Source organism: Homo sapiens, chromosome 19 (assembly GCF_000001405.40).
Source record: "Homo sapiens chromosome 19, GRCh38.p14 Primary Assembly".
NCBI lineage: Eukaryota > Metazoa > Chordata > Mammalia > Primates > Hominidae > Homo > Homo sapiens.
Genome location: NC_000019.10, coordinates 44,312,613 through 44,380,360, shown reverse-complemented (window position 1 = coordinate 44,380,360; position 67,748 = coordinate 44,312,613). Strand labels below are relative to the sequence as shown.

Genomic DNA, 67,748 nt, shown 5'->3' with positions numbered 1-67,748 from the left:
CTGGAGTGCAGTGGTGAGATCTCGGCTCACTGCAAGCTCTGCCTCCAGGGTTTACGCCATCCTCCTGCTTCAGCCTCCCGAGTAGCTGGGACTACAGGCGCATGCCGCCACGCCCGGCTAATTTTTTGTATTTTTAGTAGAGACAGGGTTTCACCATGTTAGCCAGGATGGTCTCGATCTCCTGACCTTGTGATCCGCCCGCCTCGACCCCCCAGAGTGCCGGGATTACAGGCGTGAGCCACCATGACCAGCCCAGTATTTGTCTTTTTGTGACTGGCTTATTTAACTTACCATAATGTCCTTAAGGTTTATTTGTGTTGTCGAATGTGTCAGAATTTTCTTCCTTTGTACACTTGGGTTTCTTCCACTTTTTGGCTATTGTGAATAATGCTGTTATGAACATAGGAGTACAAATATCTCTTCAAGACCTTGCTTTCAATTCTTTTGGACACATACCCAGAAGTGGAATTGCTGGATCATATGGTAATTGTATTTTCAATTTTTTCAGGATCTGCCATTCTGTTTTCTATAGAAGCTGCCACCATTTAACATAATGTTTTTAAGTTCATTTATATTATTATGCTTATCAGTCTTCTTTTTATGTTCAGAGTAATCAGGAAATTACCACAGTTTGCTCATTCTTATGTTGGTGAACATTTGTTTCCAGGTTTTGGAAATTTTGGATAAAGCTACTAAGAATATTCTTGTATTAGCCTTTTTGCAGACATATGCTTTGATTTCTCTTGGGTAAATACCTAGGAGTGGAATTGCTGTCATAGGCTAAGTGTATGTTATCTTTATGAAGAATTGCCTGTCCTTGTCTATTAACATAAAGAATGAGGTACTTTATTGTTCACTTAAAATCTTTATGTGGTTGGGCTGTGTGTGGTGGCACATACCTGTCACATACCTGTAGTCCCAGTTACTGGGGAGGCAGAAGGATCACTTGAGGGCAGGAGTTTGAGGCTATTGGATGCTACAATCGTGACTGTGAATAGCCACTGCACTCTAGACTGGGCAACTTAGCTAAAAAAATTTATGTGGTTAAAATATCAATGTGTTTATGAAATTTTTGTATAATGATTTTTTAAAAGAAAACTTTCCCATACTCCCAGGCACTAATTATTTTCAAAACATGAAGACTATGTTTTAAATGGTGTCAGGCACAAATCTAATTTTAATTTTTTCCAATTGGATAGTCAAGGCTTTCAACATTTATTGATGAGTCCCTTTTTTATTTACTGATCTTAAAGGTCACATTTATACTACACTAGGTATATCCATTCCTGGAGTCTCCTATCTTTTATGTTTATTACTGAAATCTCTGACCATTTTTTTTTTTTTTTTGAGATAGAGTCTTGTTCTGTCACCAGGCTGGAATGCAGTGGCACGATCTTGGCTCACTGCAACATCCGCCTCCCAGGTTCAAGTGATTCTCCTGCCTCAGCCTCCTGAGTAGCTGGGATTACAGGCACCCGCCACCATGCCCAGCTAGTTTTTGTATTTTTAGCAGAGATCAGGTTTCATCATGTTGGCCAAGATGGTCTCCTGACCTCATGATCCACCCAGCTCGGCCTCCCAAAGTGCTGGGATTACAGGCGTGAGCCGCCACCATACCCAGCCCATTTTTGTTTATTCTCAAACCACTATCTCACAGCTTTAAGAATTATACTTTTGGTACAAGGCAAGTAACAGTGAATATGCTAAGTGTATGTTTAACTTTACCATTTCTAAAAATGACTATACCACTTCATACTTCCATTAGCAGTGAATGCAAGATCACTTGTTCTACATGCTAACCAACACTTGGGATTTTTAGTCATTGGGATTATTTGTAGTGTTATCTCATTGTGGTTTAATTAGCATTTCCCTGATAAGTAATGAGGTGGTTATCAGTCATTTTATCATGTGCTGATTGGTCATTTTATATCTTCTTTGGAAAAGAACTTTTGAAAGTTTTGCTTGTTTTTTGTTAGTTTGGTTCCTTACTGTTGAGTTGTAAGATTTCTCTTTTTTTTAATTATACTTTAAGTTTTAGGGTACATGTGCACAACGTGCAGGTTGGTTACATATGTATACATGTGCCATGTTGGTGTGCTGCACCCAGTAACTCATCATTTAACATTAGGTATATCTCCTAATGCTATCCCTCCCCCCTCCCCCCTCCCCCCGCCCCACAACAGGCCCCGGTGTGTGATGTTCCCCTTCCTGTGTCCATGTGTTCTCATTGTTCAATTCCCACCTATGAGTGAGAATATGCGGTGTTTGGTTTTTTGTCCTTGCGATGGTTTGCTGAGAATGATGGTTTCCAGCTTCATCCATGTCCCTACAAAGGACATGAACTCATCATTTTTTATGGCTACTGGGTATATACCCAATGGATTATAAATCATGCTGCTATAAAGACACATGCACACGTATGTTTATTGCAGCACTATTCACAATAGCAAAGACTTGGAACCAACCCAAATGTCCAACAATGATAAACTGGATTAAGAAAATGTGGCACATATACACCATGGAATACTATGCAGCCATAAAAAATGATGAGTTGTAAGATTTCTTAATATAGCCTAGATACCAATCCTTTCTCAGATAGATACATTATGAATATTTTTTCCTAGTCTTGGCTTGCCTCTTCATTTTGTTAATAATGTCTTTAAGAGAGTAAGTTAATTTGATGAAGTTCTGGTTTATCTTTTTAAATTAGATTTTGTGCTCTTTTTGGCCTACCTATGAAATCTTTTTTTTGCCTATCCCAAGGTTTTGAAAATTTTCTCCTATGTTTTCTTGTATAACATTTGTAGTTTTAGGTTTTCATTTAGGTCTGTTACCTATTTTGAGTTCTTTTTGTGTATGATGTGAGGTAAGTGTTGAGGTTCATAATTTTCAAATAGATGTCTAGTTGTTCTAGTGCTATTTTTTTAAACAACTTTCCCCCATTGAATTATCTTTGTGGCTGCACTGAAAATAAACTGATCATATATACTTGGCTCTATTTTCTGGAATCACCCTGTTCCATTGATTTATATAAATATTGTTAAGCCATTACTATGTCTTGACTACTGGAGCTTTAGAGTAAGTTTTAAAATCTGATACTGTTATTCCTCTAATGATGTTCTTCCTTTTCAAAACAATTTTGACTATTCTAGTTTTTTTAGTTAGTTGTTTTTTGCATTTCAACGTAAATCTTAATATTAGTTTCTGCAAAAAGCCTGCTGTAAATTTGATTGATATTGTGTTGACTTTATAGATCAATTTGGAATTCTGGTTCTGGGTAAGACAGAGTAAGCCAGTTGCTGGGAAATTCTGGCCTAATGGCTAAATATGGTGTATTGACTGTTTTTGTATGCCCCATGAAGTAATAATGGCTTTTACATTTTTTATTGAGACAGGGTCTCACTCCATCGCCCAGGCTGGAGTGCAGTGGCATTATCTTGGCTCACTGCAGCATCAGCCTCCTGGGATCAAAGAATCCTCTTACCTTAACTTCCTGAGTAGCTGGGACTATAAGCATGCACCACCATGTCCAGCTAATTTTTGCATTTTTGTGGAGATGGGGTTTTACCATGTTGCCCAGGCTGGTCTCAAACTCCTGAGCTCAAGCATTCTGCCCTCCTTGGCCTCCCAAAGTGCTGGGATTACAGGTGTGAGCCACCGCACCCAGCCTACATTTTTAAATAGTCAAAAAAATCAAAAGAAGAATATTTTATGACATATGATAAGTATGTAAAATTCAAATTTCAGCATTCATAAATTTTGGTTGAAACACAGTCATGCTTATTTGTTTACATATTGTCTATGGCTGTTTTCATGTTATATTGGTACAGTTGAGTACTTATGATAGAGACCATATATAATGTTCTCATCACTTCATACTGCTACTCAGTGTATCATAAACCTCAGTAACACAGTTATTACAAGTTAACAGATTTTTGAGTGCCATATGTATCACTCTACTTGATATTTCATTTATTTTGCATATCCATCATGTCAAAACAAGAAGAGAAAATCAAATTTTGAATGTTATGCTTTTAAGGTATAGTAAAGTGTAGATTATTTTGTTATAGAATCAGACGGCTGACTATTGTGTTTGTTTTGCAGTGACAGATAGCTGTACAAGAAGAAAAATAATAACATTAATACTGCCAGATTAGAAACTTTTCCCAATATTTCCAAATCACAGATAATTATGGCCAAAATGGAATATCTTATCAAAGCCGAATTACTTTTAAAAAACAGCGAATGAAAATGAGGCTATAACCAAAGTAAGTTTTAGAGTGGCTAATCTGTTAGTCAAGCAAGAAAAGTTATTTACTGATGATGAGTTAGTTGAATCATATTTTGCAGCAGCTGAAGAAATGTGTCCATATAAATTTGTCTAAGACTATAAGCCTTTTGACAAGGACAGTTTCTTAAAAACTTGAGAACCTTGGGAGCAGCACTGATAGTCACTTTAAAAACAAGATCATAAAAAATTCCCAATTATTGTTGCCAGTGATGGTGAAAATTTATCAGCTATAAGTGAACACAAAACAAAACAAAAATGAAACACAAAATTAGAAGAAAATTAAAATGCGAAAAACAGAGGATCAACAAATTTCTATTGTCACTTTGTATTTACCTCTGGGAGCCAAGAAACAATGCAACTGGGCTTAAGACCATCACTGAGGTGTAATTTTCTGGTGACAAACATTACCTGGATTCGTTACATGAATCTATTTGGCATCTCTGTGGGACCCCCAAAACTGTTAAAAAAATAATTTTCGAAAAATAAAATCATAACTCTTACACAGATATGAAAAGACCAGCTAGGGAGTGATAGACTATTTGCAAATCATGTATATGCAAAAGTCTTGTATAGAGAACATATAAAGAACTCTCAAAACTCAATAAGAAAACAATCCAATTTTTTAAGCTAAAAGATTTAAACAAACACTTCAATGAAAAAGATATACATATGACAAAGAAGCACATGCAAAGATAATCAACATCATTAGTCATTAGGGAAATATAAATCAAGACCACAATGAAATATCACTACACATCTATTAGAACAGCTAAAATAAAAAATAGCAACAATGTCAAATTCTGGCAAGGATGTAAAGAGACTCGAAGTCTCATAAATTTCTGTTGGGAATGTAAAGTAGTAGAGCCACTCCAGAAAACAGTTTGGCAGTTCCTTAAAAAATTAAACCTATCCTTACCTTACAACCCCATAACTTCACTCCTGGACATATTCTCCAGAGAAATGAAAACTTACATACACAAACAAATGCACACAAACCTGTACATGAATGTTCATAGTAGCTTTATTCATAATGGAAAAAAAGTGGAAACAACTAAAATGTTCCTTAATAGGTAAATGTTAAACAAACTGTGGTACATCCATACCGTGGAATACTACTCAGCAATAAAAAGGAATGGACTATTGATACACAACTTAGATGGGTCTTAAGATAATTATGCTAAGTGAAAAACGTGAATCTATTTTATGGTTCTAGTTGTATAACATTCTTGAAATTACCAAATTATAGAAATGGAAAGCAGATTAGTTGCTTCCAGATATCAGGAATGGTGGAAGGGAGGGGACTGGGTGTGACTATCAAGATGTAGCAAGAAGGAGGGCTTTGCAGTGATGGAATACTTATTTATCTTGATTGTGGTAGTAGCTATATCAATCTACAAGTGATAACATACAACTACACATATTCATGGTGTCAATATAATTCCCTGGTTTCAATGTTGTATTTTAATTAAGGACAGTATAATCACTGGGTGAAACTGGGTGAAGGGTACATGGGACCTCTTTCTACTATCTTTGCAATTTCATATAAATCTGTGATTATTTTAAAATAAAAAGTTTAAAAAATAATTGGATGCTTAGGATCTCTACAGAGGATTTTATTTATTTTTGCCAGATTTACAAGCAATACAGGGTCAGGGATTGAGTTGACTTGGATTTGGGTTTGAATAACTGCCAGGTTGGGCCTACTTCCCATTCAGCTTTATTCCTAGGATGCAGCCCTTTGGTGTTCCATACACAAAACCCCAGTGATTTTTTTTTTTTTTTTTTTTTGAGACAGAGTCTCCCTCTGTAGCCTAGGCTGGAGTGCAATGGTACCATCTCGGCTCACTGCAACCTCTGCTTCCCGGGTTGAAGTGATTCTCCTGCCTCAGCCTCCTGAGTAGCTGGGACTACAGGTGTGCGCCACCACACCCGGCTAATTTTTGTATTTTTAGTAGAGACAGGGTTTCACTGTGTTAGCCAGCATGGTCTCAATCTCCTGACCTCATGATCCGCCCACCTTGGCCTCCCAAAGTGCTGGGATTACAGGCGTGAGCCACTGCGCCCAAGTGATTTTTTAAACCATGGTTATCCACTCCACCTTTGGCAGGTCCTAGACTCCAACTATCAGCTTCTCAGGTTTTTACCATAAGGAATTGGCAAATTCCACCTCAAACTTTTTTTGAGATAAAAGTGGTCTCAAATACCTAGCTTACCTTAATGGATTTTTTGCAGAGACAAGGTCTTACAATATTGCCCAGGCTGGTCTCAAACTCCTTGACTCAAGCAGTCCTCCCACCTCAGCCTCCCAAAGTGCTGGAGATTACAGGTATGAGCCATTGTACTCAAGTCTAGAATCTGATTTGTTATGATGGTTTCCATATTTTAATCTGTCTCTTTTTGCATATTTGCTGTTATTTATTTTTGTCTTTCTCTTCAGAGGGAAACTTGCTGAGGATTTGAATTGACTTTAGTTGAAGAGAATATGGTTTCTGTTTCAAATATTTCCAGTCCCTTCTATGAAGTATTGCAAAAACCAATAACTTGCATTTAATCTAGACTTTACATCAAATTTCTACTTTACAGAACATTTAAAAGAGCAGAGGAGAAAATATAGGGAAGGCTTTAGACAAATCCAGAATTTAGACACCTAATTTGACATTTTTATTTCCCCAACAGTTCAAGGAAATAAAAAATGGTGGTGGTGGTGCTGTGTGTGGGAGGGTCGGGGTGGGGGCATAGTTTTAGAGTAAATGACTTTCTGGTGAGATAACAATCAAATACAATGGATCAAAATGTTCGGATAATGACTGGAATAAACCAGCTGTAAAAGCATTTTCCCCCCAAAAAACAGATTCAAATTGGCATGCATATTAGATAATACTAAGATTTGTTAATTTTATCTCATAAGGTAACGGTTTTGTGGTTATGTTAAAACATCATTATTTTTAAGTGATACAGATAGTATTGGGAAGGGATAAGGCCAGGGATCTGCTTTAAAATATTTCAGTAACAAAATTCAATAGTCATAGATATTGCCTGTGTGGCAAAATGTTGGGAAGTGTTGAATTTAGGGTAGGTGCATTTGGTGTTTCATGTTATCATTTCCTTTTTTCTTTTTTTTTTATTTATTACTATTATTTTTTTTGAGACGGAGTCTCCTCTGTCGCCCAGGCTGGAGTGCAGTGGCGTGATCTCAGCTCACTGCAAGCTCCGCCTTTTTGTGTTAATATCGAAAGTTTCATTAAAAATTTTTTTTCCTGCCCAGAAGGAAAGTGGTAAGTACATACTTCCTGTAGTTTGACTTGTTATAGTTATCTGGAGTCCGTCTCCCATCTCAACCTACCCACCTCTTCCTGAATAACCATAAATTCACATGGCTTAAACTGATTTGTAGAAAAGATACGTTCATGTTAAATATATGAGGTCAACGGGCAACAGAGGAATAGCCAATTCCAAGCCTGATTTGAACTCAAAAAATTTCAAGAAAGGAGCCATTTTCCATATCATATTTTCTAAATTTCCTGCCAGTACAGCTTCCTTCATTTTTCAGATACAACTTGCTCTTTCTGTGCTTGATTTCAAGACTGATTTGTCCTTGGAATTCCTTGTGGATTCTTGTCATCTTGAAATAAATTGTCCATGCCAGATAGCATAAGCAGAGGTCTAGATGACTACAGGCACATATAAAGAGGCAACGGAGTTAAACCACGTCTGGAGATTCCATATTCCTTAAGGTTCTGTCCAGTGGACAGCCCAACTCCCTTTTAGAATCTTGTTTTTTCTCATACTCATCACTTTTCCGCTAAAGCGTGTTTCTTTTCATACTAAAGCCTTTGCTTTTATCCCCAAATAGTCATACTTTCTTTATATTTCCACATACTCGTTTTTTCTTGAGGAAAAAAAAATTACAAAAATAAAAAGTCCAAGCACTAATCGCGCCACAGAAGTGACCTTCAGTTTGAACGCACTTAACTAACAGAATGAGCTGTAGGAAGGTGGAAGCACTAGCGTGCTGGGTATTCTGGGAACTGTAGTCGGAAGTATTTTCGCCCAGGCTGGTGGAGTCCTTGTCGTCGTTCCGCTTAAACATTCTGGGAAGTGTGGGTCAGACGTTTCATATAGTCGACAACACTTCCTCTTCGGGACTACAGGGTGTGGCCCTCTGGTGTGACTCCTGACTCTGGGAAGTGAGTCGCAGGAACTTCCGCTCCAGGGAAAGTTGCGGCCATCATGCTGCATGCAAGACTTGAGCCTTAGAGACCCTTCTGCGCCTCCTCAGCCTGGGTGAGGGACCAAAGATGGTCAAGGCCCTCTGTCTTGAGGAGGAAAAGTGGCAGCCGGTGGAGGATTAGGGTTGGAAATGTTTGCGTTTCCCTCGACTCAGTAGAGCTTTCCAGTGTTACGGGAGGTTCCCGAGTCCCAGGCTGGGGAATGAGGCAGGGTCTTGCATCATTGGGTTTGATGGTTTCTTGGGTCCTGTACTCCCGTAGCCCTTCTGTTGGACCCACCAATCAGCATTGCCGCTTCCTTGGGAAGTTTTTGAAGCGTTGGAAATATTCTGCAACTTGATTGTGTTGGTAGTTACATGTCTGTACATATTTGTTAAAACTCATTGAACTATACACTTAAAAATAGTAGCCTTTATAATGTATGTACATTGCACTTCAATAAATATGGCTTTTTAAAAGTGTCTGGAACTTTTTTTTTTTTTTTAAGTGGCAGGACCTCATTACAAGTAAGTTCAGAACTAAGTTAGGACTTACCTATAATCCTACTAGCACCACCCTCATGTAACATTTTCATTTTGGTTTATTTTATACTTATGTAGAGATGTGCTTTTTATTAAATAATGTGTAAATTTTAAATTAGTATTTCAGTTAGTAATATACCATAAGTTAATTTTGCTGTTTCCCACGTTCTTCATAACGTTCATCTTTAATGATTGTGTTGTATTCTATTGAGTGAATTTGCACTTGTTAAACCTGGGCATCTGGGATGTGTTTAAAAATTATTCTCATAGTTTTATGTATATATGAAATGTTTTACAATTTAAGAGATATATACTGACTTCCATGCCTCTGGTCGTCTTTTTTGTCTATCCTACTTGGGGTATTCATTTCCATGGTCATACTATAGGCCTTAAATTAGCAATAGCTGCAATCCCTCCATAGTCTCCATTTAAGGCATTACAGTCTGCTCTACATATTCTCTTGCCAGATCTTCCTATGGTTTACTGTCATATTGACTTCATCAATTTCTACAATTCATTGATCCTACTGCATTTTCAATATCCCTTGTTCATCTCATATCCTCAATACCAACCAAATCTTTTCTCTTCTTTCTAGTATAAACAGAAGACTGACACTTACATCTAATTGTTTCAAAATATTGTCCCATGACAACCATAGACTTAAGGAACATTAAGAAAGTATTTTGATTTTCCCCCATAATTTTATAGAAGAGACATGCAGGGTCAAAGGGATTATGAATGGATGCTCTGTGAGCCAGTCAATAGCATATGTCCCAAAGGCTACAGGTTAAGTATATTACCTGGCCCAGCAGCTTTAAAATCATCTTTTGGTCTCCTACTCTAGAGAGTGAACTTCAGTTCAGGCACCAGTGATGCTATTATGTGAGGAATATTGACTTGCCTCTGTTTTTGTTTTTAAATAACATAAGATTTGGTATCAGTTATCACTTAAAAGTTATTTGTGAGACACTTTCTCAGTGTATGTGACCTTGGCTGGGAAGCATTGCTTTAGAGGTACAGAGATCAGAGACCAGATAACTTTGATAAGTCGGTATGTGCAATGGTAGAAGTATTTTAAACATGCCATGAAAGGGGATATTTCAATTCATGGCATCTATTTTGGGGGGAAAATGCTCTCAAATACTATTGGCTCAGTCAATCAGATCACTTGTTTTGGGATAGGTTTGGTAATATGACTCTATGCACTGTGCATACTCTTAGATTCAAGGGTCTCCATTCAAGGAATTTATATTATGGTAACACTCATTTAAAGATCAAGAACAAATGGACATGGGTGTTCACTAAAGCATACTTTTGTGAACCCAAAAGTATGTGAGACAGGTCTCAATGAATTTAGAACATTTAGTTTGCCAAGGTTAAGTACACACCTGTGACACAGCCTTAGGAGGTCCTGACAACATGTGCCCAAAGTGGTCAGGGCACAGCTTGATTTTATACATTTTAGGGAGAAATCAGGCATCAAACAGTATGTGTAAGTTATACATTGCTTAAGTCCAGAAAGGCAGGACAATCTCGAATGGGAGTGGGAGCTTCTATATCATAGGTAGATAAGAGACAAACAGTGGCATTATTTTGAGGCTCTGATTAGCCTTTTACTGAATACAAAACTCACAAGTGAGAGGTGGGTAGACGAATAGTGACTTAGGTCTTAATGTTGCTTAGTGAATCTGCATTACTACATAAACAATAGGGAAGAGGAAGCAATCAGATATGCATTTGTTTCAGGTGAACAGAGGAATGACTTTGAGTTCTGTCTGTCCTTTATCCCACACCTGTGAAGATAAGCTATCAATTTACATTACCAGGGTGAAATTCAACAGAAATGCTTTTGGATAAAGATGTTCAGGCCCACAAACAGGCCCCTGTGGACAAATTGTGAAGGAGGTATGTAGCTTTTTCTGCTTTACAGCTATCTTATTAAGTAATCAAATGGGAGGTTTGCCTGACACAGTTCCCAGCTTGACTTTTCCCTCTGGCTTGGTGATTTGGGGGTCCCGAGATTTATTTTTCTTTCACACTTTGCAAGACTATGGATGCTTAATAGGATGAGATTAGCAATTGAAAGAGAAAAAATTTTGATTCCTAAAGTCTTCACCCTTTCCCTCAAACTCTTTTAACCTTGTTCTTCTTCTAATGGACATTTGTGCATGATTGAGGTGTAGTATCTTAGGTGCTGTAGGAAACAGTAATATTCAAGAATGTGCTGTGATCTGCACTAAGGAGAAGGTGATGCTACTGAACAAGGCCAAAATAAACCTACCTATGGAGAAGTATTCTTGCCGAAAACGATGAAACTTAATCTCATCTGCTTTCTAAATCTAAATTGTAGTTTACCAGAGCCACAGAAGATATTCAAGAAAATGTTAACTGACAGCATAATGAAACATTTTTAAAAATCCAGAATGTGGGACATCTTACTTGACAACTGACCTGATGTCTTGTATATGCCAAAAGCATGAATTTAAAGTGGATCAAAGGGGGGATACTCTTCCAGATTGAAAGAGACTCAAGAGACAAAACGATCACATGCAAAGGATGGACATTTTTGAGATGACTGGAAATTCTGAAGTTTTGTTTTTTAGGGCATAAAATAATATTAAGGAATTATTAACTTTCTTCAGTGTGACAGTTGTATTTTTGTTATATTAGAAAATGTAATTCTTTGAAGTATGCATGGGAGTGTTTAGGGGGAAATAATACAGTGTCATGATTTTGTTTTAAAATTACAATAACAAAAAGGGCAGAAAGACAATATTGATAGATAAAGGAAGTGTGGCACATGTTGAAAATTGCTGAATCTGGGTGATGAGGCAATGGAATACTTCACTCTTTATTTCTATCAATGTTTGAAATTTTTCATAACATAAAGGTATGAAAATGTTTAGTTCTTGTCCAGAAGAAAAGTGGTAAGCAGAACCTTCGTGTATTTTTATTTGTTGGGTTTTCTGGATTTGCGTCCAACTCTCAATCGACTCACTTGAACGAAATATGGTCTCACTGGTTTTCATATTCTTCAGTTATCATTGTATTTATGATAATAAGAATAGGGTGGAAGTGGGTGATGTGATGCTTGAACTTGAACAAAAAGATATTTCAAATTTTTATATATTTATCTCTTTTCATATTATAATAATTCCTTCACATGAACACACCTCCTTTCATTCGCCTCATGAGCCACGTTTTACAATGAGCAATTAAAGTCAAGGAACACCCAAAAGCTTTTGCTGCTTCTGCTTTATACTTTAATAAACTTTGCATGACCTTCTTGTGGTTCTTGTATCATGGAATGAATAGCATATATCAGATAACACTGCCAAGAGTTCTAGATGCATCCAAAACACATGGAATAAAGTAGAAAATCCAGTCAAAGTAGGTTTGAGATCTTGTATTCCTTACATTCGTGCCCAGTTTCTAAGTTCTGCATTTTTTGCTTACACATATCTTCCCCTTTATAATCTATGCCTCCTTTTCATTTCAAACTGTGTTCTCTACTAAAGGGATTTGGGTGGGAGACAGGGTGGGAGGGGCGTTCAAATGCATTTGTTTTGTCACATGTGAAAGAAAAAAAATGAGAATAAGGAAGAAGAAGGCTGAGCTTGACCAGTGAGATAGAATGATTCGGACTGAACCTAGTTATCCAAAATAAAAAGGGAAACGCTGGTGAGAAGCACTACCTGAAGAGGATTCTGGAAACTGGTCCAAAGCATTCACAGTGTCAAAAACACTTCTGTTCCTGGAAAGGTGGCTTTAATGATTGGGCTTCTGGGGGAAATATTAAGTATAAATTAGAATCTTGTTTTTGGAGACATTTTGGTTCAAAGAGGACAGTGCTGAGTTTGCATTCTACTCTAGAACTGTGTGACATACATTCCAAATTCAAAGGGTAGTAGCCAGCCTTCCGCCAGAGAAAGGCAACGACATTGCCAATTCTTTGCGAGGATTCTGGGAGCAGTAACCTTGGAGCTCTGTGTAGGCGGCCGGGCTTCCGCTACAGGAGGGCGTGGCTGTGACGATTATCTCATTGGGAATTCTGGGGTTATAATCCAGGAATTGTGGGTAACTACAGTCACTTCCGCTCCATGAAAGTGAGGTCATCATTCCTTTCAGGAAGTTGAGTGAGGCCTGAGACAGCAATGTTTCGTTTAGCCTGGCGGCGGCCCTCCTTGTCTTCGAGAAGAGCATCCGCGGCTAGCAGTGGAAGATGGGGTTGGGCCCCAGGTGAGTGAGCCTTTGTCGAGTTTGCAGCATTTGGTCTTGGCGGGTTGAGGATCTCTTGTATTTTGTGCGCTCTGTTCCTACTCCAGGACTGACCAGGCAGTTCTGCCACCTTCTAGGGGTGTGAAATTGGGAAGTAATTCAAACTGTATGTGCCTAGCATTCCTTTTATGTAACATAAGGGGAATAGTAGTACCAAACTGATGCAGTTGAGTGGAGAATTAAATGAGATAGTCACAAGTAAAAGGTGGTAAGTGTGGTTCATTTTATTAATTTTTTTTTTTTAATTTCCCGAGAAGCCCCAGTTACCTGAAAGCTTCTATGAGCCTGGGAAGAAATCAGAGTTCCACCTGCAGTGCTATTTTGCCCCTTCTTTCTGATCCCTACAGGAAGCAGGACGATTCCTGGATTCCCTTTTTAAAAAAGTGGGGGTGGGGGGAATGGGGCGGGAATCACTCCAGGCTATTGTATCGGGATGTCCTCTGTGATTCGTGCAGGAGGGAGACACAGTTCTGATTTCTCGCAGATGGTCACAGGAATGAGGAAAGAATGACTCTTTGGCTCCTAGCAGCAGAACCTTAACTGAGTGTGACTTAGCATCCTTCTTCTTGCCGTGTCATCTCTCTTCTCAGGGCAGAAGATATTTACTAATTAGCACATTCTGCTAGCACGTCTGTGGGAAGAGGTAGGAAGGAAGGAGGGAGGGTGGGAAGGAGGAAAGAAGATCCCCTCCTTATACTGGAAAAAAAAGGAGCAATATACTTTTCCTCAAAATGAGAAGTCAAGCCCAAAAGAATTCTGTACAGACCACCTTAAAATAACATCTTTCAAGCCTCTCCGCATGATTTAGTTGCTTCTTTTTTAAAAAAGAAAAAAATTTAAATTTATTTTTATTTTGTAGAGATGCAGTCTTACTGTGTTGCCCAGGATGGTCTCAAACTCCTGGCTACAAGCTATCCTCCTGCCTCTGTCTCCCAAAGTGCTGGGGTTACAAGCGAGAGCCACCAGGCCTGGCCTAATTGCTTCTTAACAACTTACTATTCTTTGTTCACTACAGTGTATACATAACTGACTGTTTCTTTGGAGCTTCATTTTGTAATGAAGGCTCTGGTCACGTGTAAAACTTGTATTAAATAAATTTGCATGCTTTTCTCCTGTTAATCTGTGTTATGTTAATTTAATTCTTGAGCCCAGCTGGGTCCTGGAGAGGATAGAGTGAAGTTTTGTGGCAGCTACATAAGTCAATGAAATTGGAAACAGAAAAACAATCTTTAAAAATCAACAAAATCATAACCTTATTCTTTGAGAAGATCAATATAGTTTATAAACCTTTCAACTGACTCACCAACGGGGAAAAAGAAGAAAACAAAAATCAGGAGGGAGGGAACATTATTACAGATTTTGCAGATATTAAAAGGATTATAAAGGAACATTACAAACAACTCTTTGTCCATAAATTCATCAATTTACATGACATGGAATATTACTTGAAAGGCACAAACTACCAAAGTTCACTCAAAAAGAAATATCTAGGATAACCTAGATAGTTGAGTGTATGTATGTGTGTGTGTGTATACAATTTTTACACACACACACATAAATATATATATATATAATTTTTTTTGAGAGAGGGTCTTGCTGTGTCACACAGGCTGGAGTGCAGAGGCATGATCACAGCTCACTGCAGCCTCGAACTCCCAGGTTCAGTTGATCCTCCCACCTCACCTCAGCCTCCTGAGTAGCTGGAACTAGAGGTTCACACCACAGTGAGCAGCTAATTTTTTGTATCTTTTGTAGAGGTGGTTTTTTACCAAGTTGCCTGGGCTGGTCTTGAACTCCTGGGCTCAAGTGCTCTACCCACCTTGGCCTCCCAAAGTGCTGGGATTACAGGCTTGAGACACTGCACCTGCCTGGCCTGATATATATTTCAAAACTGATTAATAGATAAAGCCTTCCAACAACAACAATAAAAAAACCAATATTGAGATTAATTCATTGGTGGATTCTACTAAACATTTAAAGAGTAAAGATGTGAATTTTAAATAAACCCAGAAACGAAAAGGGAAGGGAACACCCACCCACCCCCAGCTTGTCTCATGAGGCCAGCATTAATCTGATAATACCAAACAAGACAAAGAAATTATAAGGAAAGAAAACTACAGATGAATATCCTTCATGCACTAGGTGAAAAAATCCTGAATACAGTAGTCCCTTGGTGTCCGTGGGGAATTGGTTCAGGGACCCTTATGGAAATCAAAATCCGCGGATGTTCAAGTCTGTTATGTAAAATGGCCATAGTAGTCTCATCTAACCTTTTCATATCACCCTGTATAATTCAAATTATTTCCATCCCTATACAATAAAAATGCCATGTAAATAGTTGTTATACTGTATTGGGTTTTTTATTTGTGTTATTTTTATTGTTGTGTTGCTAATTTGTATTTTTTTTTCTGAATATTTTTGATCCCTGTTTCATTGAATCTGTGGATGCTTCTGTAGTATCCACTGGCTTGAAGATCTAGATGACAGAGATTGAGGTGACCACAGGACCTGGAAAGTGAGGGAAGAAATCCAGGGAAAAAGATGTCAAGCAAAGAATTGCCCCTTATTCTACATTAAACTCTGCCCAAATTTCAGACTGACTGACACCCAGAATATATAAAGACTTGTACAATACAATATTAAAGAGCCCAACATCTCAATTATAATGGGCAAAATTTGAACAGTTACTTTACAAAGGAAGACATACAAATTGTTAATATAGCCCATGGAGAAGTGTGACATTATTTGTCATCAGGAAAAAGCAAATGAAAACTGCAGAGAGATACAACTACAAGATCACCAGAATGGCAGATATTAAAAATACTGATAACAGGCCAGGCATGGTGGCTCACACCTGTAATTCCAGTACTTTGGGAGGCCGAGGTGGGCAGATCATCCAAGGTCAGAAGTTCGAGACCAGCCTGGCCAACATGGAGAAACCCTGTCTCTACTAAAAATACAAAAATTAGCCAGGCATGGTGGCAGGTGCCTGTAATCCCAGCTACTCAGGAGGCTGAGGCAGGAGGATCGCTTGAACCCAGGAGGCAGAGGTTGCAGTGAGCCAAGATCATGCCACCGCACTCCAGCCTGCATGACAAGAGTGAAACTCCATCTCAAAAAAAAATACTAATAACAGCAAATGCTTATTAGGATTCAAAACAATCAGAAATTGCATATATTTTGGGAGACAGTGTAAAATTAATCTTTTGGGAGATGATCTGGTGGTTTCTTAAGCAGTTAAACACATCAAGCAATTCTAATCATAGATATTTATTCCAGAGAAAAGAAAGCACATGCACGCAAAAAGACTTTTATAAGTATGCTGCAGGATCTTTATTCATAAAAATATTTAAACAATTAAAATGTAAGCAAGTTTCCAAAGACTTATATTCATACAATAGAACATCACTTCAGGATCAAATGACTAATATGTGCATCAACATGGATGGATCTGAAAAACACTATACTCAAAGAATTGTAATACAGAAGAGTTCTTACCGTATGGTTCCATATATTTCATATTCTAAAATTAGTAAAATTTATGGTGAAAAAGTAGAACAGTGGTTGCCACTGGGGGAAGGGGTTAGAGACTGACTGGAAAGTGTCATGAGGGAATTTGTGGGGTAATGTTAATGTTCTGATGGATAAGTAATAAGATAGCTAGATAGATGGCTAAGACATAAATGTTGCTAATTTTAGTATCTAAGCTGAGAATATATGGGTGACTACTGTATAATTCTTCCAACTCTTCTTTATGTTATAAAATTTCAGGGCTAGGCACAGTGGCTCATGCCTACAATGCCAGCACTTTAGGAGGCCAAGGTGGGAGGATCACTTGAGGCCAGGAGTTTGAGACCAGCCTGGGCAACATAGTGGGACCCCATCTTTGCAAAAAAAAAAAAAAATTAGCCATGTGTGATTGGGCACAACTATAGTCCCAGCTACTTTGGAGGCTGAGGTGGGAAGATGGCTTGAGCCCAGTTGGTCAAGGCTGCAGTGAACTGTGATCATACCACTGCACTCTAGCCTAGGTGACAAGGTAAGACCCTGTCTTCAAAAAAAATTTTTTTTAGTAAAATATTGAGAAAAACAGTTTTGAGTGAAAATTTTTAACAGAGTTTTATAACACAAGATATATATATATGCATCCGAAATTCCACACATTTTGCCAGAAAGACATACCAACAACAGGCACACATTAAACAGATCGACCTGGTTACTGATGCGGCAGGGGAGAAAATGAGAGTGGGTAGTGGGGGATATAATGGAACAAATAAATAATATCTGTTTCTTTTTTTCTTTTTCTTTTTAATATGTGTGCCCTCAAACATTCTCCTATTCAAATAAATGATATTTTCACATTCACATTTTATCCAGCATTTCTATGTAAATAAACTAGGAAGACGGTCTGTGGACGCTTTATCTGTGTTGTTGTCAAAGGCCTGTAATATGTCTTGAAGAATATTTTCCGGAAAGAATTTAGAAGTGATTCACAACTGAATCTTGTATGCCAAGAATAGTGCACATGAACAAAACATTCTCTGACCATAGAAGGATCAATCTTTTCACCTCAAAAATCCCATAGATTATTTTTATATTTTATTAGTACTTTTAATGTTGCAGACAATAATTAAAATGCAAAGCTTATTTTTTCATTCCTTTGAAATTGACTCAATTCTTTAGTCTTCAGCCTTGCCATTAAAAAATTTCTCAATGTCTGCAAGTGCATCTCTACGAGTCTCTTCCTCCTTTTTCTCTTACTCTTCCTCCTCCTACTTCTCCTCCTCCTACATACCCTCACCTTCCTCCCCCTTCTCCTCCATCTTCTTCTCCTCCTTCCAATATGAGATTTTGCCCATGTGGATAAATTGTTTATTCTTTCTTAATGATTTATTTATTACAATCTGCTTCCTTCTCTAATCCTCATTTTTTCTCATTAGCTTATAAGATACACCTGATCAGTATGTTCATATTCATTATAGAGTTTCTCATTATTTTTAGCCCTTCCCTCTAAGTTCTGAAAAAGTTCTATGCCATATATTCAGTTTCCTTTGAAACATATCATTGATTTTTTAAAATAGACTTTATTTTAAGAGCAGTTTTAGGGTTACAGAAAACTGCTCAGAAAAACTGAGAAAGTATTAATATTTCCCATATACTCTCCTTTCCCCTGCCCAGTTTCTCCTATTGTTTGCATCTTGCATGTGTGTGGCATATTTATTACAACTAATGAACCAATTTTGATACATTATTATTAAAGTCTGTGGTTTACATTAGGGCTTACTCTTTGTGTTGTACATTCCATGGGTTTTGACAAAGCATAATGTCCTATATCAACCATACTGTATCACACAGAATAGTGTCACTGCTTAAAAATACCCTGTGCTCTATCAATTAATCTCCCTGAACCTCTAACAACCACTGATCACTTTACTGACCTTTAGTTTTGCCTTTTCCAGATTATCATATAGTTGAATTACAGTACGTAGCTTTGACAGACTGGCTGCTTTCCATTAACAATATGAATTTAAGGTTATTCCATGTGTTTTCATAACTTCATATCTCATTTCTTTTTATGGCTGAATAATACTCTATTGTATTGATGCACCACAGTTTGTTGGTCATATATCATTGATTTTACAGATTGAAATATCACTCACATTCAGAAAAGTGTCTGAATCATAAATATACATGTGAAAGTATGAATATAAAATGAACAGCTGTATAATCACCACCCACAACAAAAATTGAAGCATGGTAGAATTGCAAACACCCCACTCTCACAGCATCATGATGCTTTCTTCCCCATAAAAAGAAACCACTACCCTAAGTTTTAAGATTCCCTTGCTTTTCTTCATATTTTTACTATTTAAGTGTCCAAAATCATCCTATTGATGAATTTTGCATGTCTAATGAACTTCGTACAAGTGGAATCACACTGCATCTACTGGGTTTGTCTAGTTATTTTGCTCAACATATTTATGGGAGTCATCATGGTATTGCATGTACAGCTAAAGTTTGTTCAATGTCCTTGCTTTTACCTTGTGTAAATAACAAAAATATTTATCCATACTATCATCGATAGACATCTGGAGTATTCTCAGCATGTCATTGTGATGAATGATCCTGCTATGAACATTCTTATATGTGTATTTTGGTACACATTTCTTATAGGTTTATACACTGAGTAGATTTAAGTGTCATAAGAAATGCTTTTCAAATCGGGCTCTACAATCCACCAGCCTTAGATTGTTGCATATAGTGGGAGGTATAGGTCAATTTCAGTTTTATTTCACAATACTCAATTTAACAGCAACATGTATTGAATATTTTCCCTGTTCCCATGTTGCTGCAGCGCCCCATTTGTTGCAGATCTGAAGTCAACATGAGCATGCATATAAAATTCAAAAGATCTACACATAAAATATTAAAATTAATTAGATTAGTTGGCAAGATTGCAGGATAAAGGAGCAAATGTGGTATTTAGTAGAAATGATTGGGGTGGACATCATTATTTTGTTCCCCATCATAGAGGAAATGTTTTCAATATTTCACTATTCCTTTTGATATTTGTTGCCATTTTTGTAGATCTTTACTATTGCTTAGTTGCCTAAATTTTCTTATGATAAATGGGTGATTAATCAAACTTTTTTTTTCTCTGATACCTAGGTTGCCCTTTTATATATCATTGGCAACATTTTGTTTAGCATTTTTGAAAGTATATTTATGACGAGATAGACCTGTCATTTTCTTTTTCTTTCTTTTTTCTTTTCTTTTTTTTTTTCTTGAGATGGAGTCTCCTCTGTCACCCAGGCTGGAGTGCAGTGGCACGATCTCAGCTCACTGCAATCTCCATCTCCCAGGTTCAAGCGATTCTCCCACCTCAGCCTCCCAAATAACTGGGAATACAGGCACGTGCCACCATGCCCGGCTTTTTTTTTGTATTTTTAGTAGAAACGGGGTTTCACTGTGTTAGCCAGAATGGTCTGGATCTCCTGATCTCATGATCTGCTTGCCTTAGCCCCACAAAGTGCTGGGATTACAGGCATGAGCCACCGTGCCTGGCCAGACCTGTCATTTTCCATTCTAATGAAGCCTCTCACAAATTTTGTCAGTGTTATTACAGTGGCCTCATAAAGTTAGTTGGAAAGTGTTTCCTATTTTGTTATTCTCAGGAATAATTTTGAGATGAACATGGTTTCTTCTTTAAATATTTGGTAGAATTCACTGATGACACCAAATTTCAATGCCACAGTCTTTTATCTATGGATTACTTAAAAGTGGTTTGATTAATTTCTAAACAAGTTTGTAATTTAGGGTCCACTGAGAAGATAGAAACCTTATCAATTATTTGAAAAGAAAAATTAGCATATTGTAGAGTTGGTAGCTAGATTTCTGAAAGAGCAGAAAAAGAACTGTAGGCCACATGCAGTGGCTCACGCCTGTAATGCCAGCACTTTGGGAGGCTGAGGCGGGTGGATCACGAGGTCAGGAGTTCAACACCAGCCTGGCCAATGTGGTGAAACCCCATCTCTACTGATAATACAAAAATTAGCTGGGCGTGGTGGCGCATGCCTGTAATCCCAGCTACTCGGGAGGCTGGGGCAGGAGAATTGCTTGAAGCCGAGAGGCAGAGGTTGCAGTGAACCGAGATGGCACCACTGCACTTCAGCCCGGGGAACAGAGCGAGACTCTCAAAAAAAAAAAAAAAAAAAAAAAAAAAAAAGAACTCTAATATATGATGGAAGCAGCAACTGCAGGAAATAGCAACTGCAGCAAGCAGCAACCACCTGAGGTCTGAGGAAACAAAGTGAAGAGACCAGAATTACTAAAACTTAGAAGCTTGAAGGAAGGTCATGCTCACCTGAAACTCAGACCTCTGAGGAGAGGTCAATGTTGGGCTGGTTCTGCTGTCTCTGAGCTCAAAAGCAGGGCCCTGCAGTGTTAGGACTTAGACATCTAAGGATCAGTCTTTGGGAAGTTGTTTAATAATGTTTACAAAGAGCCATGATGAAATAGGTTATTCAAGTGTTAGAAAAACTGAAAATTAGGCAGTTGCTACAAGAAAAAGTACTGCTGGTTGGCAGGCACAGGATATAGTATATCTCCCTGCCCCCACCACCCCTATACGCTTCTGCTAATAATTGCCCAACACAGAACCAGATTGGGGGTGTGGAGGTCGGGAAAGATTGGCTGCAGATTCCCCCATTCCAGCCCCATAAAGCAGAGTGAAGAATGGTGGGTTTGGAGATGAGACAATATTTATTAAATGCACACATGAATCATTTAGTTGTATTTTTATTGATTTCTAGCCAAATTTCATTGTATTCAAAAGCATATTTAGTATTTCAGTATTTTGAAATCCCGTATCATTTTGCTAATTTGTGCAAATCTTATGTGCACTTGAAAAGATGCGAATTTTAGTTTTTGCTAGAATCTTTTGTTCCCCCAGCTTCATATAGGTGTCAAAAGTGCTGCAGAGCTTCTAGGCTTTTCAGATCCTAAACTAGACCATCATCCCCAGGAGAAAAGTAGCCCCAAATGCATGACTCTCCCAAGTGTTTCTGAATTTTGGCCCACCATTTCTCCATTATCTTGTCTTTTGATGCCTTTTGACATTTAAAAAGTTTGCTCATCTTTCCTCTGCCAGATGTTTGTTCCAAATCACTCATTTTATTATTACTGGAAGTGGAAGTACACAAAGTATTATTCTGTCCCTTTTATTTTTAAAATTTCCTTTCATTTTATAAAAAAAAATCCCCTATTATCAGATTGATCCTCTTTAATATGTAAACCGTATGTATTTTCAGAAACATTTCCTTGGAAAGGAGTTGTTAAATAAAGAATCAAATAGTCTCATCTCTTAATAGTGTCTTTTTTTTTTTCTTTTGAGACGGAGTCTCGCTCTGTTGCCCAGGCTGGAGTGCAGTGGTGCGATCTCGGCTCACTGCAAGCTCCGCCTCCCGGGTTCACGCCATTCTCCTGCCTCAGCCTCCCGAGTAGCTGGGACTACAGGTGCCCGCCACCACGCCCGGCTAATTTTTTGTATTTTTTGTAGAGACGGGGTTTCACCATGTTAGCCAGGATGGTCTCGATCTCCTGACCCCGTGAGCATTTTCACAGATTGGTCGTTATGTCTTTTTATTTTCCTCTTCCTTTTCTGGATTGAGTCAACCCATTCACCGTCCTCCCTGAATCATCCTGTCCTCCATAAGACAACTTACAATATTTGCTATATCAAGAGCAGGGTGAAAATAGGTGATAGATTTTTCTCAAAGAAGAAAAAAATTTCGAGGTTTTACAAGAGACTTATCCCTTCCCATAATAATAACATTTTGTCTGTATCAGTACAGCCCTTCTATTTGCCTTATGACTTGCATTTCATCATCAGTAGTTAAAGCAGAGGAAACGTGGGAACCATTTACTGTTTCTGCTTATGGCCTCATCAACGGTTGCATCTGTTTTTTTGTGGATTCTTGGCATCCACGTTCTTGTGGATCTTGCAACAAACACATTATGGTAGGTAGCAGCAGCACTATCAGTTTCAGACGCGTCCACACCAAAATGGAATAAAAAGGTAATCGAGTCAAAGAAAGGTTGAGATCCTGTATTCCTTAAATTCGGTGTCCAGTACAAATCAGCCCAATTTCCTTTAAGTACCTGCATTTTTAGCGCACACATCGCTTCCATTCTGTAATTCTTTTCTTTTTTCTTCCTGTATTGCAAGCTTCTCTGTTCTCTCCTTTATGGGATATTTTCTTGGTAAGTAGGTAGGTAGGTAGGTAAAGTCCGCTTTGGTTGAGTTTATTTGGGTTTGTGTCGCGTTTGAAGAAAAATAAATTCAAACTCTAGGGGGAAGGCAGTAGAACTGGACTAGCAGTATAAAATTGGATGGCTAACCAAAAGAGAATAGTGACTATACAAATACTGACTATCCAAACGAGAAAGAGACGACTTAAGGGAAAGTGCTACCCTGCAAGAAATTCCGGGAATTGTCCAGAAGATCCACAGGGTCAGAGACACACGCGCCAGGAAAGGCGCCTTTCATGCACGGTCCGCTGGGTAAAACAGAGAAATATATATACGAGCTCTCTGTCTTTGGAAGCATTTCGGTTCCAGGAAGGGGGAGTTAAGGAATTCCTTTGGGACCGGCACATGTGAAATATCATCCAGGCTCTCAGCTTGGCACCCGGTACTTGCGTCCTAGGCAGGCAGATAAGTGGAGAGTTTTTCTAGGAATTCTGGGAAATGTAGTTTGGGAGCCCCGTGTAGTCGGGTAACTTCCGCTCTAGGAGGCTGAGGCCGTCTCCCTGATCCCGTCGGGAATTCTGGGAAGCGTAGTCCAGGAGGTCTCGGTAGGCAGAGCCACTTCCGCCCCAGGTACGCTAGGCCGCGGCCTTCGTTCCTCCCAGAAAGGTGAGCGCTCCCCGCCCTGCTTCCTGCTCCTTCCGTCCATACTGATGTTCGTTTTGTTGGGGTCCAGTAGCAACCGGGCAGTAGCTCTAGGGGAGGATAATCCACTTGCGGCGAAGGGCGGGATTTGTGTTATCTTTGAATGAGCCTTCTCCAGTGTGGGGCAGCTGGCGCATCCCCACTTAGCGCCGGGGGTCCAAGATCCTACATCGCAGGGACTGGGGATCTCCTGGGTTCTGTACTTCCCCAGCCCTTTCCCCTGACCATCAACCAGCTCTGCCACTTCCTAGCAGTATAATAACAGGCGAGTATCTTAATCTCTCTGCCTATGTTTCTTTTTCTTTAAAATGGTACTAGTATCTATCTAATGGAGTTCTTTTGAGAGTTAAATAAAAAGACTTGGAACAGAGCCTGACAGGTGGTAGAAGATGGGTCTCTTGTTATTAGCACTTTTTAATTTTCTGAGAAGGACTCAGTTCCCTGAAAGCTTCTGTGAACCCAGGATGGGGTCAGAGCTCCAGCTGCAGAGTATCCCTGGCCCTTTTCTGATCACTGAGAGATTTTTCTTTAGGACAGGATCACTCCTGGCTGTCTGGGTAGTCCATTGTAATTCATGCAGGAGTTCTGATTTCCCCCATCCTCCTTTCCTTCTTTAGCCTTGACTTCTTGAAAAAGGCTGCAGGGAGAAGGAGGGAATGACCCTTTGGCACTTGGCAGCGGAGTCTCACCTGAGTAGTACTTATCATCCTTTCTTTTCAGGGAAGACGATATTTCCATCATTCACTGGCAAATTCTGCTCGAAGATGCGCTGATATTTGTTCAATAAATGCAGAAACGGATGAGGGAGTACTTGGGCATGAGTAATAAAGATAGTATTTAAACATTTAGTGCTGATCATTCTAAGAGTTTGATATGAATTAACATCTTTAATCCTCACAAGAGCCCTTTGAGCCTGGGTTGGGTACCACCATTCCCATTTTAAAGATAAGCAAACAGACATAGAGCATAGGTGGTTTATCTTTAGGTCACCCAGGTGGTAAGAGCCTGAGCTGGGATTTGAATTCAAATAGTTTCCATCCATTGCCTTAGTTCTTGATGTGTTTAGTATCAGCTTCAGAACACATATTTGGATTTTACTAGAGGACCGTGAAAGCAAGGTTAATAAGCTTTGAATTTTTGATTTTTTAAAATTATCTGTAATTTAATTTTATTTGAAATATTTATAGTTCATATTCTGATTATATAAATTATTGCATATTGTAAAAGATTAAGAAAGTATAGAAAGTGTAAAAGAAAAAAATTATGCTAACCACAAGATATAACAGTAACAATATTAATATTTCAATGTTTTCCTCTTCCAGTAGACTTCTTTTTGGATTTTCACCCATGTTTAACCAAATAGGCTTCATAGCTTTTATTTTTCCCTTAAGTTTTTACTATGGAAATTTGTAAGCATAGCCAAATGTAATATGACTAAAATAATTCTGTGGAAGCGTCACCCAGCTTCAACCTTTGTTAACATTTGCCAGTCTTGTATCAACTCCCTGTCCCTTTTTTTTTTGTTTCAGTATTTTAAAGCAAATCTCTAACATCGACTTAGTATAATATCGTTTGATTGATTGTCATAATTGCCAAACGTTGATGATCATAAATTGCTTATATCCAAGACTTTGAAAGGGAAATGCCAGCAGCTACTCTAAGGTTTTCATTCGTTGAAGCTTACAGAATGGTCCTTACTTGAGGAAGCTAGGGGATGCAAGAGAATTGTACCTTGGAGAAGGATGGTGATGAATTTTGTGTTCCAGTATAGAGTTTGCCTTGCCTAAGTCTTATAGCTCTTTGTTTCTTATTTCTCTTTATCTAAATCCATACACTGAAAGTTCTTCTATTTCTGGGACCATGTCATACTTTTCTCCATGTGCCCAGCACATCGTACAAGGTTGTTAAGGGTTTATGGTTAGAGTAGCTACTCAACAGACAGCTGGCATCAAGGATTTGCAGTGTGGAATTGGAATTAGGTATCAAAATAGAATAGAAATAACCCCTGGATATATTCCTTAATCTCACTTAATATTGGTAGGTTATATAATCCACCAACTATTTCAGAGTATTGAAGAGTTGAAGAGCAATGATTGGTTATGTTTTGATAATCTAAAAAAATTCCTAAGAAACAAATTGTTAGAAATGGTAACAACATTTATAGACCATGCCTTATAACTGAGGTTGTGTTTCCAGGTTTTTAAAACAGGTTTTTAAAAAATGTTTTTACAGTGACATTGACTATTTTGTTATTTTTGGTATACAATTCTATTACAACACAGGCATAGTTTGTATAACGACTACCGTAGTCAGAAAAAGAACAGTTCCATCACCCCAAAAACTCCCCTCATGTCTTCCCTCATAATTACCCCTCACCATACCTGTAACCACTGGCAACTACCATAACCACTAAAACGCTATAGTTTTGTCTTTTTGAGAATGTCGTATAAATGAACTGATGCTATATGTTAACATTTGAGACCGGATTCTTTTACTCAGCAAATTGCTCTTGACATTCATCAAAGTTGTTATACGTATCAATACTTCATTTCTGTTTACTTCTGGTTAACAGAAGTGTCCACTTTATGGATGTATCACAGTTTATCTATTCTCTGGTTGATAGACTTTTTCCTCCACTTTTTGGCATTTATGAATAGAGCTGATATAAACATTCATGTACAGTTTTTTTTGTGCTTATTTCTGTAGGGTACGAAGCCAGGAGTGTGGTTACTGGATCATATGGGGAATGTATGTTTAACTTTATAAGATGCCAAACTGTAGTATCTGTACCATTTTGCATTCTCACTAATGATGTAGAAAGTTCCAGTTTATTTACATCTTCATCAGCACTTAGTATTTTCCTTATTTTTTTTTATTTTAGCCATTCTAAGCATTGTGACTTTAATTTACATTTCCCTAATGGCTAATGGTGTTCAGCAGATATTTCTTTTTTTGTTATTGTTTCTTTGCCATCCTTATATCTTCTTTGCGGAAGTGTCTGTATGCATGCTTTGCCCAGTTTTACATTGGGTTATATTTTTCCTATTGTTGATTTTTGAGAGCTATTTATATATTCTGGATATAAGTCCTTTGTTGGATGTGTGATTTGCAAATATTCCTTCTCAGCCTGTAGCTTGTCTTTTCATTCTCTTAATAGTGTCTTTTGCAGAACAAAATTTCTAATTTTAATTACATCTAATTTATCAATGTTATCTTTTTTGGATTGTGCTTTTGATGTCATATCTAAGAAGTCTGCCTAGCCCCAGGTCGTGAAGATTTTCTCTTGTTCTAGAAGTTTTATGGTTTTACACTTAAATCTGTGATCCATTTTAACTTTTTTTATAATATGTGATGGTTAAGTTGGGTTTTATTTCTTTACATATGAATGACCAACCATCCCAACACCACTTGTTTGGGTTTATTTCTGTACCATGTTCTGCTAAATTGATCTATGTGTGTATCTCTTCACCAGTACCAAGATATCATATTTACTGTAGCTTGATAGTAAATCTTAAGACTGGATAGTTTGATTCTTCCAAATTTATTCTTTTTTTCCAAAATTGCTTTTAGCTATTCTGGTTCCTTTGCCTTTCCATATGCATTTTAGAATCAGCTTATTTATATCTACCAAAAATTCAGCTGGTATTTTCATTGACATTATGTAAAATCAGTAGATCCGTCTTTATCACATTGAGTTTTCCAGTTCATTGATATAACATGTCCCTTCATTTAAGTGTTCTTTAATTTCTTGCATTAGTGTTTCATGATTTTCTGCATACAGATCTATACATGTTTTGTTTAGACATATGCCCGAGTATAATATATAATTTATTCTTCTAGAGCTATTTTAAATCATATTGTTTTAAAATTTTGGTTTCCAGTTGTACATTGTTAGTGTATAGAAATACACCTGATTTTTGTGCATTGACCTTGTATTCTCTGACTTTGCTATACTCACTAGAAATTTTTGTTTTTTGGTAGATTCCTTGGGATTTTCCACAGAGACACATGTTGTGTATTAATAGGGTCAGTTTTATTTCTTCCTTTCTAATCTGTATGCTTTTTATTTCTTTTCCTTGCCTCACTACACTGGCTGATTTTCAGTACAGTGTTGAATAGTTATGTCAAGAGTACACATCTCTGCCTTGTTCCTGATCATAGGGGAAAGCATTTTTATAAGTTCCATTATATTTTTAGTCTGCAAAAGTTCTGTCATGAGTGGATGTTGTATTTTGTCAAATGCTTTTTCTGCTTCACTTTTACTGGAGCTGGTGATTGCTGTGCACTTAAAAGTTTGACAAGTACCTGTAGAACAGCCTTATTTAATTTTTTAACATTTATTTTTTAACTTATCTACTTATAGTAGAAATTTATTCTTTTTGGTGTACATTTCTGAGTTTTGACAATTGCATTGTCATGTAGACTTCACCACCACAATCAAGATTCACAACAGTTCCATCGCCCAGAAACATCCCCTTGTGGTACCTTTTTGTAGTCAAACTCTTCCCCAACTCTTAACCCCAGGAAACCCCTGGTTCACTCCCCAACCCCATTGCCTTTTCCATAACATCACGTGAACAAATCAATGCAGTATGTAGAATTTTGAGTGATTTTTTTCATTTTTCTCTTTGATTTCTCACATCAGTATTTTGTGTTTTGTGTCTTTGAAGGAATTAAACCATTTCATCTATCACTTTGAATTCATTAATGTTAATTCATTTATATTTCTAATGCCTGTTAAGTCCGTAGTGATATCCCTTCTTTCATTCTTGATTTTGGTAATTTGTGTCTTTTCTCTTTTGTTCTTCATCAGGAGTTTAATTTTTACTAATCTTTGCAAAGAACCGCCTGTGGGTTGAATTAATTTTGTCCAGGAGCCAGCAAACCTATTTTTTTAGGCCCAGATTGTAAATATTTTAGTTTTTCCAGTTAACTAGAAATATCAGTACTATTATTTAGGTATTTATATAATGAGAGGAAACTTTAATTGACAAAATTTAAGATATAATGATTGAGTACAACTTAATTGAAGTTCAAGGTTGCTATTCCTTGTCATCAAAATTGACTGTAAATGTTCATCTGTTAATGCTGATTTGTAATGAGATTTTATGTATTTTATCTTTGAAAAGAAATTTTTTAAACAAATAGGTCCTATGAAATACTGATACTAATCCATAAGCAAATGATTTTAATTGTGAATATCAATGAGTTGAAAGATGTGGTAAACTGAATAGTGGCTCCCTAAAGATGTCCATATCCTAATTCCCAGAGCTTATGAATGTTACTTCACATGGTATGAGATATTTACTGGTGTGATTAAACTTAGGGAGTTTAAGATGTGTAGATTATCCTGGATTATCTGGTTGGGCCCAGTGTAATTACAAGGATTCTTATAAGAGAAAAGCAGAAGGATCAAAATTAGAAGAAAGTGACATGATAACAGAAGCAGAAATTGGAGTGCTGCAGCCATAAGCCAAGGAATTCCAGCAGCCTCTAGAAGTTAGAAAAGGCAAGGAAATGGATTCCTATGAGAAGCAACCAGCCCTGCTGACACCTTGACTTTAACCCAAGGAAACTGATTTTAGACTTCTGATCTCCATAACTAATAAAGAATAAATTGCATTATTTTAAGCCACCAAGTTTGTGGTAATTTATTATAGCAGCAATAGAAACTAATACAGAAGACATTTAAAGAATTACTGTAGACTCTTGATATTTACCTTTTAGTATGTCACTACATTTCAGAATAATCACTTTCAATGGAAGGTTAGGAGAATTATGCAGTGTACAATGAAATGGACTTTGAAATGCAGAAAGGTCCTTTGCGCTTGCATCAAGGTCTGAAAACACTGCTACAATTCTGAAGTTTGGGCTCAGATAACATATATACTACAAATTTGTGTGGGAATTGAGATATTACTTGTTTTAACTTTTGACAGCACTGGAAATTTGTAAAGTGGCTTAGCATTACCTGTGATTCAGACATTAACTGTCTTTGAAATAACTTTCCTACACTATAAGCTTCACAAATAAGTACTGTTTTGCCTTTTAATTTTAGGTCGAGTTCATTAAGAAGCATTATCAAGTCTGCAGCTAAAGCTAATTTCCAATGTCATTCAGTATTATATCAATAGTAATGCTTGAGGGAAGTTCTTATTCAGAAATATTTCAGTCTCAGCCCTGAGATTTAAAAAAAATCACAATAAAACTTCATTGCTGCTCAGACATTGAACTCTCATGTGGTAGGGCAAGTCAGAATTTTTCTGTTTCTCATGAAATTCATGCAACTGATGATGGTTAAATCTTTGAGTTTGAATGAAGTTCACTGTTGCCACTAGTGGTTCAATAGCACATGATAGATTAAAATATTCTCTGCAAAGTACCTGCTGATGAAGAATACAATGAGTAACCATAGGCTTTAAATACATGTTTTTATAAATCCAACCTCTGCCTTTTTCTGCTCCAACATATCTTTTACCACTATCAATTTTAACACTTCTTAGCAGATTGTACTGCCTCAGGTTTACTGAATTAGTATTTGTACCTTCTTTGGTAATATTTTCACCTGTGGTTGTTCCATATCGACTGTTCCTAGAGGCTAACCATTCAACCACTCAAACTTGGCATTGATTCCTTGAATACACAATATCTGAGCAACATTAGTAACATCTGTGAAATCAAGAGCCAAATAAATTTATCAGAATCATTTCCCTTGTATTTTAATGGACCATAATGTTGTTCCCATTGTCCTCAACTCTTAGAGCAGTTGGTCTTGCCCAAAGTCTACTAATCATAAACAAATTTATTTTATCTGGATACATTTCTTTGCCTTCTGCAATCAAACATGATTTAATTAATTCATCACTGGTAAATTACTTTCCTTGCTTGGGGCAGAAATAGAAGCTGAATATCTGAATATCAAAATGTACTGTAGTTGCTACCTCATTTTCATTATTTTTTTTGTGAAGAAATTCTGCTCTGATGAGACATTTTATTTAAAATTTTCTAATTTTTCGGACCATTTATTGTGAATTGAGAATATTGTGATGAGTGCTTAGCGTGACAGTGTTGACATAGGTTTGATTAGTTTAGCATAGATACGTTGTCACTGCATAGGAAGCACAATAAGCATGATAAGCTTTGCCATCTAATTCATTCACAAAATATTTCACCTCCATTGTGCCTTCAAAGTGTAACAAAGTCTGTTTTTCTGTTTTTTTTTCTTGTGTTTGGCTTGAAGAGTGTGTATTAGTAATACAAAAATTAAAATGTTGTGGTACAGCAATACATATGTTACTTGAAATGCTGTTCAATTAACAGCATTTAACCCAATTGAGTTAACCTAATGCTGAGTCACAGTGGTTTAAATTGTGCTTAGCAACAATATGAAGAAATGAGAGTGCCACCTATGAACTCTGTTATAACTACATAGCACTGCTGCTGTAATGCAAAAGCAGCCATAGGCCGTACGTAAACAAATGAGCATGGCTGTGTTACAGTAAAACTTTATGGACACTGAAATTTGAGTTTCATGTAATTGTCACATCACAAAATAATCTTTTCAGGATTTTTTTCAACCATTAAAAAGTAAAAGCCGTTCTTAGCTTACATCCTGTACAGAAACAAGCAGTGGGCTGGATTTGGCCCAGCCATATTTTGATAGGCTTGATTTTGTCTAGTGTTTTTGTGTTTTTAATTTCATTGATTTCTGTCTTAGGTTTACTACGTCCTTTTTTTCTGTTTGCCTTTAAGACCTCTTTTCTAATATATGCATCATTGCTATACATTTCCCTATAATATCTGCTTTAGCTGCATCTCTTACATTTTGATATGTTGCATTTAAGTCTTGATTCCATTTAAAATATGCTCTAATTTATTTTCTAAGAAGCATTTCCACTTCACTGCATCTAATTTCTTTTGTGACTAATTTCATTGGTTGCTTAGAAGTATGCTGCTTAATTTCCAAACATTTGGAGATTGTCCAGATATTTTTTCTTGTTCATTTCTACTTTAAATCTGTTATAGTTAGAGAAAATACTTTGATTTGAATTCTTAGGAAATTAAGATTTGTTTTATGAAAAAGATAACATCTGAAGTAAAAAAAAATTATTCGATGGGCTCAGTAGCAGACTGGAGATGACAGAAAAAAGAATCAGTGAACTTGAAGATAGGTTAGTATAAAAATGCAATTTGAGCAACAGAGAGAAAAAAAATTGAAAAATAAATGAGCAGAGCCTTCGGAACCTGTGGGACAATATCAGAAGTCTAATATTCCTGTCTTTGGAGTCTCAGGAGGAGAGGAGAGAAGTGTTTGTTTGGAAGTACTAGCTGAAAATTGCCCAAATTTGGTGAGAGACATAAATTTACAGATTCCAGAAACTCGTTGAATACCAAATACGATAAACTCAGAGAAAATCACTTCTGGATACATCATAATCAAACTTCTGAAAATTAAAAATAAACAAAAATTCTTGAATACAGCTAGAGAAAATGACATATTATATATCTGGTAGAACAATGATTCAGATATACGTGGATTTCTCATGGGAAGCCATGGAGGCCAGAAAACATTGGAAAAACATCTTTAATATTCTTAAAGGAGTTGTCAGTACAAAATTCTATATCCAGTGAAAATGTCCTTCAGGAATGAAATGAAAAAATGCCACATCTGTGCTAAAAGGAGCACTAAAGGAAGTTCTTTAGGCTGAATAGAAATGATATTAAATGGAAACTAGGAACTTCAGAAATGATGAAAGAGCACCAGAAATAGTAAGTTTTTTGGCAAATATAAAATACTGGTTTTCTACTCTTTAAAATATGCATGACTGTTTAAATAAAAATTATAACTTTCTTGGCTAGAGGTTTTTGTGTATATAGAGTAGTATATACAAATGAAACAAAGTGGGGAGATAAAGGAAACTATTTGTTGGTAAGGCATCTGCATTTTACAAAAAGTAGTAAAACAGTAATGCTAAATACACTGTGAAAGATTAGATATGTATATTACAACCCTAGAGCAACCACTGGAAAAAAAAAAAAAGGACATATAGCCAAAAGCTAATAGATACAATGAATGGAATAGTAAAAAAAAAAAAAAAAAAAAATCAACCCAAAAGAAGGCAGAAAAAGGGGTAATAGAGGGACAAAATCAGGGAGGACAAACAGGAAAAAAGATAATAAAATGGTAGACAGAAACCCAGCTATATCAATAATTATAGGAAATGCTAATGGCCTGAATACATCAATTAAAATATATTGTAAGATTGGATAAAAAGCAAGAACCAAGTATATGTGGTCTAAAATAACTCCATTTAAATACAAGGACATAAATAGTTTGAAAGTGAAAAAGTGAAAAGGAGCTGTACTACGGAGTGGCTATATTAATATCAAAGTAGACTTCAGACCAAGGCCAGGGATGCCGAGGGACACCATGCCAAGGGTCAGTTCCCCGAGTAGACATAACAATCCTAAAAGTGTACCTACAAAACAACAGTTACATGAAGAAAAACTGATATAATTAAAAGAAAAAAATAGAGAAACCCACAGTTCTATGTAGAAATCTCAACACTCTTTTATCAGTAATCAGTAGAACAAGAAGACTGAAAACCAGTAAGGATTCAAAAGACCTGAATAATACTATTAACATCTTGACCTCGTTGACATTTGTAGAGCACTCTATCAACAACAGAATGCACATTGTTTTCATGTGCTTCAGGTTTGATTGTTTCTGTTGACCTGTCTTTGAGCTCGCAGATGCTTCTGCTGCTTATTTCTGATCTGTCTTTCCCATTTGGCTACAGATTTCTGTGCAGCGGGAACTGTGTCAAATTCTCCATTTGCTTATTACCAAACGTAGGGATTGGCAGAGAGGAATTATTTGGTAACTCTCTGTGGTTGGTGCAGCTTTCCAGCAGGCAGCAGGAATGGGGACCTTCAACTCAGTGAGAGTATATTCAAATTTTCTGAAAATAGATGTGGGAGAATAAAAGATGTGAATATTCCCTGTCCCTTATCTCTGATCAGTTTTGGTGGGATGCTGAAGCCAATAGATTTTTCAGAATGTTGAAAGGGTGATGTACACCTATATGGTTAATTACTGACCTAAAATAAACATACTTTGCAACAAACCAGAGCTAATGAGCAGCTTCTAGATTTATTTCATAGTGATGATAATGAAGATGGTAGTAACAATGGCTAACATTGATCAGATTTTATTACCACTCACACTGACTTTCTAATATTATGATGCATTGAACTCACATAACATAACATAACAACCCAACGTTTATCTCCATTTTACAGATGAAGAACAGAGGCATTGAGAGGTTAATTAATGTGTGTCAGTTTATGCTGCCAGTAAGTGGTAGAGTCAGGATTGAAGCTTGGCAGCTTGATTCTGTAGCCTGGGCTCTTGGCCAAAGCATTCCGCTTTCATTAGGCTGGCAAAATGGGTTTTAGGAGCTAATGAGGCTTCAGCGAAACCTTCTTAAAGGTATCACAGAGCGGGGCACATACAAGCTCAGTGTTAAAAGCTAAGAGGATCTGTGATGGGAGTGGGCAAATTGCCTGTGGCTTGTTTTTGTGTGTCTCTTCTTCAGCTAAGAATGATTTTTACATTTGAAGGGTTGTGAAAAGAAAGAACAATATTGGACAGAGACAGCATGTGACCCACAAAGCCTGAAATACTCACTATCTGTCCTTTTTATGAAAGCTTTCCAACCCCTGCTCTAAGTGAAAAGAGAAAGGAGTGCAGGAGGGGTGGCACATGCAAGGGCCTGGAGACTCTTTTATGAGATCAAGTGATTGACACGGCTGGAGATCAAAGGGGAGAGAAGATTTGCAGAGAAAATGAGCAGACAGACATGAAAGATTCCTGTGTGGCTTGCTAAGAATCTAGACTTTATCCCAAAGGCAGCTATGCACTTGTTTTAACCAAGAAAGGAACATAATCAGGCTTTAATTCTATCAAACATGAAGAAGCAACAATAGTCTATAGGATGACCACTGTGTGATTTCATATTTAACAGAAATTCCCTTTTCTTTTGAATTCTCAAAGTCCCTTGGCTGATTAGTGACCCCCTGCTTGATAAAGGTGATCAGAGAGGTCTAAACTGGAAGGCTGTCCTCACACGGAGTGCGTGACTGCAGACACCCACAGCGCATGTTACTGCTCCTTCCTCTTAGTGACAGCTCCAAGAACATCATTTAAAAGAGAGAAATGGGGATCTGGGAATCAAGAGGCCTGGCTCCCAGGCCCTTCTCTGTTCCTGGCTTGAGTGTTCTCTGACAATTTTCTTGAGAGGCCAAATGGCCTAGTGGTTAATTGCATGGGCTTATCCTGCAAACTGTCTCTATGTATGTCCTGGTCTGTGGTTTGCAATCCTCTCTGCACACTGTAGTCACCTGGGGGATTTCATAAAAACTCTTCTTCCACAGATCCTCATTTATAGAGCCTGGACTTGGGTCTGGGCATTGGTTTTTTTTAAAGCTCCCCATTGATACCGGTGAGCTGGCAGCTTAAGAGCCACTGTCCTAGTAACTGAGAACACAGACCCTGGACTAATAGTCCTGGCCATTCTGCTAGCTAAAATGACAAAGCAGCTTAAAATATTAATGCCTCAGTATTCTCAACTGTAAAAAGAGTTACAAATTGTCCCAACTTCTTGGGTGGTTGTGGGATTAAGTGAGGGAGTTCCTCTAAAGCATGTGAGTTGGTCTTCTTACATTTTCTGCCTTCTCTCTTGCCCTAGATACCCACTAACTCTCATTCTGTTTCAATAGTCTGATGACTCCTTTCTCTTTGAGTGGCAAATATAGGTCAGTCACCTTCCAACATTAAGATCAGCCCTCATTTTCTCCATCCTCATCCATCCTCCATCATCATGTATGGATTTGAGGGCCCTTCCATGCTCTCTCAAAGGACTCCGTGCACCCTCTACCCTGGCATCTATCTGGGCACTGTATCCCTTTTAGAAGGCAATCCATAAATATTGGATGAGTGAAAGAAAACTCAGCTCTTTTACTGCTGATTACGCAGCCAAGTTCATACTTGTTCTTGGTAGTTGTGCTTACATCCTGTGGATTCTACAGCAGAGGCCAGGTGGGGCAGGAGGGAGCAGGTGCCTACTGGAGTAGTGCACCTCTCTTTGAGGTGGTGCTAGAAGGCTCTGCCTTACCCACAGTTCATTTTCAGTTCCTTTTTTATTTTTTTCAGTTCTTTCTCTTCCACAGATAGCCTTAATGTTGCCTGAGAACAGTAAGTAAAGTAAAGTAACAAACCTTGAGGAAGAACCATGAAATTAAACTCCTGGTGTCCAGTCCTCCCCAGGGTCAAGCACTGAGCTGCTTTTCACAGAGGAGCACACGCAGCCCCACAAACAACCCTGCAGGCTAGGTGTTCTCATCACCAATGAGATTTTGTCATATCTAGACAGAGGATCACATTTTTGTTTAACATGAGAAATGTAGTAGTCTCACAGGTTTCATTAGTCTTTTGTTGTACCCTGTGGGAAGAGGGATGTACCACTGAACTTCCCCTGAGCTCAGGAAGAATATTTACTAGCCACTGCATTTTTCATAAGGGTGGTCTCGATGTATATAGTATATACTGTGGCAACAAAAGTAAGAAGCCAGAGCTACAGACATTCCGAAGTTACGGGTGACTTTCCCGGGACAGAGCAGTAATCTCTGCTGTCCAGATGTCTTACAAAATACATTCGCCAGGGCAATTTTGTGATACAGAATGGTATCTGCATCTCTATAGTTGCAAGGAAGTAGAGATCCCTGGTATAGTTATAATAGGTTTCCTCTATGCACACAGATAATCCTAATAACAATCATATATTGTTGGCACTGTGTGGTCTGGATTTTGCAGATGACAGAACTGAAACATTAGAAAGGTTCATGAATTTAACCATGGTTACTCAGCAAGTATATGGTAGCACCAGGTTTTGAACGTAGACATTTTGTCCCCAGAGTCCACTTTTAACCAGTACATGACATGCCACTACCTCTCCTTTCCCACCTCTCCCAGAATCAGAATGAGCATGCTGGGAGCTGTAAGGCATGTGAGGCTACTGGGTACAGCTGTGCAGGTTGCTCCGTGCATGCGGGCACCCTGCCAGGAGAGCCAAGTGGTAGCTAGAATCCAACCCATGCTACCTGCTCCTTAACGCCGGTGTGTGGCCACATCTGCTGGGGGAAGGGACACCTTTTTCTAATTTGCACAAAGATACGTTTCCCTTTTAATCATGGCTTCTTTCGTATTACCCTGTTCTGCCTTCTCAGGTCTCTGCCTTTCTCTAGAAAAAGAAAGAGAAAAATGACCAAATTCCAGGTGAGCTGGTTTTCATTTATGCCGTTTTACATGTGACCTCATTTTGCAGTGAGTGGACATATCTTTTTCCCCCTTCTTTGCCAAGGGTAAAGAATGACAACAGGCATTTAGTATCATTTATGTATCAGGCTCTTGCTTTTTGTTTTTGTCCTTTTCTAAAATTTCCTTTTAGTTGTAAATGTGTTTTATTATTTATTTCATAAATAATAGTACAAAGAAGAATAGAAATTTTAAAATCCTACACCTTATTACCCTGCTTACAAATCTGTTTTTGTCCATGGTCATTTTTTTAAATATAACTGTTCTTGCATTAATACATAACAATTTTGAATTTTTATCCGCTTAATTTTTAGCAGTTAATTTTTATCATCTAATATTATTGACGTAAACTGTTGTTATCCCTCTCCCCCTTTTCTTTTTCTTTTTCTTTTTTTTTTTTGAGATGGAGTCTCGCTCTGTTGCCCAGGCTGGAATGCAGTGGCATGATCTCGGCTCACTGCACCCTCCACCTCCTGGATTCCAGCAATTCTCTGCCTCAGCCTCCCGAGTAGCTGGGATTACAGGTGCCTGCCACCACACCGAGCTATTTTTTTGTATTTTTAGTAGAGATGGGGTTTCACCATCTTGGCCAGGCTGGTCTTGAACTCCTGACCTCGTGATCTACGTGCCTCAGCCTCCCAAAGTGCTGGGATTACAGGCGTGAGCCACCGTGCCCGGCCCTTTTCTTTAAATTATTTCCAACTCACAAGCTTTTACGTTCCTGAGGATTCTTGCAGTTTTACATTGCAGTATCAGTTTTCCTACAAATAATCTTGACTCAAAAACCAGTGTGAGAGAATTTTGATATTATTTGTCCATAATGTTCTAGAGACTCAAAACTAAAAATATTTTCTCCTAAGTGATGTCTCAGGTGGAATACATAAAATATGATTTTGTCTAACAAGATTATATTGAAGCTAAGGTTGGGGGAAAAATAGATGTTTTTGTACAAGAAGAGCTAGATTCTTATATAAGAAGAGCTAGATTCTTCTCAGTACCTATAGCTATGTGTTTATCTATATATGTTTGTATGTCTGTGTGTGTTTCATTATTCATGTATTAATTTTATTAGAGTAATACAGGTACTTAGTTTAAAGTTTTTAGTCATACCATAGGATATATAGGCACTTTGCATCTGTCACACTATTCATGGCCCCAGATGACTGTTGGAGGGGAACTGTAGAGTCGTTTGCACTGTTAAGAGGTTCATGTTCATACAGGAAGATAAGCATTGGGCCAACTCTAAAGCCTTTGCTTTCTGGGCCAAGAGTTTCAGGCATATCACTTGCGTGGAAAGACTTACAAAAAAGCAAAGCAAACCAAAGCAGAGTTCTGCATTCAGAGCTGAAGCTGTTATGCTCAGAACTGCAGCCAGAAGAAATATGGGACTGAACAGTTGTTCATTTAAAAATTTAAAATTACCCTACAGCAAAAAGTTACAAGACAGCAAAGTGGAATGAAAAATATTTACAATGTCCATGGAAGAAAAGACCTCGGTGTCCTCCAAATGAATTATTATTACAAAACAAGAAATCGAGATGAACAGCAAATGTGTGTAAAGAGAATGAACTTTATTACCAATAAGTTTGTGAGAATGTTTTTAATAAATGATTTTTACTTCCCAAATTTACTTGTGAGATTATGAAAGATTTTTTTAAAAAGCTTTCATATCCAGTGTTGACTATGATTTATACTTTCTTGGAAGAAGGCTAAGATGGAAGGCGAAAGTCTGTTTTGGGAAAACACCTGCCATTATGATTTCAGAACTTTAAAGGTCATTATTCTTCAGCATTGCCATTGTTACTTTTTGGTATTTATTTTGAGGAGATAATCAACAGAATTCCAGAGGTTAACGTCAATGCAAAAGATTGTTTTTGCAACATTGTTCGTATAGGTAACCTCAAACTAAGTGTGCATTAGTTGGATCAAATTATTATATTCTAGACCATTAGTTCTCTGAATTACTTTGCAGCCCAGAAATGGGATAGAAGATATAATGAAAATATTAATAATGTAGCTAACATTTGTTGGGTACTTACTGTGTGCCAGGTGCTGTTTTCCATGCTTTACATGTGGTCACTCATTTTATTACTAGGACTGTATGGTATAAGTTTCACCATACAAATGAGAAGATAGGAAACTTGTCCAAGATCATAGAGCTAGCATTGGGCAGAGCGCCCAGATCCAGACACAGGCAGTCAGGCTCCAGAGCTGTGCCCATCACTGCAGCAGTCTCCAGATGAGCACAGAGGATGAGCTACATATTTGAGCAGTAAGGATGACTGATACCCTGTAAATTTGACAAATTAAATAAGTGATGTGTGTGTGTGTAAATGAGGAGAAACAGGTAGCATCAGTCACTGTTAGAACTAAAGCTTTTGTGGAGCAAATGACATTATTATTACAATTTAAAATATTGGTAACCTAGGGTGCAACAGAGTTCCAGAGGCTTACTTATAAGTGCTAACAAAAGGAAGTAATTTCAAAGTGCAAGGATTTCTTTTCTTGCAGCCCTTTTGGTGAATGGTATTAGCATTACAGAAGGTAAACAGAAGAGAACTATGTAAATGTGACTCAAGTTGCCCAGACTCCAGAACAGCTTCCAGTCCTTTACACCTTCTCAGCACTGCCCTTCTTCTGTAAACTTAGTGTGCATGTGTTTGGCATTGTAGGAGATGGTGACATTCAAGGATGTTGCTGTGGTCTTCACTGAGGAGGAGCTGGGGCTGCTGGACTCTGTCCAGAGGAAGCTGTACCGAGATGTGATGCTGGAGAACTTCAGGAACCTGCTCTTAGTAGGTGAGGATAGGTGCCCTTAGTTACTCAATGGCAGCCTCCTGGGGTGTCTTTGTGTGCTCAATTGTTAGAAACTCTGAAGCCCCTGAAATTATTCTCTGAGATTAGGTGCCCGAGAGTCCTAATAATCCCCGTGCAACACAGACAAGATGTTTCTGATGGTTTTGTCCAGTCTATCCTTGGAATAGTAAATATGGTCCTGCTTCATTGATTTGCCATCAAACAGTTTAGTAAGTTGTTCCAGGTTAGTAAGTTTATTTTTCAGGGCACCAGTAACTGTTGATGAACTTGACTTTTTAGAGGGGTTTTTTTAAAAAAACATTATATTTGTAAATAACTTTAAACTCACAGAAAACTTACAAAAGGACAAGAACACCCATATAGATTCGCCAAGATTCTACCTGGATTCACCTCTAATAACATTTTACCCTATTTGCTCTATCATTTATGTTCATGTTCTTTCCCTCTCCATACATACTTATGTATGTATATGAAAAAATATATATAGTCATAATATCTTTTTCTGAACGACTTGAGGGTAAGTTAATATACCATGGCCGTTTTTCTCTAAATACTTCAGTGTATATACAGAGTTCAGGAGTCCCCAAGTTCACTCTCACCTCTGATACCAATTGCAAGATTAGGAGTCCCCAAGACCCAAGAGTACTGAGCCCCACACTCAGGCTCAATAATTCACTAGAAGGACTCACAGAACTCACTGAAAGCAGTTGTCTTCACAGTTAATGATTCATTACAGGGAAAGGAATCAGATTAAAGTCAGCCTAGGGAAGAGGCCCAGGAGGCAGAGTCCAGGAGCGTTCCAGATGTCAGCTTCCACTTGTCATCTTCCGTGGAGTTGTGGACAGCACTGACTTCCCAGCAGTGAAGTATGACAATACGTAAGGAGCATTGCCAGCCAGAGAGGCTCATTTGAGCCTTGGTGTCCAGAGTTTTTACTGGAGCTTAGTTACCTAGATATGATTGACCACCTGGGTGGCTGCTCTTAGATTCCAGTTTCTCCAGAGGTTAAGCTAATACCACATGGCTCAAAGCCCCTACTATAAATCACATTGTTTAACTATCTGGTGTGTGGCCCAAGGCTTCTGGGTAAACGAAAGACACTCTAATCGGGCAGTATATTCCAGGGACTTAGCGATTACCTTCTCCAGAAGCCAAAGGCAAAATCCAGATCTCTCTTTAAACAAAACTAACTCTTTCCTTTACTGCACAGTCTGTTTTATAAAAAGAGGAATATTCTCTTACCTGTTCTCAGGACAGATATAATGTTTTTATCTTATCTATCATTTATGCTGTGATTTTATCCATAAAGCCAATTTTATATATATATTTTTTCTTTTGAGACAGAGTCTCACTCTGTTGCCCAGGCTGGAGTGCAGTGGTGCAACCTCAGCTCACTGAATCCTCTGCCTCCCAGATTCAAGTGATTCTCGTGCCTCAGCCACCTGTAGCTGAGATTACAGGCAACTACCACCATGCCCAGCTAATTTTTATATTTTTATTAGAGATGAGGTTTCACCATGTTGGCCACACTGGTCTCAAACTCCTGGCCTCAGGTGATCCACCTGCCTCAGCCTCCCAAAGTGCTGGGATTACAGGCATGAGTCACCACGACCAGCCTAATTTTATTCTTTAAAGCATATTTTTCTCCCTCCAGAACAGGATCTAGAGTCTAGTATAGTTGTTCTGTCTCTTTAGCCTTCTTTAATTTAGAACATTTCCACAGCATTTCTTTCTCTTTTATGACAGTAACATTTTTGAAGAACGCTATCACCTCTTCCCTTATTTTTAATAGAACATTCCTAATGATTCCACAAAATTAGATTCAGATGATCCATGCAGCAGGAACACTATGTAGGTAGAGTGTGCACTTTTGAGGGAATCACATCTGGAGGCACGTGAAGTCATCTGTCCCTCAAAGGTGGTGTTAACTTTGATTACCCAGTCACGATGTTATGCAGTTTCCCCACTATATAATTACTGCTTTTTTCCCCATTTGTAATCATCGGGTAACACAAGTATTTTCCTGTAGATTAAGCACCTGCTGATGATCTTGCCTTATCTGGTCCTTACCATGACAGTTACAAAATGATGACTTTTCTAACTTTACCTCCTTCCCATTTAGCAGTCAGCACCTGGCATAAACTTGCAGTCAACAAGAGCCCCCCACTTCTCAAGCATCATTTCAATGTTATTTGTAGGGATTTGTGAAATTTTTTAAAGGTTTATAGTTTATTACTGTAATTTTTTAGATGTTAAAATTGTCCCAAGTTTGGCCTCTTTAAGCTGGCTCCTGTGACCTTGTAACATGTCCCCAATTTTTTTTTTGAGCACTTTCTTACTTTGTTGGCAGAGAACAGTATTTTGTGCTCATCTTTACTTTGCCTTGGCTCTGGAATTATCTTTTTTTTTTTTTTTTTTTTTAACTGGGGAATGGTATTTAATGCCAAAGTCTGGATGCTAGGTATGGTCACTGTAGTATCTATGATCTATGTTTCTTTGTCTCAGGACATAGAGCTAGGGTGTGTGTGTGTGTGTGTGTGTGTGTGTGTGTGTGTGTATGTGTATGTATATACATACACATATACACACATAGAAATATGTATACATATGAATAGATGTTCAGTTTATTTCAAAAGAAATGTTCATTACAATTATACTGAAATGCCATTTCTCACCCATGAAATTGGCAAAAATTCAAAAACGTAACACTATACGTTTTTTGGCAAAGCTGTGGGGAATGAAGAACATTCATGCGTTGAAAGGAAGAATGCAAAATGATACAACCCTTAGGGAGGGGAAGTTGACAATATCTAACAAAGCTAGGTATTTACCCTTCCCCGGCAACCCATTTCTGGGGATTTTCCCTAAAAATAGCCATGTCCAAAAGAATATTAATAGTATACTACAATTCATGTAAGAAATAAGGTAAAATAAGTAAATAGACAGTGTGTGGGTACAGACATATATATATAATATATATTATTATATATAAAATATATATTATATATATTATTATATATAAAATATATATAATAATATATATTTTACACATATACAAAATGTATATATATTTTATACATATACAAAATATATATATATTTTATACATATATGAAATATATATAATATATATAAAAATATATGTAATATATAAAAATAATATATATTTTATATATATACTTATTTTTATAAGAAGAAACACAAGAAGGAAGGTTTAATGAAAATAATGGCCAGGCGTGGTGGCTCACACCTGTAATCTCAGCACTTTGGGAGGCCAAGGCAAGAGGATTGCTTGAACCCAGGAGTTCAGGACCAGCCTGGGCAATGCAGGGAGACCCTGTCTCTACAAAAAATTTAGCTGGGCATAATGATGCACACCCATGGTCCCGGCTACTCTGGAGGCCCAGGTGGGAGGATTGCTTGAGCCCAGGGGTTGAGGCTGCAGTTGTAGTGAGCTGTGATCATGCCACTGCATGCTGGCACAGGCAGAAAAGTGAGAGCCTATTTAAAAAAAAAAAAAAGAAAATCATGAAGTTAGTTTCTTATAGTGAGTGGAAGGTAACAGGGTGGAAGGGATGTGGGAGAGAGTCTCACTTGTCTGTGTATACCTTTTTGTCTAGTTTTGACCAATTGAATGTCATCAAACTTAAAAACTTTTGCTGTCCTTTCCTTCTTTACAGCACATCAGCCCTTCAAGCCAGACCTAATATCCCAGCTGGAGAGAGAAGAAAAGCTTTTGATGGTGGAGACAGAAACCCCAAGAGATGGATGTTCAGGTGAGAACTGTGCTGCAGGAACACAGCAGCCAGGGAGCCCCTTCTAGAACATGAGTCAGAACACATCACTTCTCTGTTTAAGCTTTCCTGTGGCTCCCCATTTCACACATAGTAAGTTTAAAGTACTTAAAGTGGTCTATTAGGTCCTAAGGTATCTGTCCCCTCAACCTCTTCTCACTTTCCATATTCACCTACCATTGTTTGTTTTTGCTCATTCAGTCTGTTTCAGAGGCACTGCCCCATGATTGCCCCCTCAGACCTCTCAATTATGCTTCTGTGTCAATTTCCTTGACTTGCTTTTCTCTCTGAATGAATTGGGTAATAGATGCATGATCTTTGCTCTCTTCAATTCACCCTGAGGCAGCTAATAGGTGTAGAATAAATCTGTGTAATTGAAGGGTATTCTAGAATACTGTTTCTCATCTGATGGATGCCTGTTTTAACTGCTTAGCTGTCCTTGAGTATTCATAGATGGGTAGCCATTAATCCTAAAAGATAAGAATAGCCAATCAGCTAAAGTAAGTATCAAAAATGACCAATGCCAACATTATAACTGGTCTTCCTCATGCAGCATTTTCAAGTGAGACACCCTTGTATTCATATGTCCATCTTCTTATCCTCCCATTCTGTCCCATACTCTCGCACCCAAACAATCTCTTGACATAGCCACAGTCTTAAAGTAGAATCTTCAAGTTGGACATTTATGTGAATCCAAACATTTTGATAGTTTCTTGAGTCCTCAAGACTGACATCAAAAGCCACCGTCGCAACTGTGTAGCTAAGGATGCTGCTGGATAAGAAGAAAGAGTCAACAGAAAATTCAAAACAAATTAACTCATTTCTATAATGGTTTGTTTCCATCTTGGTTAAGATTCAGGGTCCTACATGGTACCCTTGAGAGTAGGAGTTAAACTTTTTCTCTAAAGGTCCAAGTAGTAAATACTTTAGATTTTCCTGGCCACATGTGCTCTTTGTCACAGTCTTTGTTTTTCTTACACCACTTTAAAAATGTAGAAAGCGTTCTTGGCTCCTGGGTTGTACAGAAACAGGCCGAGGCCATGCTGTGCCAGTCTACCTTCCTGATACTGTCAGCTGGAACATAATGTCACCTTTTAAAATACCTTAATTTTTTTACCTATACTAACATGATCATATACCTCATATTAATGTAAAAATTTGTTATGTACATTCTTGTTTTTAATATACTAATTTTTCTTCTTTGCCGTTACCTTGGGGAAATCCCTCCCAGTCTAAGATTATAACTCTTGTTTTTGTAATGGATGCATAATACTCTAATAAACAAACTAGTTACTTCCAAGATACAATGGGGCTACAGCCTTTGGGTAAATGCCCCCATTCTGAAAGGGAGAAATCAGGCAAAACAAAGGGGCTGCAGGCCCCATGCCAATCTGAAACCCAGCAGGGCAGTCATTAAATCTCAGAGTTCGAAAATAATCTCCTTTGACTCCATGTCTCACATCCAGGCATGCTGATGCAAGGGATGAGCTCCCAAGGCCTTGGGCATCTCTGCCTCTGTGGCTCTGCAGGGTATAGCCCACTTGGCTATTTTCATGAGCTGGCGTTGAGTGCCTGCATCTTTTCCAGGCACGTGGTGGAAGCTGTTGGTGGGTCTGGGGTCTGGAGGACGGTGGCCCTCTTCTCACAGCTCCACTAGGCAATGCCTCAGTGGGGACTCTGGGGGCTCCAACCCCACATTTCCCTTCTCCATTGACCTAGTAGAGGTTCTCCATGAGGGCTCCACCCCTGCAGCAGACTTCTGCCTGGACATCCAGGTGTTTCTATAAATCCTCTGAAATCTGGGCAGAGGTTCCCAAGCCTCAGCTCTTGCCCTCTGCACACCACAGGCCCAACAGTACGTGGAAGCTGCCAAGGCTTGGGGTTTGCACCCTCTGAAGCAATGGCCTGAGCTATACCTTGGCCCCTTTTAGCCATGGCTGGAACTGGAGCAGCTACAATGCAGGGTGCCGTGTCCTTCAGCTGTAGAAAACAGCAGGGCCCTGGGCCTGAGCCACAGAACTATTTTTCCCTCCTAGGCCTTCAGGCCTGTGGTAGGAGGGACTGTCATGACTGGCTCTGAAATGCCCTGGAGGCATTTTCCCCATTTTCTTGGCTATTAACATTCAGCTCCTCTTTACTTAGGCACATTTCTGCAGCCTTGAATTTCTCCCCAGAAAATTGGTTTTTCTTTTCTACCACATGATCAGGCTGCAAATTTTTCAAATTTTTATGCTCTGCTTCTTTTTTAAATATAAGTTCCAGTTTCAGATAATCTCTTTGCCCATAAATATGAGCATATGCTGTTAGAAGCAGCCAGACCACATCTTGAATGCTTTGCTGCTTAGAAATTTATTCCACCAGATAACCTAAATCATCCCTATCAAGTTCAAAGTTCCACAGATCTTTGGAGCAGAGGCATAATGCTGCCAGTCTCTTTGCTAAAGCATAGCACCAATGTTGGGAAAATGTATAAATGCATTTACAAACCTAAATATATCTAAATATATCACCAGTTCCAGTCCCCAATAACTTCCTCATCTCCATCTGAGACCACCTCAGCCTGGACTTCACTGTCCATATCACTATCCGTATTTTGTTCAAAACCATGTAACAATTCTCTAGGAGATTCCAAACTTTCCCTCATCTTCCTGTCTTCTTCTGAACCCTCCAAATTATTACAACCTCTGCCCATTACCTGTTTCCAAAGTGACTTCCACGTTTTCAGGTATCTTTATAGCAATGCCCCACTTTTCTGGTACCAATTTTCTTTATTCGTCCATTCTCCCATTGCTGTAAAGAACTACCTGAGACCAGGTAATTTATAAAGAAAAGAGGTTTAATTGACTCATGGTTCCATAGGCTATACAGGAAGCATGGCTGGGGAGGCCTCAGGAAACTTATAAATATGGCAGATGGTGAAGGGGAAGGAGGCATGTTTTACATGGCAGAGAAAGAGGAAGAGAAAGAGGGCAGGAAGTGCTACATGCTTTCAAACAACCAGATCTCTTGAGAACTCTGTCACGAGACAGCACTTGGGGGATGGTGCTAAACCATTAGAAAGCACCCCCATGATCCAATCACCTCCCACCAGGCCTCAACTCCAACACTGGGAATTACAATTCAACATGAGATTTGGGTGGGGACGCAGAGCGAAACCATATCAGTGGTTAAGAAAGGAGTCAGCACAGCAGCTTAAATATTTGTGATCAAAACATTGTCACCACTATACCTTGTATTGTCTCTATCTAAAAGCGAAGTAAGAACGGAAGGTGATCTCAGCCTGGGTAACCTGAGCTGATGTTCTCGCTTAGCTTTTATTAAAGAAGAAGAAGAAGAAGACATAAACAAAGATTTTTTTTCTCTGAGTTCATTATAGCTAACTATTAAATTCAAAGGAATTACTTGTCTTTATGACAAATATAGCACCTTTGTTATTGAATTGATCAATTTGGGTTGCTTGAATCATTGACTTTCTCAACCTCTAAGTGCTAAAGCAGGATTGCTATGAAGATGTAATAAATTCTCAACCTTCTTACCTCAAATGATGTCTTCGGCATCTTTTGTCATGCTTAGTTTCTCCATCAAATAAAGTTCATTTATAAACTTAACACAATTTCTTATTACCATTCTACCATTGATATTGAAATAGAACTTAAATGTTGAGTTATTTAAATAAAGTAACAAGGTGTTTCGGTCTATACCATTGACTAAAGGAAATTAATGTTGTTACATGTGTGGTCTTTTTTAGAAGAGTGTGAAACAAAGTGAAATGACCTTTTATTTTTTTTCTTCCTCTATGTCCTTAACATTGCAAAACCCACTGCTCAGAGAGAAACTTTAATCTCATATATTTGAGAGATTTTTATATCATGAATTATGTACTAATTTGCATTGAAACAGTTGCTTTGTGAGAAATTGGGTTTTGACTAACAAGCTACTTTCATGTTCTCAAGCCACTACATCAGTCCCAAAAGACAGGACATATTAAACTGTATCTTTATGGATGTATATTGAGTGTTTTTTATAATAGTAAAACAAAACTACAAGGATTATGATTAACCCTAGCTGGAAGCTCAAACTTCTCACATATAAGCTATATACTTTATCTGATATGCCTCCTATAATATATCCCTTCATTTCATCATTATATGATAAAATATCATTATAATAACTGAAAGCTTCACTTTTGAGAAGGCAAAGACATCAGTAAATGTGCTTTTAAAGTACCAAGATGCATACCTACTGATATACCTTGAAGTGTTATCCCACAATCAGTGTGCTGCCCCAGAGCCTAGTGATACAGATTCATCAGTGTGGCCTTTTCTTTTTTCCTTTTTTAAAAGTTGGGATAGGGTAGGGCTTACGGGTAAGATTTTGTTCAAGAAAAATTACACCATTTTGGGTTTTTTTGAGACAGAGTCTTGCCATGCTGCCCAGGCTGGAGTTGCAGTGGCTGTTCACAGGTGCAATTATATTAATAGGTCACTGCATCCTCAGATGCCTGGGCTCAAGCATTTCTCCTGCCTCAGCTTTCTGAGTAGCTGGGTCTACAGGATTGCGTCACCATGCCTGGCTCACAGTTGTACCATTTAAAAAGTTACTTTAAAAATGAGAAAGACTCAATCCACAGGCCCTGCCTATGGGTCTTTTTGATCTTACATTTTTATTTCATCCACAGTAGATTCTTGTGACCTTTGCTTTTCTCATCAGCAGTATCACTCTGAATTGTCGCCCTACGTCTCCTATAGCCTTTCAGCTTTCCAGCAAAGTTGCCACCATCACCAGTTCCTTTCCCATTTAAAAAGCTACATTACATGCTCTTTTAGTTCTATGAGTGAGAGCAACTCAAACTATGATTTATTCATCAATGTTTATTGAGCAACTACTGTTCACTTGGCAGTGAAAGGAATGCAGTGCACAAAACAGTGTTTGTTTTCATGGATAATACATTCCAGTGTGGAGAGGCAGACAAACACAAAGAAATAAGGCAGAATTATGTTTGAGGGTAATATTCATGAAAAAACATCCCTTTTACTGCTTTTCTTCTGGATATTATAGAGACTTAATCTACTTCTAAGTGTTAGAAGAATGCATGTTATTAATTCAACCCTGTTTAACCAGTTGTCCTTAGGGAGGATATTTGTCACTAGTATATGAAGATCTGCTGTCTGCTTATAATCTGAGCTTTAATAACTAGGTAACTATTTCTACCCAAATATCCTGTCTTCAACCCTTTCTGGTGCCTCAAATTTCCTAAACACTAACATAATTTTCCAGTAAAATGGCACAAGCAAAAGTCAGTATTCATTGAGTTCTGTTCCTGGCTAATGAGCACCTCAGAGGACACCTACAGGTGCCATAATTTTTTTCTGATTTTTTTAGTTGAATTCTGTCACAGTCTTTCACATTTTGACCTACACCATGGCCGTTGATAATTGTGAAATATCTTTTGAAAAGAGTTAAAATCTGTAATGGCCTACAGGGACTTAGAAGAGCTTATTATTCTCTAAGCCCTCTTAGCGCAGCTGGCAGCGCGTTAGTCTCATAATCTGAAGAAGAGCTTATTATTCTCATGAGGATAAATAGCTCATTAGTGACAGGATATGTGATGCCTCAAACATAAAGTAAAAGTCTGTATTTACCTTCTTCAGCATATCATTTAACGCACACAGTACACTTACAAATGAACAACATTATCATGTTTATGTGCCAGACAAAAAAGAAAAACTTATTAGGACAAAAGGCGTTTGTCCATTTGCAACTATATTTTTCCAGTTTTAAGAACATCCTCTTTTCCCCTTCAGATCTCCTGGAAACCCATGATTAATCCATGATAACATGTTTATAGTTGTGTTGTTTTGTTTCGTTTGAGACAGGATCTCATTCTGTTGCCTAGGCTGGAGTGCAGTGGCATGATCTTAGCTCACTGCAACCTCTGCCTCATGGGTTCAAGTTATTCTCCTGCCTCAGCCTCCTCAGTAACGGGGACTACAGGTGTGCAACACCACGCCTGGCTAATTTTTGTACTTTTAGTAGAGATGGGGTTTCACCATGTTGGCCAGGCTGGTCTCAAACTCCTGACTTCAGGTGATCCACCCGACTTGGCCTCCCAAAGTGCTAGGGTTACAGGCATGAGCCACCATGCCCAGCCATGTTTATGGTTTTACTAAGCCTTTTGAACACAGCCATCATGTTCGATGTCCAGGTCGTGCTGCAAAGTCCTGATTTTGAGGCATCAGATATCCTGAATTATGTAGATGCTATTTGTATGTAGGTTAAATATCCCTTCTCCAAAATGCTTGGGACCAGAAGTGTTTTGTATTTCAAATATTTTCAGATTTTAGAGTATTTGCATTATACTTACCAGTTGAGCATCCCTAATCAGAAATCTGAAATACTCCAATGAGTATTTCCTTTGAACATCATGTAGAACATTAAAAAAGTTTTGGATTTTGGAGCATTTCACATTTCAGATTTTTGGATTGAGAATACTCAACCTGTAACTGGTATAGCCAAAGAGGAGATATTTTCTAAGTATTCTTAGAAATAGTGGCATGAATTTTCCTCTGGTTCATTCAAGTTTCATGTTATGACCTAAGTGTAAAATCTTCAAATCTCTTGAATAAAGCATTCACTCGTGCACATCTGAATTCTCTTTATCCTTATAGGAAGGAAGAATCAACAAAAGATGGAGAGTATTCAGGAAGTAACAGTAAGCTACTTTTCCCCCAAAGAGCTTTCCTCCCGTCAGACCTGGCAACAAAGTGCAGGTGGGTTAATCAGGTGTCAAGATTTCCTGAAAGTTTTTCAAGGGAAGAATTCTCAGTTGCAAGAACAAGGTAATTCCCTCGGCCAGGTTTGGGCAGGAATACCAGTTCAGATTTCTGAAGATAAGAACTATATATTCACTCATATAGGGAATGGCTCCAATTATATAAAAAGTCAAGGGTATCCATCTTGGAGGGCACATCATTCTTGGAGGAAAATGTATCTGAAAGAGTCACATAATTATCAGTGTAGATGTCAGCAAATTTCCATGAAAAATCATTTCTGTAAGTGTGACAGTGTCAGTTGGCTCTCACATCACAATGATAAACTGGAAGTACACAGAAAAGAAAACTACAGCTGCCATGACTGTGGAGAAGATATCATGAAGGTATCATTACTTAATCAGGAGTCAATTCAAACAGAGGAGAAGCCCTATCCATGTACTGGGTATAGAAAAGCCTTCAGTAATGACTCCAGCTCTGAGGTTCATCAGCAGTTCCACTTGGAAGGGAAGCCCTATACATACAGTTCATGTGGAAAGGGCTGTAATTATAGTTCACTTCTTCATATTCATCAAAATATTGAGAGAGAAGATGATATTGAGAATTCACATCTGAAATCCTATCAGAGAGTGCATACAGAGGAGAAACCATGCAAATGTGGTGAATATGGTGAGAACTTCAATCACTGTTCCCCTCTTAACACTTATGAACTTATCCACACAGGTGAGATGTCCTATAGGCACAACATTTATGAGAAAGCCTTCAGTCATAGCTTAGACCTTAATAGTATTTTTAGGGTCCATACTAGGGATGAACCCCATGAATATGAGGAAAATGAGAATGTCTTTAATCAGAGTTCATGTCTTCAAGTCCATCAAAAAATCCACACTGAAGAGAAACTATACACAGATATAGAGTATGGAAAGAGTTTCATTTGTAGTTCAAATCTTGACATTCAGCATAGGGTTCATATGGAAGAGAATTCATATAATTCTGAGGAGTGTGGTAATGGCTTCAGTCTGGCCTCACATTTTCAGGACCTTCAGATAGTCCACACTAAGGAACAACCATATAAACGCTATGTGTGTAGTAACAGCTTCAGCCATAATTTATATCTTCAAGGTCATCCAAAAATTCACATTGGAGAGAAACCACGTAAGGAGCATGGGAATGGCTTCAACTGGAGCTCAAAACTTAAAGATCATCAGAGAGTCCACACTGGACAGAAGCCATACAAATGCAATATATGCGGCAAAGGTTTCAATCATAGATCAGTTCTGAATGTTCATCAGAGAGTCCACACAGGAGAGAAACCTTATAAATGCGAGGAATGTGATAAGGGATTCAGTCGGAGTTCATATCTTCAAGCCCATCAGAGAGTCCACACTGGAGAAAAACCTTATAAATGTGAGGAATGTGGGAAGGGGTTCAGTCGAAATTCATACCTTCAAGGCCATCAGAGAGTTCACACTGGAGAAAAACCATACAAGTGTGAGGAGTGTGGGAAGGGCTTCAGTCGGAGTTCACACCTTCAAGGCCATCAGAGAGTCCACACTGGAGAAAAACCATTCAAATGTGAGGAATGTGGGAAGGGGTTCAGTTGGAGCTTTAATCTTCAAATTCATCAGAGGGTTCACACAGGAGAAAAACCCTATAAATGTGAAGAATGTGGTAAAGGCTTCAGTAAGGCCTCAACACTTTTGGCCCATCAGAGGGTCCACACGGGAGAGAAGCCATACCAATGTGATGAGTGTGGTAAGAGTTTCAGTCAGAGATCATACCTTCAGAGTCATCAGAGTGTCCATTCTGGAGAAAGACCATATATATGTGAGGTATGTGGAAAGGGCTTCAGTCAGAGAGCATATCTTCAAGGTCATCAGAGAGTCCACACTAGAGTGAAACCGTATAAATGTGAGATGTGTGGGAAGGGCTTTAGTCAGAGTTCGCGCCTTGAAGCACATCGGAGGGTTCACACAGGAGGGAAACCATACAAATGTGAGGTGTGTACAAAGGGTTTCAGTGAGAGTTCACGCCTTCAAGCACACCAAAGGGTTCATGTGGAAGGGAGACCCTATAAATGTGAACAGTGTGGTAAGGGTTTCAGTGGGTATTCAAGTCTTCAAGCCCATCACAGAGTCCACACAGGAGAGAAACCATACAAATGTGAGGTATGTGGAAAGGGCTTCAGTCAGAGATCAAATCTTCAGGCTCACCAGAGAGTCCACACAGGAGAGAAACCATACAAATGTGATGCATGTGGTAAGGGTTTCCGTTGGAGCTCAGGTCTTCTCATTCATCAAAGAGTCCATAGTAGTGATAAATTCTATAAAAGCGAAGACTATGGTAAGGACTACCCTTCATCAGAGAATCTACACAGAAATGAAGATTCTGTTTTGTTTTGAAGTCCTCAAATGGGAGCTGAAATTTTCCAGTCACTAGAGTTCTTTCAGTAGAAAAAGAATTTTTAAAAATTAAAATGTAATGTTGCTGCCCAACTTCAACATTCATAATGGCCAGGAGACCACACAACAGAGACATTTAATGAGAGGGGTTTCACGAGGGATTTTGTTAGAACTTTAACATCAGTCATTGCACAGGAGCTAAGGCTTATAAAATATGAGTATGGTCAGGAATTTAATAAAAGTACAGTGATGAGCATGCCTAAATCCATGTTCTCTAGAATGTAAGCTTGGTGAAAGAAGGGACTTTGTTCATTGCTAGTCTACAAAACTAGGACATTTCATAACGCAATGTAGGTGCTCAGTACTTTTTGCTAAATAACTAAAAGTATGTAAAGGTAAAAGGTTTGAAATTTTTAAGCGCATTTTTTAAAACTTAAAATGTATTTGGAGGAGAAATCCTGCAAGTAATCTTAATAAAATCATTTCAAGTAAATATTTGAAATGTAGAACAATAAGCATTATGATGATCTGAAATAACATTAATTTGATTGTAACCCTATTGGGGTTAGTTCCCACCCTTTGTTCCATCTTGAGCAGAGATGTGCTGCATTTCTTAACGTTTGGTCTCTATACATTATACCATCTGCTGAAGTTTAGCTTTGTGTGTGTGTATATGTACCCATGTGTGCACTTGAAATATCAGTACAAACTGATAAACAATGTTTCTGGTTAATGTTGCAAAAATGGAACACTGTATTTTACATAATTGATTTTCTACTCCTGCCCTGTGAATTAAGGCAGAGTTTTACTGTAATATTTGCAAGTATCCAAAATGGTTACTGATGACAAATACTTTTTAATAAATGTCAAAATCACAATACTTGGGGTTTTTTTATTCTCCATATTTCTCTAAAAGTCCATTTGATCTGACTGATTTCTAAATGTTGTAGCCTTTGTCCAATCCACACCTCCTTAAGCAGGGTCAAGTTTGAAAGATTTTAATTTTGTCAAGTTTTCCATTCCCATACTTCTCCCACTCACACACAAAAAAAGGGAAAATCTTGAATTTTTCTAAGCATATTTATCAATGTATTGACTAGCAGGATAGGGTTGCCATTTACTTGCTAGTGTCTGTCTTCAAGAATGATGCATTTTGTTGGCGAAAGTGAAAAATACAAGCTTGTCGTTCTATATATATCAAAATACTTATCAAGCCCCCCATATATATCGGAATGTAAAATGTGCATACCGATCTGGAAATCGTAGAACAGTAATTTATAATTAAGCAATTTTAGCAGTAAGAAAGGATTTTACAATGATAGTAATGTTTTAAGCTGGAAGTAAATGTCCATCAATATGAATTTGGGTAAGTTTCTGTATGTTCTATACTATGGATCTACAGAAAGTATGATTTAGCTCTAAAATGACAAGAATGGATCATGCATATTGTTTAGTAAAAACCTGGACTGTACGTTCATAATAGCCAGCTAATTTAAGCCTGTGTGCATGTATGTTCAAATATATGCTTATAGATAATGTGTGAAAGATTACTCATTATTATATCCACAGTAGTTTTCTCTGGAAAGAAATTTTTGGCTTAGTTTTTCTGTGCTTTATTTAAAAATATTTATAATGGACATTTACCAATTACACCAAAGCAGTAAACAGCTATTGATATATTATCTCTTATACTTAAGAACTCATGATATGATTGCTTGATTTCACTGTATGACATTATGACCAACAACAGTAAAGAATAAACCCCCTGAAGTTAGTTCTTAAAATTTCCTGGATTTTTAAGAATACAGATAAATTAGGTGTCCATAACTTTATATTTCTGTGAAATTTCCTTAGGTCTCAAAATCCATGTTGCCTAGGATGTCCTAGTGCAATCCAGTTTTATAAATTGATGCTCACGGCTTTTCCATCAGATTTCCCCTTGCTGGATGAATATGATGACCAAAGCACTGGCATAACTTGGCTTTTGAGGTGCTGGTTCAAGTTGCACAGTATCATCAGAAATCCAGGGCTTCTAAAGCATGTCTTTGATATCATCACTTACAGGGGAGAGCTCATGGTGGTTTTATCAATTGGAATGCTTTTAGTTCTAAGTAACAGAAAATTTAGAGTTGCCTAAACCAAAACTGTTTCTTAGTTCATATAAATGAAAAGATACAGATAGTGTAAGACTAGGGTCTGGGTAAGGTAGGGGGATTTTATATTGCTTTCTTTTAATTCTCTCACCTCTCTTTTCTTGTGAATTCTTGTCTTCATGTTGTTCACAATATAGCAGCATCACCTGCTTTCTTTTCACAGCCGAAGGAAGAGATATTCTGTACCATTTTAGTCCTGTGTGGTTCTGGCTCCCCAAAATGCATAGAATCTCTGACACTCCAATTCCCACTAACAACTGAGACTAACCAAGACAACAAAGGACACCGCTGGTCCCCTAGCCTATTCCTAGTGAGAAGCAACAGCAGGCTACCGTGAGAAAAGGGAAGAACATGGAGAATCTTTCTTGGCCCTGGTGCCAAGGGATGGCCAAAAGCTGAGGATGGGGCAACAGGAACATTGAGAAAACTTTAGCACTCCAGTTCCCACCCTAAGCACAAGGTAACACTAGAGAAATTTGAAGCCATGGTACAACTAAGATAAATATTGCAACAACAAAACCCAATTCCAGCTTGATTCCTGACCAGATTAATTCAGCACTCCACCCTGACATCCTAGCAGAACATGTGTGCCCAGTTTTAGGCAAAAAATAATGTTGTCTTCAGTCTCTACTGTTTTGTATATGTTATCTGGCATTTTATTTTAAAAACACAAGATCAAAAGTTGAGAACAATCTTCTGCCAATAGATAGCAGACCAATCAATAAAACCACACTTATAGATAACCATATTTTGGAACTATTAGGGAATTTTACATAACTGATTGATGTGCTGAAGACTCCAGTGAAAAGGGCAGATAATATGCATGAGCAGATAGGGATTTCAGTAAAATTTAATAGTCAAATGGGAAATGCTAGGAAAAGAAAATTTATGCTACTGCTTTTACTTTTATCAGAATGCTTTTGAAGGACTTATGAGTAGGCTCAACATAGTTGAGAAAAGTGTCAGAACTTGAATATAGGTCAATAGAAATCATGCAAACTAAAACACAAAAAGAAAAAGTGTGAAGAAAACAATACAAATAGGACAACATTGTAGGATCTAATATTTGCATACTTGGAAACCCAGGGTCGGGGGAGAGAATGGGAAGAAAAGATATTTAAAGAGATAATGGCTGAGAATTTTCCAAAAATAATAAGACTTCACCCAGATTCAAGAACGTCAGAATACCAAAGCAGTATTTTTTTAAAAAAAGAACAAAACTAGAGGTATTATTGCCCAATAGCTAAAAATGGATGGACAGTGCAAAGAAAATATTAATGGCAGACAGAGGAAAGGGACACATTACATATAAGAAGCAGAGTGAGAAAAACATCAGACTTATCATCACAAACCATGCAAGCAAAAGACAATGGAGTTACATCTTTAACATTTAGAAACAACAATAAAAAAAATGATCAATCAAAAATCTAAGCCTGGTGGAAAAAATCTTTCAGAAGGTATGCAAAATAAAGGCATTTTCAGATGAACAGAAGCTGATAGAATTCACTGTTAGCAGACCTGCACTGTAAGAGATATTTAGCATACCAGAAATAGACTTGGATCTACCAAAAGACATAACTATGAAAATAGTTATTTCAATCATTTTAAGTGTAAAATAATTTTTATTTTTATTACTCCAAAATATAATTCAGTAAAGCAAAATTAGGAATGAGGTTTTATGAATTTAGAGGACATACAAAAATAAGATGTTTCGTAAGAACACTGCAAAACAGGGAAGACAGAAATTAGAAATATACTAGCAGAAATTAGAGGTATATGGTTGTACTCTATACATGAATTGGCATAATATGATTTGAAGATAGACTGTGAAAAAATACAGGAATATATTTTAAGCCCTAGAGTAACCATTTAAGAATTTTTTAAAGTACATCTCATAAGTCAGTAGTAGAAATTAAATTCTGGTTCCAAAAATAGCAATGTAGAAGCAAGCTGGCTTCACTCCTTTCAATAGAAAACTAAAGACAAATATACAGCACCAAGATTATCACCAGCAATATCCCAGAACTCAAATAGAAGGAGACAGTTCCTGAGGACACAAATAAGTGGAAAAAACTGAGCAGATGATAAGAGAAGTGGACTTTCCTATCCACAGTGCCCTTCCCCCTAATCTGCCTGGTGCCAAGACTGTGGAAAATTTTCCCGTCTCACGGTTTCTATACTGGAAAAAGTTAATCAAGGTGGACAACCAGCCTCCTCCCCATCTTGGGTTTCCTGGCAGGAGACTTGTCCCTGACTCAACCCACAGAAAGCATCAGGAGTAACTGAAGAGAGAAATATCCCTGAGGACAGCCAGAGACAAAGGAGGGAGGTGGGAATACTGTCCCCGTCATGGAAACTCTACTCTGCAACTCAGCCAAAGGAGACAACAATCAGAGTGGCTGTTCAGCATCACTATACTGTAGGTCCCCAATCATGAACCACTAGCCAGCTTTCTTACAACTAGGATATCCCCTATGGGACCTACCCCTTTTGGGATGGGTGGCACTATGATTATTTACTAGAACTGAGGCAAACCTGGAGTTAATAGGCTATCTAGTACCAAAAAGGAGTCAGTAACCTAACGGGAAAGAAGAAAATCAACAGGTAAAATATAAAGAATCTCTAGGGAGCCATATCCAATGAAAAACAAAACCAGCCAGACAGAGAATAGTGGAATGTATAATCATTCGATGCAAAGACAGACACACATCCATAAGCAACAACAGCAAACGGGGAGCCATGGCATCCCACAAATGGACAAAGCAAGGAACCAGTGACTGATCCTAACAGGAAGACGATATGTGAACTCTCTGACCAAGACTTCATAAGAGCTGTTTTAAGGAAACTCAGTGATCTCCAAGATAACACAGAAAAGCAATTCAGAAATGTATCAGAGAACCTGAACAGAGAATAAAATAATTTTTTAAAATCAAACAGAAATCTTGGAACTGAGAAATATGTTTGCTGCACTGAAATATCCATTAGAGGCTCTCAACAGCAGAATGTATCAAGCAGAAGAAAGAATCAGTGAGCTCCAAGACAGGCTATTTGTGAATACACAGTCAGAAGAGAACAGAGAAAGAAAAAGAGCAAATATTGACTGAAAGAGATAGAAAATATCTCAAATGACCAAAACTAAGAATTACTGCTGTTCAGGAGGGAGTTGAGCAAGAGCAAGGAGTAGAAAGTATATTCAACAAAATAACAGAAAACTTTCCAAAATTTAAGAAAGAGATGAATATCCAGGTACAGGGAAATCATAGAACAGCAAACAGATTTGACCCAACTAAGACTACCCCAAAGCATATAATAAACTCTCATAGGTCAAGGAGAAAGAATTATAAAAGCAGCAAAAAAAAAAAAAAAAAAAAAAAAAAACAAGCAAATGACATATAAAGGAGCTCCAATTCATCTGGCAAAAGACTTCTTAACAGAAGCCATATAGGCCAGGAGGAAGTGCAGAGACATTTTCAAAGTGCTGAAATTAAAAAAAAAAAAAAACTATCATCCAAGAATACTGTATCTAGCAAAGTTATCCTTCAAATATGAAGGAGAGATAAAGTCTTTCCAAGATAAACAAAAGATGAGAGAATTTACCACAACAGACTTCTAAGAAAGGTTCAAGGGAGTTTCCAATGTGAAAGAAAAAGCTACTAATGTGCAAAATGAAAGCTTCTGAAACTGTAAAACCCAGTGGTAAAGTTAAGTACACAGACAAACCAAGAATAGTATTGTAATTGTGATGTGCAATCCACTCATAACTAGTATGTAGCCCAAAAGAAATCTATCAAAAAGAATAATAGCAAGAGCAATTTGTTAAGAAATAGGTAATATAAAAATATGTACATTGAGACAACCAAAAATCAAAAGGTGGGACGGATGGGAGTTAAGTGTAGAAGTGTTTCTTCTTTTCATTTTTCTTTGTTTCTATTACTTGTAATCTAAGATAAGTTGTCATCTCTTTAAAATAACCTGTTATATCTATAAAATGTATTTTGTAAGCTTTATGGTAAACACAATACAAAAACCTATAATAGATTCACTAAAAGTAAAAAGCAACAAATTAAAACATACTGTTAACCACAAAGGAAGACAGAAAAATGAAGACTCTTAAATATTTAAGCAAAAAAAGAAGACAGTAAGAAAGGAAGAAAGAAAGGGAGGAGTTACAAAACAACCAGAAAACAAGCAACAAATGGCAGTAGTAAGTCCTTACTAATCAATAATAACACTGAATGTAAATTGACTCATCCTCTGATTAAAAGACATAAAGTGGCTGAATGGATAGAGAAACAAGACCCAACTATATGCTGCCTGCAAGAAACCCACTTCACCTGTAAAGACACACATAGTCTAAAAGTGAAGGGGTGGAAAAAGACATAGCTTGCAACAGGCAACGAAAAAAGAGCAGGAGTAGCTATACTTGTATAAGATACAATATAGACTACAAATCAAAGACTGTAAAAAAGACAAATAAGGTCACTATAAAATGATTAATGGGTCAATTCAGCAAGATGATATAACCATTATAAATATCTATGCATTCAACACCAGAACTCCGAAGTTTATAAAGCAAACATTAATAGATCGAAAATAAGAGATATATGGCAAAATAATAATAGTAGGAGACTTTGACATCCCACTCTCAGCAATGGACAGATCATCCAGACAGAAAATCAACAAAGAAACATTGAAGTTAGGTCACACACTAGACCTAATAGACATAACTGACATTTACAGATCATTTCACCCAATTGCTGCAGAATAGATGTTCTTTTCATCAGTACATGGAACATTGTCCAGAATAGACTATATCTTAGGCCACAAAACAAATCTCAACAAATTAAAAAAAAAAGAGAGATTATATTCAGTATCTTTTCTGACCACAGTATAATTAAACTAGAAATCAATAACAAAAAGGACATTGGAAGCTTCACAAACAACATGGAAATTAAACAGCATGCTCCTGAATGACCAGTGAGGCAATGAAGAAATTAAGAAGGAAATTTAAACATTTTTTGAAACAAAGAAAATAGAAATACAACATGGCAAAATCTATGGGATACAGCCAAAGCAAAACTTAGAGGTTTATAGCAACAAACATATATCAAAAAGGTAAAAAGATTTCAAATAACAACCTAATGATGCACCTCAAGGAACTAAAAAAGTAAGAACAAACCAAATCCAAAATTAGTAGAAGAAAATAAATAAAGATCAGAGCAGAAATAAATAAAATTGATAATGAAAGAAGAATACAGAAGATAAATGAAAGAAAAGTTGGGATTTTAAAAAGATAAACAGAAATCATCAAACCTTTGGCTAAACTAACCAAGAAAGAAAGAAGATCCAAGTAAATAACATCAGAAATGAAAAAGGAGACTTAACAACTGAGACCACAAAAATAAGAATCATTAGAAATAAGAATCATTAGAGACTGTGATGAACAATGATACACTTTGGAAAACCTAGAAGTAATGAATAAATTCCTGGACACATGCAATCGACCACAGTTGAACTATGAAGAAATAGAAAACCTCGATAAACCAGTAACAAATAATGAAATTGAAGCCATAATAAAAAGTCGCCTATCAAGGAAAAACTCATGACCTAATGGTTTCACTGCTAAATTCTACCAAACATTTAGAGAACTAATACCAATTCTACTCAAACTCTTCACAAAAATTGAAGAGAAGGGAATAATTCCAAATTTATTCTATGGGGCCAACAGTATCCTGATACCAAAACCAGAAAAGGACACAATGGAAAAAAAAACTGCAGGACATTATCACTGGTGAACATAGATGCAAAAATTTTCAACAAAATACTAGCAAACTGAATTCAGCAACATATTAAAAAGATCATTCACCAACATATTAAAAAGATCATTCACCATGATCAAATGGGATTCATCCCAAGGATGCAAGGATGATCCAGTATATGCAAATTGATAAGTGTGATACGTCACACTAACAGAACCAAGAAGAAAAACCATCTGATTATTTTGATAGATGCTAAAAATAAACATTCAATATAATTTAACATCCCTTTATGATAAAAATCCTCATCAAACTGGGTGTAGAAGGAACATACCTCAGAATAATAAAAGTTATATATGACAAGCCCACAGCTAACATTGTGCTGACAGGGAAGAATTGAAGGCCTTTCCTCTAAGATCTTGAAAAAGACAAGGATGCCTAATCTCACCACCTTTATTCAATATAGATAGTACTGGAAATCCTGCATAGAACAATTAGGTGGGAGGAACACTGAGAAAACTTTAGCACTCCAGTTCCCAGAGAAATTAAAGGGCATCCAAATTGGAAAGGAAGAAGTCAAATTAGTCTTGTTGACAGATGACATGTTATTAAAAATGGAAAATACTAAAGACTATCAAAAACCATTAGAACTGATAAGAAAATTGAGTAATGTTGCAGGATACAAAATAAACATAAAAAATCAGTATTATTTATATATGCCAACAGTGAACAATCTGAAATCAAGAAAGCAATCCCATTTACAATAGCTACAAAGAATATACAATACCTAAGAGTGAGTTTAACCAAAGTAGTGAAAGAACTATCCAAGGAAAACTCTAAAACACTGATGAAAGAAATTGAAAAGGACACAAAAAATAGATAGCCCATGCTCATGGATTGGAATAATTAATATTGTCAAAATGACAATATTACTCAATGCAATTTACAGATTCAATGAAATTCCTATGAAAATACTAATGACAGGCCAGGCACAGTGGCTCATGCCTGTAATCCCAGCACTTTGGGAGGCCAAGGCAGACCAATCACGAGGTCAGGAGATTGAGACCATCCTGGCTAACATGGTGAAACCCTGTCTCTACTAAAAAATGCAAAAAATTAGCCGGGCATGGTGGCGGGCACCTGTAGTCCCAGCTACTTGGGAGGCTGAGGCAGGAGAATAGCGTGAACCTGGGAGGCAGAGCTTGCAGTGAGCCAAGATTGCGCCACTGCACTGTAGCCTGGGCGACAGAGCAAGACTCCTTCTCAAGAAAAATAATAGTGATAAATTTAATTTAATTTAATTTAATTTAATTTAAAAAAAGAAAATACTAATGACATTCTTCACTGAAATAGACAAAAACAATTCTAACATTTATATGGAACCACAGAAGATGCCATATAGCCAAAGGCAACTCTGAGCAAAAGTAAGAAAGCTGGAGGCAGCACACTATCTGACTTCAAAATATACTACAAAACAACAGCAACTGAAACAGCATAGTACTGGCATAAAAACAGACACATAGACCAATGGAAAAGAATAGAGAGCTCAAGTATAAATCCATGCATTTATAGTTAACTCATCTTTGACAAAGGCACCAAGAACATACAATGGAAGAAAGGTCAGTCTCTTCAATTAATAGTGCAGGGAAAACTGAATATATGCAAAAGAATGAAGCTAGACCCTTATCTCACCTTCACAAAAATCAGATCAAAATTGATTAAAGACTTAAATATAAGACCTAAAACTATAAAACTACTATTAATAGAAGAAAACATTGGGGAAATGATTCACAACATTGATATGGGCAAAGATTTCAGTAGCACCTCAAAAGCACAGGCAGCCAAAGTGAAAATTAACAAATTGGATTACATCAAGCTAAGAATCTTCTGCAGAGCAAGGGAAACAATTTAAAAAGTGAAGAGACAACCCACAGAATGGGAGAAAATATTTGCAAACTGACCATCTGACCAGGGATTAAGACCCAGAATATATAAGGAGCTCAAACAACTCAATAGCAAAAAAGCCAAATAATCAGATTTTTAATGGGCAACAGATCTGAATAGATGTTTTCAAAAGAAGACATACAAGTGACCAACAGGTATAAGGAAAAAAATGATCAATATCAGAGAAATCCAAATCAAAACCACAGTGAGATCTCATCTCACTCCAGTTAAAATTACTTTTATCAAAAATACAGGCAATAATGGATGATGGTGAGGGTGTGGCAAAAGGGGAATGCTTGTACACTGTTGGTGGGGATGTAAGTTGGTACAATCACTATGGAGAATAGTATGGAGGTTTCTTTAAAAACTAAAAATAGAACTACCATACAGTCCAGCAATTCCAGTACTGGGTATATATTCAAAGAAAGAAAATATATCAAAAAGACACCTGCAATCTCATGTTTATTGCAGCACTATGGACAATAGGCAAAATATGAAATCAACCTAACTGCCCATTAATGGATGAATTGTATATATGCACAATGGAATATTCTTCAGCCATAAAAAAGAATGAAATACCATCTTTCGCAGCAACATGGATGGAACCGGGAGTAATTATATTAAATGAAATAGGCCAAACACAGAAGGACAAATAACATATTCTCAATTATATATGGAAGCTAAAAAAAGTGGATCTCATGAAGATAGAGAGTAGATTGCTGGTTGCCAGAGGCTGGCAAGGGTAGTAGGGAGGAGGGATGAAGAGAAGTTGATTAATGGGTACAAAAATATGGTTTGATAGAAGAAATAAGACCTAGCAGTAGATTAGTAGGGTGACTATAGTTTACAGTAATCTATTGTATATTTCAAAATGGCTAGAAGAGAAGCATTAGAATGGTGCTAGCATAAAGAAAGGACACATATTTCAGGTGATGGATATTCCAAGTACACTGATTTGATTTTTACAAATTACATAAATGTATTAAATTATCATAAAAATAAGAAACAAAACAATAAACTGAGAAAAAAATTTAAATGACCTACAACCTAATTTTTAATGCCTGCATGGTATTCTTGTGTATTAATGTGTTATTTTTACTTAACCAATTTCTTACTATTGAAGGCCTGTTTACTGTTTTTCACTCTTCTAAACCACAATGCAATAAAAACCAGAGAAAAATAAGTTTCATCTCTTTATATTCATCATCTCCATAGAACATTTAAATGTGTGGTTGTTGAGTGAATAGACGTGTTTTAAATTTTATCTATATTGGCTCATTGTCCTGCCGAAAATGAAAATCCTCATATTCTCCAAGTCAAAAATAATGGATCACAACATCATGTGAGTAAAGTTTGTGATATGCCTGTCCTCTGTCTGCCAGAAGAAAACTTAGATCCTCTGAAGGAAGATTACATTATCTAGAGTCAACACCATTTTTTATACAAAATACCTGGCATTCAACAAAAATTAATGGGGCTTGCCAGAAAATTGGCCAAATGCCAAAACAAAAACAAAAGACAATATAAACATTCAAACTTGGGGAATGAGTAGATTCCTTAAGACTGCAGGCAAAAGAAACTGTACATAAGCATGATATTCTAATAGTTGAAACGGACTTCCAGATGATCCAGATATTGGAGTTAGCGGGCACAAACTTTAAAACAACTGATTAAAGAAAATAAATGAAAACTAAAAGTAATCACTTGGTTCTGTTTTTGAAAAGTTTATGCTTAGTGTGGCATTTAAAAGATCCATTTTTAAAAAATGGTTATATAAAAATTTAAAATCCTAGAAAGCTCAACACAATGACTGACATTAAGAATTTAACAGATGGGAGCCAGGCACGGTGGCTCACACCTGTAATCCCAGCACTTTGGGAGGCCAAGGCAGGCAGATCACGAGGTCAGGAGTTTGAGACCAGCCTGGCCAATATGGTGAAACCCCATCTCTACTAAAAATATTAAAAAATCAGCTGAGTGTGGTGGCTTGTGCCTGTAGTCCCAGCTACTAGGGAGGCTGAGGCAGGAGAATCGCTTGAACCTGGGAGGCGGAGGTTGCAGTGAACTGAGATCACGCCACTGCACTCCAGCCTGGTGACAGAGTGAGACTCCATCTCAAAAAAAAAATTAACAGATGGGATTAATAGCAGTTTAGATATGGCTAATATTTTGTCCTTATTTCTCACAGTTCTTAGTCTAGCTAAAGGCTTATGAACATTGCCATTTCAAAAAAAATCTTTCCATTTTATCCTCTGTATTGTTTTTATAGTTTCAATTTCATTTATTTCTGCTCTGATCTTTATTATTTCTTTCTTTTTACTAATTTTGGATTTGGTTTGTTTTGCTTTTTTAGTTCCCCTCACAGTCCTATAGCATTTTTAGCTCAGTAGAGTGGGAACTCCTTAAGAGTAAATATGGTGCTTTATACATTACAGGTGTACAGTAAATGTTTGCAAAGACAATGATGCCCTATAGAGGCCCAGAGTTAAGGTTTCAACAGAATTAAAAGTTACTTGTCTTACCATAAGTACTGCCAAAAACTAATAATGATTATTGAGAGTAAAAGCAAGAGTATGGCTATAGGAATCCACTCTGAGATCTCTCCAAACAACAATTCGAGTGCCTTCTATTTCAGACTGATTTGGGTCTAGGTAATGTAATTTCTTTTAGGGGTGTAAGAAAAGCATGGTTGATTTGATCCTAAAATCCTGAAAAGAGAGGTGGGAATTACAGAGGGTAGAGTTTAGAGATGTGAGGTGGAAGTCTGTGGAGGGCAAAAAGAGAGAAAAGGAAAGACTGATGGAAAATTGTATATGAGAAAGTTGTTTTCCAAAAGAGTTGCGCCATTTTACATTCCAGCCAACAATGTATGGCAGTTCGTTTCTCTGTATCCTTGCTAACCCTCGTTATTACTTGTCTTTTTCATTACAGGAGTTCTAGTGGGTGTGAAGTGGTATCACGTTGCAATTTTTATTTGCATTTCCCTAATGAAATTATATTGAGCGTGTTTTCATGTGCTATTTAGCTGGTTCATCCCACCAAACCCATGGCTGGAATTGCCCCAAAAGCAGTGGCAGGGGAGTTCCCACCATGGAGTACCCCCAAACCATCCTGAGATGGGGCTGGTTGGGATTCTAAAGAAAGAAACACTAAATGCCAGTGTGATCAGTCCAAAACATTTAGTAGTGGAACTTAAAGAGGGCTGCAAGCAATTCTTGTGATGGACAGTGAAAGAAAAGGGTCATTCTACCTAGGTATGTTCACAGCGAGGGAATCAGGGTATGGAGTTTTTATGGGGGCTTAAGGAATTTGGTCCAGGGCCAGGGCCAGTTTCTTTCAGTATTTTGGGCAACAACCTAGATGCCTTTATCAATGTCTGGGAATGTTTAAGGCCCCGGTTTGGGTTCAAGCCTGCTGGAAAAAAAATGTGCAGCTGGCTGGGTCACAGAGTGGTCAAGGCACTCTGTGATTTTTGGTCAGGACACAGAAAGAGAGGGTAACTGGAGGACCCTACATTAGCCATTTGTGTGTACCGGACACTTCTTTGGAGGACTACCTGTTGAAATTCTTTGCCCATTTTAAGTTGGATCTTTTCTTCTCATTGTCTTCCACATGCTAAATATTATATAACAGTCTCCTCCATTGTTGTCTGTAATGTAAAACCATATTGGGAGGGAGATCCTGGGAAATGGGTAGATGCTTGCTTTTCTTCTTCAATACAGACAAGTTGTTAGAGGGGGTTGTTGTGATGCCAAGTCAATAATAACAGCCAACCCAACACAGGGATCTAAGGGTTTGAAGAATAGCAAGAGTCTTAACATTAGAATCCATACACGTGTGTGTTCAGACCCTTTATGTGATACTGCAGTTAGGACTATGGTAAGGTTTTACCTCCTTGGAGACAACAAAAGTGCCCACACAGCTGAATATCCCTATCAGCGATATGTGACATAAATAATGTTTCACTGTGTGAACAAAACCAAAGGATTAGAAATCAGAGAGAGGCAACCCCAACAATACATATTGCAAAAAATAAAAAATATATATAATAGAAAAAATATCATAATGAACAGGCAAGTCACTTAAATAAAAGTTCAAATTGATAGTGAAAATATGTAAAGGTACCCAACCATGTTAGTAACTAGGGAAGTCAAAACTACAGCCAGATCTATTTTTATCCCTTAAGGTTGTCAAAGTTTTTTCTTTTTTTTCTTTCTTTTTTTTTTTTTTTTGAGACAATCTCACTCTCTTGCCCAGGCTGGAGTGCAGTGGCATGGTCTCGGCTCATTGCAATCTCCACCTCCCAGGTACAAGTGATTCTCATGTCTCAGCTTCCCAAGTAGCTGGGATTACCGTCATGCACCACCACACCTGGCTAACTTTTTTATTTTTAGTACAGATGGGGTTTCACCGTGTTGGCCAGGCTGGTCTCGAACTTCTGACCTCAGGTGATCTGCCCACCTCGGCCTCCCAAAGTGCTGGGATTACAGGTGTGAACCACTGCACCCTGCCAGGTTGTCTCAATTTTTTCAAGAAAATGTGGTGAATTTGCTACTCTCATAAACTGCTTGTGGGAGTGGAAACTAGTGCAATTGCTTTGAGGAATTAATTAGCAGTAGCTATCAAATGTTTAAATATGCTTACCACATGACCTAGCAATTGCAATTTTTCTGCCTCTCCCATGGAGAATGGTCACACCTCATAGGAGGGCATGAATGAGACGTTTATTGCAGCTTTGTTGTAATAGTGGAAAAATTGAAAACAATTTCTGTGTCTTTCATATAAACTGTATAAGCACATTTGCAAAATATTATATAGCATGTAAGATGAATGATGTTCTTTAAGTCTTACAAGGACACACATTCTACACATTTAAATACATATAAAAGAGTCCAGAATAAATAAATAAAATACAGAATAAAGAGTCCAGAATAAATAAAAATACAATAAAACAAACAAACAAAAAA

At 37.6% G+C, this 67,748-nt stretch overlaps 1 protein-coding gene across 7 annotated transcripts, besides 1 other annotated feature; it reads left to right on the top strand.

Annotated features, from left to right (window-relative positions):
• On the top strand, window positions 13,144–53,808 carry ZNF112 (zinc finger protein 112). 7 transcript variants are annotated; one of them, NM_001348281.2, is made up of 5 exons: window positions 13,144–13,280; window positions 37,059–37,107; window positions 39,819–39,945; window positions 43,643–43,738; window positions 50,425–53,806. In NM_001348281.2, exons 1-5 carry the CDS (start codon window positions 13,264–13,266, stop codon window positions 52,926–52,928), a joined length of 2,793 nt encoding a protein of 930 aa, NP_001335210.1. In that variant the 5' UTR covers window positions 13,144–13,263; the 3' UTR covers window positions 52,929–53,806. The 7 variants fall into 7 exon arrangements, with proteins under 7 accessions (NP_001335210.1, NP_001335211.1, NP_001335212.1 ...); NM_001348285.2 differs by lacking the exon at window positions 13,144–13,280 and adding an exon at window positions 23,681–23,735 and having other exon boundaries at window positions 39,819–39,941; NM_001083335.2 differs by lacking the exon at window positions 13,144–13,280 and adding an exon at window positions 23,681–23,735.
• Window positions 23,372–23,872: an enhancer, noted in NCBI's record as "H3K27ac hESC enhancer chr19:44860641-44861141 (GRCh37/hg19 assembly coordinates)". NCBI's record gives its function as "activates a minimal SCP1, AML or CMV promoter by ChIP-STARR-seq in naive H9 embryonic stem cells {active_cell/tissue: H9 hESC(naive)}" and the evidence as "EXISTENCE:reporter gene assay evidence [ECO:0000049][PMID:30033119]".

Bases quoted from the DNA above. Each gene is read 5' to 3' on its own strand.
- ZNF112 (NM_001348281.2), top strand. The intron at 39,946-43,642 runs GTGAGGATAGGT...CCTTCTTTACAG, and splicing joins CAGGAACCTGCTCTTAGTAG to CACATCAGCCCTTCAAGCCA. The intron at 43,739-50,424 runs GTGAGAACTGTG...TTATCCTTATAG, and splicing joins CCCAAGAGATGGATGTTCAG to GAAGGAAGAATCAACAAAAG.